At 39.4% G+C, this 72,089-nt stretch overlaps 3 protein-coding genes and 2 non-coding genes across 6 annotated transcripts; 2 read left to right on the forward strand and 3 right to left on the reverse strand.

Moving 5' to 3' along the window:
* The first annotated feature begins 1,559 nt into the window (after nucleotides 1–1,559).
* LOC131238023 (uncharacterized) lies at nucleotides 1,560–9,818 on the forward strand. The gene is made up of 10 exons (XM_058236151.1): nucleotides 1,560–1,770; nucleotides 3,733–3,820; nucleotides 6,109–6,173; nucleotides 6,875–7,067; nucleotides 7,140–7,205; nucleotides 7,290–7,361; nucleotides 8,026–8,097; nucleotides 8,197–8,300; nucleotides 8,568–8,748; nucleotides 9,774–9,818. The coding sequence occupies exons 2-10, from the start codon at nucleotides 3,797–3,799 to the stop codon at nucleotides 9,816–9,818; spliced, it is 822 nt and encodes a 273-aa protein (XP_058092134.1). The 5' UTR covers nucleotides 1,560–1,770; nucleotides 3,733–3,796.
* Nucleotides 9,819–17,543: 7,725 nt separating this feature from the next.
* On the forward strand, nucleotides 17,544–20,683 carry LOC131226004 (agamous-like MADS-box protein AGL104). Of its 2 annotated transcripts, XM_058221649.1 has the most exons (7): nucleotides 17,544–17,877; nucleotides 18,021–18,120; nucleotides 18,217–18,267; nucleotides 18,766–18,887; nucleotides 20,095–20,263; nucleotides 20,356–20,406; nucleotides 20,458–20,683. In XM_058221649.1, the coding sequence occupies exons 1-7, from the start codon at nucleotides 17,702–17,704 to the stop codon at nucleotides 20,503–20,505; spliced, it is 717 nt and encodes a 238-aa protein (XP_058077632.1). In that variant the 5' UTR covers nucleotides 17,544–17,701; the 3' UTR covers nucleotides 20,506–20,683. The 2 variants fall into 2 exon arrangements, with proteins under 2 accessions (XP_058077632.1, XP_058077624.1); XM_058221641.1 differs by having other exon boundaries at nucleotides 20,356–20,683.
* Nucleotides 20,684–23,868: 3,185 nt separating this feature from the next.
* LOC131238322 (small nucleolar RNA R71) lies at nucleotides 23,869–23,975 on the reverse strand. Its single transcript, XR_009167724.1, has one exon. It is a non-coding gene; the product is annotated as a small nucleolar RNA R71 (small nucleolar RNA).
* Nucleotides 23,976–37,624: 13,649 nt separating this feature from the next.
* LOC131238084 (small nucleolar RNA R71) lies at nucleotides 37,625–37,731 on the reverse strand. The gene has a single exon (XR_009167502.1). It is a non-coding gene; the product is annotated as a small nucleolar RNA R71 (small nucleolar RNA).
* Nucleotides 37,732–50,215: 12,484 nt separating this feature from the next.
* LOC131232722 (L-ascorbate oxidase-like) lies at nucleotides 50,216–57,222 on the reverse strand. Its single transcript, XM_058229166.1, has 5 exons — nucleotides 56,898–57,222; nucleotides 56,702–56,794; nucleotides 52,145–52,357; nucleotides 51,578–51,769; nucleotides 50,216–51,204 (listed from the first exon to the last, which is right to left on the reverse strand). The coding sequence occupies exons 1-5, from the start codon at nucleotides 57,171–57,173 to the stop codon at nucleotides 50,248–50,250; spliced, it is 1,731 nt and encodes a 576-aa protein (XP_058085149.1). The 5' UTR covers nucleotides 57,174–57,222; the 3' UTR covers nucleotides 50,216–50,247.
* Nucleotides 57,223–72,089: the final 14,867 nt, after the last annotated feature.

Raw genomic sequence — 72,089 nt, forward strand, 5'->3', positions numbered from 1 at the left:
TGCATGAAAAAACAACCATAGAAAATTATGATTTCCATGAAAAGAAACACTAATCAGATTCATCATCATTGTCATAGCCTTTTTAAGTCACTTGGGTCAGCCTTATTATTTTGCCAATCATCCTACTTAAGGCCCTATCATTGGTAAATGAACAATACTCGTTTCCCTTTTGTATTCATGTCCTTTGTTATTTTATTTATTTTATTTATTATTTTTTATTTTTAAATTTTTAATGTCTTGCCCTCTTTATTGTCCTTTCAATCATATCGAAAACTCCTATCTTTATCAGAGCTATCTCAAACCATCATTGTACATGACCTAACAACCAACATCCTGCTATAGCATATCCCTCACGTAGGTATATTAGTCTAAAAAGAGATTAAATGTTGCTCCTAAAGGAAACACACAAACAACACATCTAGATGCCTTATTGAGAATGATAAATGGCTTGTTTAAGTAGATTTGTTACAATACACCTTCTGTGCATGCGCATACAAGCATGTGGAGACACACACACGCGAGAGAGAGAGAGAGAGAGAGAGAGAGAGAGAGATTACTGGTGGGGCTGTACAATGAGCCGAGCCGAGAGATTACTCATGGGGCTATACATCGAGCCGAGCCGAGTCGAGTTGAGGTAGGCCAAGCTCGGCTCGACTCGTCAATGCTATACTCAAGTTTGAGCTCGAGCTCAACATTGAAGCTTGACTTGTTTACCAAAGTGGTCGAGTCGAGTCAAGCTTGATCATATGTCATGGATTGGGAGCAGGTTGCTCGGAGAAATAAGGAGAATGAGAGAAAGAGAGAGATAGAGAGCGGCAGTCGATCGGGCAGAGAGTCTCGGGCGATCGGGCTACCGTACTGGGTGCGGCCGTGCAAGCTGCGGCGTCTACTCATGCTCGATATGGTAAGGGAAGAAAGAAAGAGAGAATTGGTATGAGTAATGTCGAATAGGGTTTTTTTAGCAAAAATTAAAAACTTCTAAAATTTAACTTTTTTAAGTTTTTTAACTTTATATATATATATATATATATGTATATATATATATATATCTATATATATATATATATATATATATATATATATATATATATATTATATTATATTAAACTTTTAAATTTTTTTTAACTTAATATATATTATATATAAAAAATATAATATTAAAATATATTCTTTGAGTCGAGTTGAGTTGAAATGCACCACGGTTTAACTCGGCTCGAACTCAACTCAAGCTTTAGAAAACAAGCTTGACTCGCTCCGAGTTGGCCTTTCAAACCGAGTCAATTTGAGCTGACCCAAGCCAAGTCAAAAGCGAGCTTTTCCAGCTAGCTTGACTCGTAAACAGCCCTAATTACTGGGGGTATTTAAGGAATAATGAGAGAAACTATACACATCACCACTCGACATTAAATACCACTTACTCTCCTTCATATCCTCTTCCCCACTGTCCTCGCTCTCATGCACTCCTTATCTCTTCTTCTTGTCCTCATTCCCACCTGTTTTTAGCTCCTTATCTCTCCCTCTTGAAGCGGGCTTTGTTGGCACCTTTTTCTCTTTGCATTCTTCCTATATAAGGTTCGTGTATATGCTTGTTTCATCAATCTTAATTCCTCGTAATTTCGAAAGATTGGTATGACACGATCTCTAACTTGAATTTTCATTTAAAAAATTTACCTTCTGTCTTGTTGGGTTTCTTAAATTTCTGTTGTACTTACTCTTACAGTCTTTTTTTTTTTTTCGACTGTAGTGGAGAATTGTAGTGAGAACAAAGAGGTAAATAGCTCAAACCCAAAGCCTTGATTCTTCTTTTCTTTCTTTCCTTCTTTGTTTTTATTTTCACTAAGGATTTTTCGTGTTCTGGTTTTTGATTGATGAAATGGAAAAGCTGGCATAGAAGTTCATTAGATTGTTGCATGTTTTTGCATGCACGAACGAATGCATGCAGGTCTTTTTCAGGACCCTTTCCCTAGCAAGGACTGAAAGTGACATGACTGCTCACAACAAGTTCTCTCTCTCTCTCTCTCTCTCTCTCTCTCTCTCTCTCTACTGTTTCTATTCTATTTCTAGGCTAGACAATAATGTGGTTTTGCTACAAATTGCAAATAACTCTGACAACTCATCCATGATAAGGTGGTATAGACGTATGTTAATCTGGACGGTCCAAGGCATGGGCTCCTTTGTGGATGGAGCATATCACTAAAATGACATCTAACTATTTCAATTCAACCGTTTTAGTCTTATTTCTCAGTTTTGATTGAAACCAATTCAATGGTCATGATCATCCATCAAAACCATTTTATCTATTGATTATCTTCCAAGAAGAACTGCATTAATGGGATGATCCTAGCCATTGAATTGGTTTCCATCAAATTGCGAACTAAGACTAAAAATGATTGAAATGAAATATTTACTGTCATGCAATCAGCGTGAATCTCCCACAATGCGAGCCATCTTTGAAAAATAGTCCAGATTAGCATGCATGCATGGGAAGTGTACGGTGGAAGATTAGAAGATCACAGCCGTCCAATGCTTTGGCCTCTTCCCTCTTGAATTTGGACCATTTAGCTTCTATTTACAGGTTATGATTCTTCCATTAGGGTAATTTTTGGGAGTCCACTGTCTGACCCATCATATTGACGGTCGGGATCACCGAGCCACTATTTCCTGTTCTACCAGACCCAGGTCCTGTTTTGCGTGACAATATTGCCCTTGATTAAATTACAAAAATTGTAATTTCAGTTTTTTTTAATTAATTAATTTATTAATTTCCAGACTGCAGCCGTCGAATCCGGGTTTATGTTTCAATGATAGAAGCCGTTCATACGGTGGGCCTGACCGCGGACGGGGGATAAACCCAGAAAAAAAATAAAATAAAATAACCCTCTCAGTTTGGAATAGTTCGCCCCTTTGATCATTTAACTCATTTGATAGGATCTTGCAATCTTGAATATTACCAAAGGTTTCACTCATCAATTGTGAGGCCCATTATATAGATGGTTTGGATCATTGCAACGTGGCCTCAGATCCAACGGCTACAATCCCAATGTAAAAATAGCAATAGGTTGGGATCTCTTGTAGCAGGCCTCTTTAAAGCTTGCAGGTCACGATATGGCAATTGCATGCCACCTTCTTAAATTAGCAGAGAAAAAACAAGGACCGGAACGGAAACTCGTTGAGTCGACTCGTTTTCTAGAGAAACTTACGACTCGCTCAAGGCCAAGTAACAAATTTAAAACCAAATACAAGACGAGTTTACTCCGTATATCGTGATCCCAAACATGTATACAAGCCGGCTCCTGTACACGCTGCCCCACATGTGCCACGTGGCATCCATGCGCCAGATACAAGCCCAGGTGGGTCCTACTGTATTTGGCCTGATCCAAAAATCAGGACGGTCGATTCATCAGGTGGTCCGCAGAAAAAACTTAAAAGGCCGAGAAGAACTTTGGCAAAATTTTTGGTCCGTTGTTTAGTTTCTAACCATGTGGTCCACTTGATGAGTGGATCAACCTAATGAATGGTCCAGGGCATCTACACGCTGGTGCGGACCTTAGGTAGAGCTTTACACGTGTGCAAGCTGTTGGAGTTAAAGGAGAACACGTGCGTGTGAAATTGGTTAACCTTAATATATGATTGTGGGGCCCATTGTTCAGTAGGGTTGCTGGAGCCCATTTTCTTTTGATTTTGGTTTTATTATTATTTTTATGATTGCTTGATTATGTGGGGTCCATGCAGGGTGTTCGAATTTGGCCGTGACGAGGTCACATCCGTACCACGAGGCATAGCTCTGTCCAATACGATGACACGTGGCACTCAGCCGCAGGTCGAGCATAAACCCTTTTCCTTATGTGTGAGAAATATTTTCACACTCTGTGAGAGCATGATGATCCATACGCATGCATAGCCCCCCCCCTGTACATGTGGCATCATCTTTCCCTACTCAAAACCGTATAGATCTTTAGACCGCTGACTGTGGGGTATAACCCAGAAATCATAATCCTGGATGATTGGTGGGCATCTAATAGATGGTCAGAATTAAAACGGTCAACGGACTTGATTTATCTGAAAATGTTCGTTGATCAAACGCGGCCTTCCCCATCTACCGTGGTACCCCTATTTGATCGGTTTGGATTTAGTTACAGAGGCTTGCTGGAATACTGCGTTACCCCTATTTGATCAGGATTTTTAGCGGTTGGATCTAGGTCATCTAATGATTCAACCGTTTATAAGATGGACCGCAATTTGTATGGTGAAAATCATTAAAGAAAGATCTTAAATTGGATCATTTCAACCTTTTGGTAATTTGCTCTTTAGCTCTAAATATAGACGGCTAACTTCGTGTGATCAAAGATTGAAATATCCAATGTGAGAATTCTTTTGGAATCCTGGATCCTAGGTAGCCCGGTCGCATGAGAGAATAGCTTGATACTCTTGCAGGATGTGATGGTTGATTCGCAGGCAGTCAGATATTGCTTAGAAATTGCTTCGCCTACAGATTATTCAAAGATATCCTTCCAAATTAGGACATCAATTTACATGTACCATGGACTAAAGATCAATTATTTATTTTATAACTGAATGTTAGATTTCCGAGCATTTATTGGACAGTTAAAAATGAAAATGTCCAACAATCTTATTTCAGAAAACAAATGTCCCTAAATCAGAGGTTAGGATTGTTCAACCAATCTGATGTTTATACAGTAATTTAGAGATGGTGGGCTCCACAATTTAGTCAATTTGGTTTAAGATGTGCCACGTATACCATATCTAAGTGCCTGCGAATCAAGCCTCATACTCAGGGGGAGTATCAAATAAATCCGTATCACATAAGCAGTGTTCTGTAATTGAAAAGGTTCCACTTCCAACCTAGGCGTTGGATTTGACCCTTTGTCAATGACACAACCCGTTTATTTGATAGGGCTCTCCGTGGATGAGAGATTTCGAAAAGAACTTTCAGATTGAAAGTTTAAAACCGTTGATTATAGAAAGGTTATGTTGACAATTCATATTCAAAGCAAAAGGGTGAAATTAGACTAACTGAGAGCTTTAACTGTCTTTCCACCATACAAAGTAAGACCCTGTAATATAAATGGCTTGGATCATTAGAAGATGACCTAAGCCAAAATCTACGTCGGTGTGTATCCGAGTACAACCTCTTGCAGATGTACGATCGATGAATGCATGTGTATGTTCTCACACAGTCATGAAACGCCAGCGTACCCCAAATAATTCTTCTTCTAAGATATGCATGTTGTCAGCGCATTGAGCAGAGTACATTTTTCCTGTGTCGCGTCTCAGAATGACCACCATCTGTCGCCCCATAAGGGCCAGATTCTGAGATGCGATCCGAACCGTTCATGTTCTTGGTAGCACTATATTTGGACCACCTTAGAAACTTTACGCTGAACGGAAGGTACTCATCACCATATATTGAACTGCACATGAGGACATGTTTTCTTGCGAAATATGATAAGGTGGATTCTGATGGAGACGCCTTCCACCATCCACGTGGAAGGGTAAATAGTAGACCCGATCCATCCACTCAGTGGTCTCTGATTTACACGGATGACGGTTCAAAACCCACGTCAATAGGACAATAATCCTAGCCATCACCTCAGCTCACCTGTCTCTCCTGAATTGCAACTTCTAATTCTTTTGCCTTTAACTGTCCATTTGAAGGCCACTAGGCACTAATCTAATGTTTTATGAACACCTGTATTAGCGGACGTTTTAACCATGGTCCATTAATGGTAGGACCAACCAAGTGTACGGTCCGGATCAATACTAGAAGGGTGGATCGAGACGGCTCACGTGAATGAGCCCATGAACGTCCTGATGGGCCATTCATCAAAAATAAAACGTGGGGCCCATTGAATGTCGGCCTTAGTTGGCTTTACCAGACCACCCACGATTAATTATCATAAGTCCTCCAATCAGCGGCTAGGATAACCTACCATTGAATTCTCGGGATATATACACTCTGCTTTAAGGCTCACCAGATGAATGAGCGGTCTGGATCATGTTTATATTTCATAATATAAGTTTTTTTTTTTTTTTTTTTTTTTTTAATGTTTGTTTGTTTACTAATTTAAAATTTTGATCAATGGATAGACGGAGTTTAATCAAATTGCTGGGACACCAGTCATGCCTGGGGCCTTGGAAATCAACTCAGCAGGGTACATTGTCTGTTCTCTCATCATCATCATCATCACAACAAGAAGGTCTACTGACATGATAGACATCAGTAGGTTGTACTGTGAGCATCTCCTTCAAAATGAGATCGGTCCTTTCATCAGGTGGGGCACACTAATAAGAGAAAAGATAGTGGTTAGATAAATGGCCGATGTTCCATGCTCAACAATGAGTAGAACTGCCTAATTTTCCGTCTAGCACATGCTGATGGTGTGCCCTACAGATCAACGGTCCAGATCTTGCACAGATGTGAAACATTGACCCATATGCCGGTCCAGCGAGAGCGAGTACCCTTTGCAGTTTTCCACCACCATTGTTGATATTTAACATCGTCTAACATTAATATTTATCTGAGAGACTGTCTGGCCATAGTGCATGTGGAGAGAATCCGTCTGCACAAATCTCCCACCGTCCAATAATGGCAAGTGGGTGGGAATCTTAAGTGGGCCTTTGGAGATTATCATTTGGAAAAGCTTGCTGAAATTCTCTCTAATCATTTTTAACGGTGGGAGATAATGAACCGACAAACTCTCAGTGCGTACCCTGCGAAATGAAGTCATTTATATTATTTCATTGTTCACAACATTAGTAGAGGTTTGTGTGGCCTGATCATTTTTATACAGTGGCCCGTATGATGAGTAAAATGGAAAGCTTAGATCTCACACACGTGTGCTATTTTTTAAAGGGATTTTTCAAGCTTGTTCAGGGAGCTACCCAACAGAGGCAGGGTGGTACGTGTGCGCGAGGTCACAGAAAATACACCGGCCAGCCATGACCCTCGCAATGCCGATCTCTCAAACATGGTGCCTTGGCATCAGATGGGCATCTCATCCGAGCATCAATCTCTCCCAATCCCACCCCCTCACCCTATAATCCAGGTTACATGTTATATCTATGATCACAGAATAGCTTGTGGGGCCCATTACTTGATCTTGATTATATGATTGCAGGGAATGATGGGCCATCACATATCAGCATTGCCGCCACAGTGGCAGATCCAGGCCAATAACTCAGCTGTACACTAATTAACTTCTTTGATCCCACCTGAATCCCTTCTTGCTTGTGTGGTCCAGTTATCGATCTAATGGTTGTGATCGTAGGGAGTGGATGGCCAGGATACACAGGGGGATATCACAGTCAACTGCTCAAGTGCACCAACTATTCCACTCCCGGTGTTAATCCTTCATTAAGACCCTTATTTCAAACTTTCTACTTCCCATCAAACAATTGCTTCATGTTGGGATTTGCGTTCCGCAATAACGTAGATATAGATCTAGGATAACAATCCAAGAGCGCCAAGCAATCATAAGAGAACGCAAAGATTTAACGTGAAAAATCCTTGTGGGAAGAAACTATGAAACAAAGTAGCAGAAATTAACTATGAAAATAGAAATTACAAAGAGAGGATATACCCCGATTCGAACAACCTCGAATCTCACACTTGCTACACGCTTTGATAACTCTAGAACCCTTTTAGAAACCCTTTAAATACATTTAGAAAACCTTAGTGTTCTTAAGGATGGCCGTAGGACTCTTATTTATAGATGGGGAAACCCCACTTACGCACCTGCTTCAAATTTATGCAGTATGCATACAAATTACATACCGTTTATGTAACCCTTCGACTCGTCAAGCCTGACCCTCGATTGGTCGAACGTCCTGAAAATTTCAAATACATCATTATTAGACTTCGAGTCGGGCTATCTTCGACCAGTCGAAGGACCCCTTCGACTAATCGAGCCAGTCCCTCGACTGGTCGAGCAACACCAAGATTTAAGACATCCTTTAACAACACTTCATGAGACCTAATCTGAAATCCTGATCGAACGGTGATAGGGAATGGCGGGCTACGATGTGTGGTCGATGTTGCCAGCCCACCTGAAGGATCTCTCCCTCAGTTGCACTATGGTAGAACTTCCATGGACCTTTATTAAAAAATAGAAATGTAATTAAGCATAATAACTATTATCGAAGATTTTACTTTAATGAAAATATCAATTCATGCAGAAACCTACAAACCGTCAAAACACTGACGAAATGAACTGGCAGCCAGATGATCCATCTGATCACGGCCACTCGTTCGCCGGACCCGCTTTACTGAACATCGTAAGGTATGTTTTTTTTTTTTATAGTAGAACTGTAATTCTGATTAGTTTCTCTTAATCCTAACATGATTATCATTTTTGTTGGGTTCCAATACATGGTGTTTAATTCTAATTAATTTGAAATACATAACGTTGGATCTTGATCCCAAAGTGCGGCCCGCAGCTAATAGACATTGTGGCCCATCAAGGCAGTCGATCTTGACCGTTCCTGCATGCTGCACTTAATAAGAGACTTAATTATTATTTACGGTAGCTTTCATGGTTCATTTCTAGGGCTCCATCATCAATTTACGATCCAATCTATCAAGGGACAACCCTATGTGCAGACCCACATCTGAAGGCATACACGGGCAGCGCGTTCTACAGTTATGGAACAAACGGACCGTATCCGTATCAGTCGTCCACATCATACGGACATCTGGGAAACCTAATCTCACCTGATTATGTTTTCAAGGTTTAAATCCTACTGAGAAGACACCTTTTATACATATTTATAATTTCATATTACAGCACTAACTGTAATTATCATGGCAGCAAGCATCGGATGACCCATCGACCCCACGGTTCGAGAACGAGACTGTGACACGTGGGCGCCCTGACTACTAGAGCAACATGGCAAGGACGTGGCAGATGGTCTGGACTCCTTCACGCAAGTTTATGAGTAAGGGTATATATGGAATAATCCACGTAGGGTGTGTGTGCTAGAATGCGCCCTGGAGGTGGTGCAACCCCGTAGGGACAGTGGTGGTTTGTGTGGACAGGTCTGTGAGTTTTTTTTTATTTACTGGCTTCATGCGAAGTTAAGAATCAAACATATATTTAGGTTGATGACTTTACATATTCGACTATCGAGTCGTACGAGTCGACTCGGACTAGGGTGAGTCCCACCTTGACTCAGGACTGAACGAGTCGGTCCAAGTAGCAGGAACCTTCAATCTCATGCGTGTGGCCGATATCGTTTACAACATGGAAATGATATGGTGTATGTACATGGATATAGCTGATTACATGGTCATCGTTCGATGATTGTGTGGTGATGAGGTGTGAGGTCCCACGTGCTTGAGGTACGTACCTTCTTGGTTGGGCCCAATCGTGATGGGTCATGCCCCTAAAATTATATCCATTGGGCAATCTTAGCCTTTCAAAATTTGGCCTGCAAACAGAAGGTCGAGATGAGAAAGTTGGTGGTTAGGATTTTCTTATCTGAGAGATCTTTGAGGCATGGTCCATTCACTACAGGTTGCTATTTAAGTCATGCAATTTTAAGGGATTTTGCTGTTACGTGGTTGTTTGCTTTGGGCTGGTTTGTGGATGGTTGCCTTTTTTTTTATGAGGATATTTACTGGGCCCGCTGTCTGTTTTGTATGTATGATTGTTCCAGGAGTTTCAGAGGCCCTGTTCAGGGTGGTTGTCTGGCTTCAGGTTGCATTTCAGAGTGTTCTTGGTTTTCTCTCTGTGGTCTGTTTTGTTGGGTAACAGGTGTTCCTGGCTGATCATCTCCATCCATTGCTTCTAAAGGGGTAACTTCATCAAGGTTTGCTAAAGCTTAAGTGGGTGAGCAGAGCTACCGCAGATCCTCCATCATCGCCCCAAGCTTCAGTTTTGCTGGTCAGCTTCTTCATCATACACAGGTCCGCTGTTCCATTTGTTCCAGGTTTGGTGCTTTTACAAGTCCATTGATATTGATATGTGCTCAATGAGTGGCTTTTAAAATTTTTTTTTTTTACACACGCACACACCCCTACACACTCACGTGGCGCCTCTCTGGAGTTTTGTGTACAGTTTTTTCGAGTTTTTTAAATATAAATTAGCAAAGTTTTAGATGATGATCTCACATTTCTTAATAAAAAAGTTACTTCATTAATTTTTTTTTATTTAAAAATAAAAATAAAATAGAGCACATGTGGAGACCTCAAGATGGCTAGGTGCACACATAACATTTATGACACGTCCATTAAACAGATACGACACACATGTAATATGTTTGAAGATTGATGATAGCATATTTGGATTGCTTTATTGACAATCTCACTTATAACATATGTGATACATGTATACCGAACATTATATTCTTTTATACAATAAGATTAGGAATGCGTTTTTCTCATCTTTATTTTATTTTCTTTTATTTGAAGGCGTGTTATATGAAAAACCATGGAGAAGCTGTCTATACAAATGTCTTTTGCGGGCACATCTTTAATTGCATTCAAACTGCCCCTAAATCACTAGTAGAAGGATAAACCCCTACTTGTTTTAATGTGGATGGTAGGGTGGGAATCCCCATGCACAAGTCCCAACCTATGTGGGCCCCACAATTTTGTGCATGTACGTGACATCCATTCCATATATCAGGTTTTTTCTATAATGTAAGGTCTTGTAGAAAAATATCTGCTCAATCTAGATATCAGGTGGGCCACACCATAGTGAACAATAGTAATGGGACACCAACCGTAGGTTTGTATGCAGGCCTACAGGCATGTGTCTATTTCATCTAACCCATTCATTTATGCTAATAATCTGGATGAAGAGATTTCACGAAAATCAGATTGATCCAAAACTCAAGTGGGCACAACACAAACTTAGAGGTTTTAGTAGTAACTTACATAATTCTCGTATTGTGGCCACTGGAATTTTTGATCAATCTTAGTTTTGGGATGTACGATGAAGGTGAGGGGCTGCATCTGATGGATGGAGTAGATTCCAAACAAATAACATGATGGGCTCGACAAAGCTCGAGTATTGTATCCTACTTTGTAAACGTTTTATAGAGCATTTGAGTTGTAAGGGATGCGGGTAAAATCTCCACCCTTTATTCTTCTCTATTTACCATAAAGAAAAAACTGCCCTTCCTTTTTTATTGGTAAGCAAGTAGAATCCAAACCGTATGCTATTTTTTTTTTAACCTTCTTCATCGAGGTCGGTGGCGTTATGAACATGTTGGATGGAAAATAAACGTTATGGTGGGGCCTACGAATGTTTTAACGGTGAGAATCATTGTCCCTACTGCTATCTGTGGTGTGGTCCACTTGAGTTTTGGTTATACTTCATTTTTTGGGACCATGTGCTAAAATGTTCTCTTCCATCATGTGCTAAAATGTTCTCTTCAAATGGATGAACCGGCGTGGATATAACAAATACATCATTGTGGGGCCATGTAACTTTGATCTCCTTTGAACCGTTGGTACAACCTGGATCTCGAGGAGCGTCAGCGCTCGTCTTCGCATGACACGTACCCACACGCCAGGTCGGTAGTGTGTGGCACACCAACCAATCCGCTTCCCGGGGGGTTGAAACTTTAATCATGACCGTCCAATTGCACGGCCATAAATGCAGGGCCCATGGTTCGAGGACCACTTAGACTTTTTCCTTACGAATCTAGACGGTTGGCAGTTAGTTATTTTGAGAGATGCTCCGGTTCTTTCAATGTAGAGCTCTTAGTTACATTCGGAAACTTAAACGGTCCAATCCATTGATCCAGATTGTTCACTCTGTCTCGCACGCATTTTATCGACTACCATGCATGTAAAACAAATATTAACCATTTGATCAATAAACTTCAATATGGACGGTCAAGATTGTTTATACGAAATAGGTCCAGTCAACAATTCGAAACATCCATTTGTCAGGGCCAATCATTCCAAAGAATAACTTCCGTTAGGCAATCATAGCCATCCCATCCTTGGCTTACAAACGGGAAGGCTATAAAAAATAAGTCCATGCTAAGATCAGTGTTATTTTCTCATGGTGGCTCATGAAATATGTTATGGACTTAAACACGGTGGTAATTCACATGAATCGATTGGACCGTCCAAGTGAACCACGCCACTATTTTCCATCAACATTTGAAGTACATAAGCTTTTGATAAGTCCATCCGTGCATGCCACACATATGCCAGCATGCCATGGTAAGCACGAGATCCAATCCATGCATCCATCAGAACGGGACCACTACTTTGATGCACTATCCAAAGAATTAGGTTGATCCACTGTTCAGGTGGGTCACAGTTTGTGAAACAAATGTATGTCTCAGGAAAAATTGGCTGAAGTTTTCTAACCAACTCACCTATTTCCAATATTTGAACCCAAATGCTGATTGGACCAGATTTTATTTTTGGACAACATGTACAGGTTCATCACATATTTATATGTTCCTCCATCAATCTATCAATCTTTAAGCACTAAACAAATGTGGCACATCCGTCAATGTCAAAAGTGTTAACTAGGTATATGCACATGTTGCACTCATTAAAATTTAATTTCTCCCCATGTGACAGAATATATTCTACTTGATATTACGAAGATTTGACAAACAAGAAATGAAACAACTAGTTAATAATAGCATGTCCACCACTAGCTAACCTAACTGCATGCATTGCATGCCCTAGATTACTAATTAGGACACAACTTTAACCAAATCCAAATAGGCCCTTGTAGTGGATTGAGGGAACCATGTAAAAATGTAAGTCAAATCCCATGTAAAAGCAAATGTAGATTTTTATCATGTTATTAGACAAAATTGGTGCCATTAGGAGTCATTTACAACACGGCAATTATGAGTCAGCCTTTTTTGTGAAATGCGTCAATCCGTTATTGTGTATAATTATGGACCAATGCATGCTAGTTTCCTAAAAATTCGCATGCGAATCTTGAAGAAAAGAGAAATTTGATTTCATTACGTGGGCACGTAGACAAAGTTGATATTAGGATTCTACAATTAATGAAAATCGGGAAGTTATGAGCAATCTTAATTGGGAAGTTATGAGCAATCCCTTTTTATGAAACGACAAAGAATTTTGTGATCCAACTTCATGGAAAAATGTTACTTTTAACTAAATTTAACAAATTGCACGTGAATTTTGGAGAAAAGAGAAATTTGATTTCATTATGTTGGTGGATAGGCAAAAGTTAATATTAGGATTCCATTATTTGGAAAATGACAATCTGGGGTTATGAGCAATCCTTTTTTCTTTTTTTTTTTTTTTTTGTGAAACGACAAAGAATTTTGTGACCCAACTCCTGGGAAGAATGTTACTTCTAACTAAATTTAACAAATTGCATGCGAATTATGGAGAAAAGAGAAATTTGATGTCATTATGTCAGTGGGTAGGCAAAAGTTAATACTAGGATTCCTTGATCTGGAAAACTACAATCGGATAGCTATGAGCAATCCCTTTTTGTGAAACGACAAGGAATTTTGCAACCTAACTTACGGGAAGAATGTTACTTCTAACTTGCATGCGATTTCTGGAGAAAAGAGAAATTTGATTTCATTATGTCGGTGGGTAGGCAAAAGTTATTATTAGGATTCCATAATCAGGAAAACGACACTCGGGGAGTTATGAGCAATCCCTTTATGTGAAACGACAAGGAATTTTGTGACCCAACTTATGGGAAGAATGTTACTTCTAACTAAATTTAACAAATTGCATGCGAATCCTCGAGAAAAGAGAAATTTGACTTCATCATGTCGGCGGGTAAAGAAAAGTTAATATTAGGATTCCACAATTCGGAAAATGACAATCGGGAAGTAATGAGTAATCCCTTTTTAGGAAGAATGTTACTTCTAACTAAATTTAACAAACTGCATTTGAATCCTAGAAATTAAAAAGAGAAATTTGAATTAATTATTTTTAGTATTCGACATTCGGAATTTTGTGAAATGACAAGGAATTTTGCATCCAAAGGAAAAAATGTTACTTCCAACAAAATTTAACAAATTGCATCCGAATCTTGGAGAAAAGAGAAATTTGAATTTATTAAGTCAGTAGGTACACAAAGTTAATATTAGGATTCTACAAGTCAGAAAACGACAATCGGGGAGTTATGAGCAATCCCTTTTGAGTGAAATGACAAGAAAATTTGCAACCCAACTTCACATAAAAATGTTTCTTCTAACGAAATTTAACTTGAAGGTCAAATGAAGCTCACCCGAATGTCATTTTGAGAATGGAAGAGAAAATGTTGAATGTCTTTCCATCAATTGGGTGGAAATGTAAATAAATGGGATTAAACAGGCAATAGTCGTCAATTTTTTACCAAGCAATTGTGAGAATTTATGCTTTATATGATTGGAAAAATAGATCTTATAAACCTGGCAATGATGATGATAGAACTCAAAAGCAATGAGATTTTTATGGAAAACAACTAAACATAAGTTCATAGTGCATGCTCCAAAGTATTCTCTGTTTACAAATGAATTCAACTTGCACTAGAGAACTACAAATCATAGATGTAAGTGTAGATAAATGGGTAGCAATGGTTGAACTCCAGTGAAAATTGGGGCCCATAAATTAATAGGAAGCTTAATATTTCATCGTGTTTAATAGAAGGTATGGAATTGTTATCTTCTTTGCCATTCGCAATGTGTAATATCATAAGAATCGGAAATGTGGAACCTAGTAGAGCTTTTTATGCATTTGAATATAAAAGAAAAACATTCAACTTAAATATCTAATTATCTGGATGATACTTCCAACATCCTAATAACGTTATCAGCATTTTGCCGGCTACAGAGTGGAAACTTGAAAGAATCATGGTTATATTTCCATAAGTGGTTGTTTTCTATGTATGCCATTAATAGTTTCATTGAAAGATTACTTTCTCAAGTATGACTCAATTCCTTAAAGCCTTATCTGGTAGACGCTTTAAAAAAAAAAAAAAAAAAAAAAAAAAAGGAGAGAAATTTTTTGTAGAAAGCAAAATTTAAAAACTTAGCTCTGAAAATCTAATTTTTAATGCAAATGTTGTTTGGATGGCCCTCCCTCATAATGTCAGTGTTTCATGGAGTAGACATGATGACCATCAAAGTTGGATACTACTTCTTAGATGATCCAAATCAATGATTGAATTCTATTATAATCAATATGGATCATTTATATTTCTAGGAATTGATCGCATGGTTAACTACATTCATCAATTCAAAGTAGACTTTTGAAAGGGATTGGCAAACAAAAGTAAGGCTCATATGATGGATGGTTCAGGTCACCAATCAGACCTCTATTCTTATCAATATGGATAATCTTTATTTTTTTTTCTAGCCATTGATCGAAAGATTAGGACCATGCGATCAAAGAGACTATCAAAATAAATCATTAATGAAAGGTGGGCCCCAAATGATGGGCAACCCTGATTGTTAACGGAATGTCTCTAGTTTAATAACCACGGCTAGTCCACTTTCATAGGCATGGTTGTACCATCAAATCAAAATGATTTTTGGAGGGATTGGTAATCCAAGGCAACATGATCCATGATTCAAATAATTAATAATTAATTTCTCTACTCTAATCAATACAAGCCATCTATCATGTGAAGCTCACCTTTAACGTAGACCTTTCATTTTGTAGGGTCCACCTTCAATGTTGACTGTCCATCATGCGGACCAACATGGGGAATCTCTGATGTGGGCCATCCATTCTGCAAGGCCCACCTTTAAGTTGTAAAAAAAAAAAAATAAAAAAATAAAAAAACCCAATCAGTATTGAAAGTGCCGATCAAAGATGGCCCATTCAAATAGTTTATTCGTGAAAGAGCAGAACATTCCTGGGATGGCCATTTTTAGGGTTCAACACATGCATGGAAGTTACAGCTTGTAGGCTTTTTTTAAAAAAAAAAAAAAAAAAAAAAAAACCTTCGAACGTTTCTTTAATGAAATCTCTTTTACCACCAACCAACACCCTCTTTCCGCTAAACTCCAAAACCTCTAAATTACCCTTATATGTACCCCCAGTTTAAAAGCCCCCAGTAACCTAATCCCTGAAACAACTACTGCAAAACACCCAAATATCGAAAGCCAACAAAATCACGAGGGAGTTTTGCCAAGTAGCCAACATAGGACACCACCAACCTAACTAAAGGATCAACATCTAAATCCACCCCCACCCCTTTTTCTCTCTATAAATACCCACCCTTTCTTCATTTCATTCAAGCATCCTCACCAACCATCTCCTCTCCTTCTTCTGTTTTAGTTTCTCTTCTCTCTTTTTAGGAAATCATGGGTCGTGTTAAGTTCGTCATTAGGAGGATTGAAGACAATGGGGATCGTAGCGCCACCTTTTCTAGGCGCCGCGATGGAATAATCAAGAAAGCCTTTGAGCTTGCCGTTCTCTGCGATAATGATATCGCTATGATAATGTTCGGCCCTAATGGGAGGCTCATATGCTTCCCATGCAGCCAAAGGTGCCAAAGGGAAAATTAAAGAAAAATCATTTTTTTTTTTACTTTTCTTTTTGGGGTCTTGAATTCTCTTAGAAATTTCATATATTTTTTCGTTTTTAATAGGTTGGAAGATTTTCTCATACGTTATGCTAGCCTTCCTGATTACTGCAGAACAGGGTTTGTCATGATCCCTATTTGGATTTCTATTTTTTTCTTTTAAAATTTATTTTTTACTAATAAGTTAGTTTTTTTTTTTTTTGCTAGAGCACGCACTACTTCTGCCCCTAATGAGGAGGTAATTGGCTTAGCGAAACTTGTTTTTCTTCTCTTCTTATAGTGTTTTTCACATGCATTCTCATGCATCCAATGCATGCATGTATGCATGCTGCAGGAAGTACTGAATCGCCTTAGGGAGATCCAACGTAATAGAGAAATAGCTGCTCGACTAACTAGGTCTCTCTCTGTCTTTCTCTCTGTTCTGTACACGTGGAATGGAGATGGTGGATGGATTGGGACCGTCCACCTTGTGGGCTCCGTCTTGGATGGTCTACCCATTCAGAAACCACACTGATGGGACAATCCTACCCATCCTTTGTCTTACCTTTCTTCAATGGAATACAAGCTTTAGATGTTTTTGGCAGTTTACTTTTCATTTGAAGGCATCCAATCCGTTGCATGGACTCCAAAGGTTCTTTCTTAACAATGGTCTGACGAGGGTGGGACCCACTAGGTGTATGGTCCTGATTCATTGTATGCCCTGCCAGGTGGTGGGTGGAAGGGGGTTCTTATAAGTTTGGGTATTATTTTCTAATAAATATGGTTCTGTTTTGCATGTTTAACGGTGGAATTGTGACTTCAGGATTGAGGTAAAATAGTGATGTTTGTTCAAGGGATTTTATTTATTATGTTTGTTATTACTGTCATCATCATCATTGTTGAGGCTGGATCCTTTGTTTTCCTACAAGACAAAAAATCAGTTAGATCCAAAACTCAGGTGGGCTACACCGTGTAAAATTCATGCGGTGTGGCCCACCTGACGTTTGAACGACCTGAATTTTGTACTGCCCATTCATCCTGGCGTGTAGCATCTTTTTAATGGTTTGGCTGGCATATAAAACACATGTGGGCCCCACACAAAATCCAGAAGGTTTTTAATGGTTGGCTTCTCCATCCCATCTGTTCCCTGTGGTGAGGCCCACCTGATTTTTGGATCGGGCTGATTTTGGGCGCCTCGGAGAACGTAGGGGCCTTACATGATGAACGGCTTCGATGTCATGCAATCATCCCGGTGGACCGTGACTTATTGTTTAATATTTTTATTAAGATTTATTTGTGTTTTGGAAATTGGATTGCTACCGTTTATTAAGGAGCTTCAAAGGGAAGTGAGCCGACTCTCCCATCAGCTAGAGGTTGTTGAAGCCAGACTGAGGTCTGAAAATTCTCTCTCTCTCTCTCTCTCTCTCATCCACACCGCGAAAGAGAATATACACCAACGTTCAGTGTAAGCGCAATCCAGCCGATAGCTTAATGGTGATTTTTTTTTGTTTTGGCCATTGGTTGGGGACTTGGTAGGAATTATGAGCCCGATCCGGACACTATCACGTCCATCAAGCAAGCTGAATGGTGCGAGAGGTTCCTAACGGCCGCACTGAACCGTATCAATGAAATTAAGGTAGATCGCAACCGTTGGATCTTACACGTCCATGTATCTTTCACTGCAGAGTATCCAGCTGAGCATAATTCCTGTCTTGCTTTCCTCTACTTGCAGGAAGAGCTCTTACGCAACCATGTTTTCTCTCAGGGTCAGGGATTCGGTCAGGTAAAATATGGGTCTCACTGCATGTGGTGGGTCCTACCTAATGGACGGATTTGATCATGCATAAGGGCACAGCACTGGCACGTGTCGATGTGTCGGATTATAAACATACTCGCGCAAGTAGCTTTTGCAATCCTTTTCTGGCCTTCGCTTCTATAGTCATCCATCTTTTGGTCCATGGATGGAATGGTTAGGATCGTTCGATCCAAGTGATTCTTTATAACTATAAGCAATCCATTATTGGTCTCACCAAATGGATAGTTCAGATCATTGATTGGACACTTTTTTCCCCTAAACAATCTTGACCATCCATTTTACAAGCTTTTGATCAGATGGTTAGAATAATCTGATTTCAATTCTGTTTTGCGTGGTGGCCACTGAATCGTGAGCTGGAATTAATGGACAGTCCAGATCGATTCATTGGACCATCCATGCTTCTCTATCCAACTATAAGCACTGGATCATCTCTTCTCAAGATAATTAACTTCAATATAAAACCAGACAAGCTTGGATGGTGAGGATGAAACATTCCCATTCAAAGTAGATGACGTGGCACTCCTTCCAGAAATCCCCCTCCATCCCATCAACATTTCCATGGAATACAACGCTTTGTTTCGCTCAAGGTATATCTGTAGCTGTAACTGCTATAAATACTATTTTTGGTAAACCAGAAACATCAACTCGGGATCGGTCGATTCAAACGTTTTGACTCGAAATTTTGACTCACTGAGTTGGCCGAATTTTTAAATTCTAGAAATATTTGGGTCCATCTTTTGATCTATGATCACCAGCATGTGTCGCCTTATGGGACCCACCTGAAGAGATGGTCAGGATGATCAGAACCGTCAATTCTCTGGATGCTCTTTGGATTGGCTTATGATCAGTTCTGAATGGACATTCATTAATAGACTAGAACCACTGAAAATATTCTTTTTATGGTCCACACACGGTTGTAAACATCGATCGTAACCATCATCCGATCAGCATGAGTTTCTTATTGTGGTCTATCTATGTTTCCATCCAGAATATGGACGGTTCTAAAGTCCGATCCTTGGACCTTCACAGCGTAAGGGATCAAATAGGGAAACATAAGCTGCTGATTTGGAATCGCGACATATGTACAGTTGCAATTTACAATCTAATGGATGGGGCAGACTTGGGAATAATAATACTTGTGGAATTACAAATTTACGCTCGAGGTGGCAATGGGTTGGGTTCGGGTTAGTCCGGACCTGACCCATTTATTAAATGGGGCAAAAACTCAAGCCTAGACCCGACCTGAGGCCCATTTCCCTTTGGCCAGACTTAATCCAATTATAAGTAATATAGCCCAAGCCAAATCCATCCTGAGCCATTTAATTGCAATAAGGTTGGGCTCCACTGACCCAACTCGACCCATCACGACACAACTCAGGTTTTAGTCTTTTAGAGAGAAATATGGGGCTAAAGGTATGACCAGCCCGGCCCGTTTAGTTGATACATACACATACATATATAAAAACATAAATCATGTACATGTACTTCTGCGTTATTTTGTCTTAAGTTGTTGGTTTAGTCCATAGCTTAAGTGGTAGACTGAGTGAAGATACCCTCGTTTCGACACTGAGGTCTTAGTATCGATTCCCTGGTAGGGGTGGCTAACAGTGGGGTGTGTACTAACAAGCTAACCCAAAAAAAAAAGTTGGTTTGGTCTGGTTGGGTCATCTGGTTCGACCCACTGATAACCTATCTGGGTCTGACCTGACCCATTGCCATCTCTAATTAACCAAGTATTCCTTTATTATATAGTATAGATTATCATTAATTAATATTTTGGTGGTTCTTTTTTAGTGATGTTGTGATAGATAAGACTATCGATGAAGGAAACATCGTGGGGCCCCAGGCACCAGTGTGCCAAGTCAACCGCCAAGTGGATTTAGACTGGCCACCCTGGCTTCAGGATTACACATCAAGTGAGCTTCTGGCAATGTTCACTACTCCAACACTCCCTGAAATGGAGGTATGAATCCTGCTTACATTATTTGTAACTCAATTCAATACCATCTGTTTGTGGAGCTTAAAAATATTCCAATTCAATTATCATGTTAACAGGCTGTGAAGAGGGAAGGTGTGGTGGCAGGGATGCCATCCCAGGAAGAGGAGGTTGTGATGAGGGAAGGCGTGGTGGCAGGGATGCCATCCCAGGTAGAGGAGGCTGGGCCAGGCGCTGACGATGACGATGACGTTGGAGGTTCTGCATAGGAGAGGCTCATGGAACTATCTGATCATGCTAGTGGATATGTCTAGTTAAGTTGTCTTTGTCGACGGTTTCTACATATATAAAATAAAATGAGTGGAAGGTGGGTCGTAGGTGCTGGATAGGAGAGCCTTTTGGAACTATGTAATCAATCTAGTATAAGTTTGATTGTTAGATGTGTCAACTTAATCGTCTGTGTCTGTGTCATCGTTATCTACATAAATAAATAAAATGTGTGCTTTTCTTTATTTATTTTTCTTTCTTTCTTTTTAGTTAGTGGTATGGCTATCAATGGGCTGGGCTGGGGCCCGCCAAAATCAAAATTTTGAATAGGCCAGGCCTTAAATGGTTCAAAATCTGGGCTGAGGCCAACCTTGGGCTGGCCCGTTGACAGCCCTGGTTGGTTGGTGGCTTGGTATGAATAAACTCTTCTAATATAAAAAAGAGTTTTGTGTGTTCTTGATGAACACCATATTGATGTACGTCTCTTAAGGGAGGGTTGGGATTGTAAGTTACTTATGGGTAAACTACCTATGCCGCCACAAGTAACTCATTAACTAAAAAGTAGAAAAGCACTATTGATTTCACTATTGATTTCCAACATTACAGAGAGGTATTTATCTCTCAAATCCGTTTGGTCCCCCTCACATCCGCCATCCATTATGTGGGGCTAACCTTTGATGCGGACCGTTCATTGTGTGTGCTCTGCCTTTGATGTGAGTTGTCCATCATGTAGGGCTCACCCTAGATGTGGGCCATGCATCATTAGGGGCCAACTTTTGATGCACACTGTCCATTATGTTGGGCTTGCCTTTGATGTTGGTCATCCATCATGTGGGGCCCACCATCAATGTTAAAGCCCATTATGTGGGGCCCACCTTCAATATTCAACGGCCATAATGTGGAGCCTACCTTTAATGTGGACTTGTCTGGTGTTGAGACTCAAATATTGCATAATTTTTCCATTTATATTTTGATTTTATGAACATAAATCATCTTAATATTCTATTTTACTCATGTATGTGTTGCAAAGTGAATTTAAGAGCTTAGATTGAAAAAGGGTGCTAAAAAGTAAGAATTTGATGCTCGAAAATCACCAAGGCAAGGGATGGATCTTAGGAGATCAAGATTGAAGAATTCACATGCCAAAGATCTAAGAAAACCGAGTGAGGAATGAAGAGAATCGAATATTTGAAGTGAAGAATCCTAAAATCGTCCTGAAAAAGTATATTATGAAGCTGTGAAGTTCATTTTAGAAAACTGCGCAGCAGGAAGTCTGTTTTAAACAAACTATGCAGCGAGAAATCTATTTTGAAAAAATACGTATATTTGAGGCGTTTTCTAGGGTTTTCAACTTTGTACGAAAATTGGAGTTCCCTACTTATAAATAGGGCCTCTTAGGGCATTCTTAAACATCATTAGAAGCATTCAAGAGCAAAATTTAGAATTTTTAAAGAGTTTTTAGTTTTATTAAAGTTTTATAAGTTGTTTCTTTCCTTTTAGATCTTTTCTATTTGCATTTTTTTTCTTCTTTCTTTCTTGTTGCTTTTTATTTCTGCAATTTAATTATGTTTTTCTAAGTTTCCTCTAGCCCAAGGTAGAAGGGAAGCACATGGGTTTATTATTTCTTTAAGATTATGATGATTGATTGTTTAAATAATAAGAAGAATGGTATATGCATGTTATCTATTATTTAGGTTTTGTTTTTTATCCTCTTGTGAGATCCATATGTTTCCATCATATGAGATCCACATTGATGGATAGGCTTACCCTAGATTAATCAGATTTCCTAGATAGGAGATGTTCTCAACCTGTTATATTTCTTTGATATTCATTATCCTATAGATATTGAATACTTAAAATCACTGGCGCTTGAGAATATATGTCAATGGTGCAGATCCATTATTTTCTAATCTTTTATATCATTTATTAAATATTTAAACTGTTTTATTTTTCGATTAGGCTGACCATAGTGCTCAGATCCTAGTTGTGTTATCCAAGTCATCATGATTTTGGAACATTAACCTATGTGTGGAACTTTGAAGCTTGGGTGTTATTTTATTCAGTTGAATTACATCCATTCAAAAATTCCAAAATCAAATCATTTTTTTAGTTTTTATTACTTAGTTTGTTTTGCATTTGATTTTTTTTCCTTCTCGCAATTCATCTCCCTGTGGGATCGACCCTGTATTCACAGGATATTACTTATGAACCTCTGCACTTGGAGGCAAGCAATCAAGTTTTTGGCGCCGTTGCCGGGGAGAGACTGGGATAGATCAGATCCGTGCAAGATAACTAAGGTAAGTTTTCTTCTACACCCCCAACCTTTTTGTAGATTTTCTAAACCCTCCGATTTTCTCGTAGATTTTTTAAAAATTATTTTTCTTTCTTCTTTTCTTTTTCTTTGAAAATAAATTCAGTTGGGTCTTTCAAGCACTAACTATGACATAAGGTTGCCCTACTTGGGATTTTATCACCCAAGTGTTATGGTTGTCCTATAGTTTTTTGTTTGATCACAAAGATCATCCACCTGAATCTATTTTTCAGATTAGCATAGTTTAATTTCTGCATTAGTTTTATTTTTATTTATTTATTTATTATTATTATTTTTAATTTTTTTGTGGATGAACCCTCATGGTTGGCCCCGCCACCGGTTGTTGATTTATTTTGCTTTGTGGATTGAACCCTCATGGTTGGCCCGGCCAAGGTTGTTGATTTAAGTTTTTTTTTTATTTTAAGTATCATACTTGTTATTTGAATTAGTGGTATTTGTTGTGTGGTGTAGATGGTTTATGTCCCGTTGGAGTAGGGATTAAAACAATCGACTCTCCTCTGAAGGAGGACTAGTTCCAGGCCTTGATTATTCACTTAGAAGAGGCACTCAACATCACTTGAATTCCATGGCAGACCCAATTGATAATCCAAATCCAAATCTGTCAGATCCAACTATAAATCAAAATAATCCTCCTCTTGAGGATGAAAATGAAGTTCATATGAATGTGTTAAACCAACCACGGACTTTACGTGAACATTTACACCCTGAGAGATCAACTTTACCATCTTGCATAGTGTTCCCTGCTCACACAGGGAACATTGATTTTAAACCAGGTGTGATTCAATTAATTCCTAAATTTCATGGCTTAGATTCTAAAAGCCCCTACTTGCACCTCAAGGACTTTGAGGAAGTAATTGCAACGTTATAAGTAAACAATGGCAATAGGGATGTACTTAAGCTTAGGTTATTCTCATTTTCTCTAAAGGATCGGGCCAAAGCATGTCTCAACTCTCTACGACCTAATACCATCACTTTATGGCATGCCTTAAGTAGAGAGTTTTTGAAAAAGTTCTTTCCCGAGCACAAAACAAATGCACTAAAACAAGAAATCATATCATTCTCCCAAAAGGGGAATGAATTATTTTTTCAAGCTTAGGAGCGCTTCAAAGACATTCTAATTACTTGTCCACATCATGGTTATGAACCATGACACGTGATTGATGCTTTCCGAAAGGGTCTCACCATGGATACCCGTCAATTCATAGAGATGATATGTGGTGGAACCTTTCTTGACAAAGATCATAATGAGGCTTAAGATTTTCTAGATATGTTAGCAGAGAATACGCAGACATGGGATATCTCTACTAAATCAGACCAAACTAGACCCATTCCTAGAGAGAAAGCGAGAATGTATGTCCTAAGAAAGGAAGACGACCTTAATGCAAAATTCGCTGCATTGGCCAGAAAGGTCAAAGCCTTGGAAATTAGGAAGGTTGATATGGTTAAAGCAAACACTTCCTTAGGTAATTTTTGTACCATTTATGGTAGTACAGACCATGACACAAAGGATTGTCCAATAATCTCAGTTGTACAAAATATCATGCATGAGTATGATCAAGCAAATACTATAAATAATTACCAAAGGTCAGTTATGCAACCAATGGGAAACACGTATCATCCAAATTGGTGTAACCATCCTAATCTTAGTTGGAGGAATGAACCACAAATTAATGTGCCCAATGCACCTCAAATGCCTCCACAAAATAACTTCTTTGGGACACCTAACAATGCACCATATGTGCCCCCACTAAAGCGATTATCTATGGAGGATGCATCTATGGAGGATGCATTGACCACATTCATAAACTCTCAAGCTCAAATGAATCAGTCTCTAATCCAATCAAATCAGGAATTAAAGACAACTATGGCTAAGATTGAGACTCAACTAAATGCTAGGGAAAAAGGCACCCTTCCTTCTCAACCTGTGCCAAACCCTAGAAACACACATTTCATTGGAGACTCAAATCCAAGCGAGCTACATCACGAACAAGCTAAGGCCATCATTCATTACCTTGAGAAGTGAAAAAGAGGTCGATAACAAGATTATGCAATTGGTAGAAATACTAGAGGATTAGCTACCATCTCAAGAGAATGATGAACCGACTATGGTTCAAGAGCTGTAAAAACAAAAGGATAAAGTGACTAAGTCACATGAACCTCCAGTTCCGTTCCCATCTAGACTTCGGAACCCGCCTATCCCCATAAAAAATCAAGAGGCGTTGGATGTGCTTCAAAAGGTTACTGTCAATATTCCTCTGCTTAAGGCCATTAGACAAATTCCATTATAAGCTAAATATCTCAACGACTTGTGCATCGTAAAGAGAAAATTAAATGTGCACAAAAAAGCCTTCCTTATTGAGAAAGCGAGCGCTATCATTCAACAAAGGACCGTACCTAAATATAAAGACCCAGAAAGTTTCATTATTCCTTGTATTATTGAAAATTTCTAAATTGAGCATACTTTGCTAGATTTGGGTGTAAGTGTCAACTTAGTACCTTATTCGGTTTACTAACAAATAGGGTTAGGCAGGCTTAAACCAACCACGACTACACTCCAACTCGCTGACCATTCTATTAAGGTACCAAGGAAAATTTTAGAAGACGTGCTAGTCTAAGTGGAGAAATTCTACTTCCCGATGGATTTTATTGTACTAGATATTGAACCATGTGTAAATGTTAGTGCTCAAGTTCCTATCATTTTATGCCGCCTATTCCTAGCAACTTCAAATACAATCATAAATTACATGAATAGAATGATGAACTTGTCTTTTGGTAAATGACTCTAGAGCTAAATATTTTTAATCTATGTAAGTAGCCCATTGACAATAATGAGATCCATGAGCTAAATTTCATGGACCGCTTCATAGAAGAAGAGGAATTGGAACCTAATCTGACTAAGAAATTAATTCAAGTCTTTAGGGATTTAAAAATTTCTGATTTAGAAAAAGTGCTTGCTGAAATTTGTGATGATAATGAGAGTACTATCACCTAGTACATTGGTATGTACCAATGGAGACTGCGTACTCAAATCCTATTTATCGAGGACTTGCGACCTCTGTCATCACCAACCAATGTTCCAAAGCTTGATTTAAAACCACTACCAAATGAGCTTAAGTATGTATACTTAGGTGAAAATGAAACTTACCCTGTGGTGATCTCTTCATTTTTAAATAAGGATCAAGAGATTAAATTGTTGAATGCTCTAAGGGACCACAAAAGAGCATTGGGCTGGACCATTTTTGACATTAAGGGTATAAGCCCTTCCATATACACCCATCGGATCTACCTCGATGAGGACCCCAAACCAATTAGATAACCTCAAAAGCGCCTCAATCTAAATATGATGGAAGTTGTAAAAAATGAGGTGATCAAATTATTCAATGTAGGAATTATCTACCCAATATCCAATAGTGTTTGGGTGAGTCCAACTCAAGTAGTCTCAAAGAAATCCGAAATAACTATTGTGCAGAATTTTAATAATGAACTCATACCAACACATGTTACCACTAGTTGGCGTGTTTGCATTGACTATAGAAAATTGAACCAGGTCACAAAGAATGACCATTTTCCTCTACTATTCATTGATCAAGTTTTAGAGAGGGTAGCAGGTCACTCCTTCTATAGTTTTCTTAATGGATATTCTGCATATAACCAAATAAAGATAACCCTAGAAGACCAAGAGAAAACCACGTTCACTTATCCATTTGGCACGTTTACTTTCAAACGGATGCCATTTGGATTGTGTAACGCCCCAGCAACTTTCCAACGGTGTATGTTAAGTATTTTTTCAAATATGGTTGGAAAGTTTCTTGAGGTTTTCATGGACGACTTCTCTGTATTTGGGAGTAGTTTTGAGGAATGCCTCAACAATTTATCTCTTGTCTTGTCTAGGTGTGAAGAGAAACACCTTATCTTAAATTGGGAGAAATGTCATTTCATGGTTCAAAAGGGAATTGTTTTGGGCCATGTTATCTCCAAAAATGGAATCGAGGTAGATCGCTCAAAACTCGACATTATAGCTAATCTACCTATCCCCCAAACTGTTAGAGATATTAGATCACTTATAGGGCATGCTGGTTTTTATAGAAGATTCATCAAGGACTTTAGTGCCATTACTAGACCCTTGACTAATCTTCTTCAAAAGGATGTTCCATTTAAGTGGACAGATGAGTGTGCAAGTGCCTTTAATAAAATTAAATCATCCCTTACCACTGCACCTATCATGCGTCCACCAGATTAGACACTTCCTTTTGAACTAATGTGTGATGCAAGTGATTATGTCATAGGGGTTATTTTGGGCCAAAGGAAAGATAAACGGCCCTACGTTATTCACTATGCAAGTAAAACTCTAAACTCGGCCCAAGTGAACTACTCAATAACTAAAAAAGAGTTACTTGCAGTAGTTTTTGTTTTAGATAAATTTAGTCCTACTTGCTGGGATCCAAAGTGGTCATTTTCACGGACCACTCGGCTTTGAAATATTTGTTATCTAAGAAGGATGCAAAGCCGAGACTTTTGAGATGGATCCTCCTACTCCAAGAATTTGACTTAGAGATAAAAGATAAGAAAGGAGTAGAAAACGTAGTGGCCGATCACCTTTCTAGATTGGTGTTAGATGATTCCACTGAGGAGATGCATATCTAGGATACTTTCCCTGATGAACAATTATTTGCGATCTCCAAATTGCCTTGGTATGCGGATATAGTGAACTATCTTGTAACGGAAAAAATGCCATATCATTGGAAGTCACAAGATAGGAAGCGTTTTGAAACCGAGGTTAGGAACTTCTTCTGGGATGACCCGTATTTATATAAATATGGGACTGATCAAATTTTTAGACGTTGTGTCCAAAAGGATGAAGTTCAGAGTGTTATTTCTTTTTGCCACATGGAAGCATGTGGTGGCCATTTTTCTGCTAAGAAAACCACTGCAAAAATCCTACAGTGTGGTTTTTACTGGCCCACCATGTTTAAAGACACCCATGCTTTCTGTGTTGCTTGTGATAGATGTCAAAGGTTGGGAAGAGTGTCCCGGCGCAACATGATGCCTTTATCCCCAATTTTACCATTGGAGATTTTTGATTGTTGGGGTATTGATTTTATGGGCCCATTTCCATCTTCTTTTGGATTTCTTTATATATTGGTTGGTGTGGACTATGTTTCAAAGTGGATTGAGGCAGTTCCAAGTAGGACCAATGACAACAAAGTAGTCATACGATTCCTCAAGGAAAATATTTTTGCTAGATTTGGAATTTCAAAGGCCATCATTAGTGATGGCGGGTCTCACTTTTGCAATAGAATATTTTAGGCTTTAATGAAGAAATATGAAATCAAGCATAAAGTGAGCACCCCATACCACCCACAAATGAGTGAGCAAGCTGAGATTTCTAATTGGGAAATCAAACGCATTTTAGAGAAAACTATAAGGCCAGATAGGAAGGATTGGTCCCTTAGACTATCCGATGCTTTATGGGCTTATAGGACTTCTTATAAGACCCCGATTGGAATGTCCTCATACAGATTGGTGTATGAAAAGGCTTGCCACTTATCTGTGGAATTGGAACATAAAGCCTATTGGGCAATAAAGAAATTAAACTTTGATATGAACTAAGTAAGTGGATAAAGGAAATTAGAGTTGAATGAATTAGAGGAGCCGTGAAGAGACTCATATGAAAATTCTAAAATCTACAAAGAAAGGACCAAAGCTTTTCATGACAAAAACATCATGAGGAAGAATTTTGAACCTCAGCAAAATGTCCTATTGTACAATTCCCGTCTCCAGTTCTTTCCGGAAAAATTAAGATCAAGATGGATAGGCCCCTTCATTGTGAAGAATGTTTATACTCATGGGGCTATTAAAATTGAGAATCTACGTAATGGCAATGTGTACAAGGTTAATGGTCAGAGATTGAAGCCTTATGTGGAAAACTTTTGTTTGGGAGAGGAGTCCATCCCTCTTCATGAGCTAGAATATTCAGAATGATGCTCCTGGTCTGATGGAACATTTGTATATGATTTATATCATATTCAATTTTTTTAGTGTCACATAGCAGGTGAGTTTTCATGGTAGGTACTATCCACCCTTTCTTTTATTTTTATTGTTCTCTGCATTACATTATCATTACATTGGGGACAATGTAGATTTTAAGTTGGGGGTGTGGATAGTTATCCATGTGAAAGTTTTTTTTTGGGTTTCAATTTATTTTATTATTATTTTTATTATTTTTAGGTTTCAGTTAGGTAAGTTTATTTTTTTTTGAAGTTTATGGAAAAAAAATTCAACATTTTCAAAATAATATTTTTATATACAAGAATGTAAATATGATATTATGCGAATTCCAAAGGCAAAGTTAATATTTATAGTCAGAATTCTGACAACTGAAAATTGTAAACTTGAGTTCAATTATCTAATCACTAGTTTAAAGTGAGTTGTAATTTGATGTACTAAATTCACAATACACCCTAGCTAACTAAGTGAGGAATATGATATGTGAACTAGAATAACAAATTTTGATTCAAACAAGGTTGAATGAACTAGTACCATTGATATATGCTTAAAAGAGAGAATATTGAAGAAAAAAATGATGGAAAAAGAAAATTTTATTATAGAGCATGGATGCAATGACCATAACAATCATGTCAGTAATCCGGAGTAAGGATACCTAAGTATCCATTACTGTTACCATTACAAGTACGATACCTTAGGTTATGAAGCAAACCCAGTGGGAATCTTCATCTAAGGGTGGTCTATAATAATGAGGATATAATGATAAAAGAAGAAATGATATGAAGAAAATGAGATAACTAGAGATTTCATATTCTTGGGATGATTGAAAAGAGTTAGGATAGGGAATATGCATATTTCTCAAAGTTAGACTAGTGTCACGGAGCACCTAAGTATATTGGATCATAACTATTCTAAATTTTGATTAGGTTTCTGAACTCAAGGATGTAATGGATTAGGAAATTGAGATTCTAGCTAACTTGGACTTAGGGTAAGTATTGTTTGTTTTGGAATTCATATGATGAATAAAGGCATAATTGTATAAATTTCGAGTGTTGAAATATTTTTCATGTTTTCAATGTTTGTGGGTAACATTTGAAACCCTCTATTAAGGGTCAAATATTGCATATCGGACCCAATTATTGCCTGGATTTATAAGCATGATACCGTTCAATGACCCGATTTAATGTGTTTTTATTGCGGATGTAATCGGGAGCATGGTGAAAAATAGCACTAAAAGCATGGATTTGACACTCAAGTCACCGGAGCAAGGGACACACTCCGAGAACCAAGATCGAAGAATTTACATGCCAGGATCCGAGGAAATTAAGCCATTCACGTTAAAGAAGCCCGAAATTGGTGAAGAATGCAAGATCACATAGCTTCGCCATCCGATTGGCTCAAAACTTCATACATGGCCCGAGGGCCATAAATTAACCGTACATATCAAATTTCAGCCCTCGGATCACTATGGAAGTACCCTAACTACAGATCAGCCCATAAACCGTTGATTCTGGGCCCACCTGATATCTGGAACTGTCTCAACTTTGGTCTCGATGGTTTAAATAAGATGAGAAAATGAATGGATGGATCAGATTTTTGAAACACATCACAGTGGGGCCGTATGTGAGGTGTGTACATTGCATGTGTACATGTACGCGAGCTGCACCGGACCAGCGCCCGCCCATGCCAGCGGCAACCTTCACAGAAACGGCAGCAGCCGTTGTCGCGCTGCGTAACGGATGGACGGCGTCCATTTTGTGGACGCTAGTGGGCCCCACAGAGTAACTTTTCGGATGATCCAAGCCGTCCATCGTGTAGAGGGCCTCGAATACTATAAAACCTTGCTGAAATTTTACACCTATGCGTGCACATGTGCACGATACAGAGGCTACAAACAGGCGGTCCTGCGACGTTCAAAACGATTTTTGGCGTGATTTCTTCTCTGGGCCGCGTCAATGGACGTTCAAAACCATCCATTCTTGATTGAAATTTCATCTTGAATCCAATGGACTGTGTGGATTTCTCCGAAAATACCTCTGTGGGGCCCACCGATCATTACAGCGAAGAGGTGCGAAAGCTTTCGCACATCCGCAAAAATCCAGATTTCCAGGCAGTTGTGGCCACCATCTTTTATCATATGGTAAATCTGAACCGTCCATCATGTAGAACACTCAAAAACGTCCTAAGGGACGGTGTTTCTTTGAAAATTGAGCGAGGAAAGTGGTAAGTTTTGAGACACTGAAACTTGGCTGCGAAAAGTTGCACTCTGTTTCCTGCTGCGACTCTACCACCGACTCCAGTCTTCCAGCAGCTATAAAAGGAGGTTGTAAACATGAGAGAAGGGGAGGAGATGATCTAGGGCAGCCGTGGAGGCACCTTGCGAGCTTGGACGTGGGAAGAAAGAGAGAGAGAGAGGGTGGACGGCCATCAGCGTGGAGTTTTCCTTATCCTTTTTCTCTTTAATTTCTTTCCTTCTTTTGATGTTTTAAGAGACTTTAGTTAATCAGGCTTATGGTTGGCTAAGCCTCTTAGCTAGGGCTAAGAGGTGAAGCTTGTAACGTGATTAGGATGGTTGCTTTGCTTTAATTCATGTTTTATGGATTCTCTTAGATTTTAGTTTGATTATGAAGGTATGCTTTTAGTTTTTAATGGTTTGTTGTGACTTAAATTACAACGGATCTGTGATAGCTTTAAGTATTTCTTCCTCTTTTTGATGTTTATGACGTCAGGAAGCCCTGTTGTTGCATATCAGACCCAGTTGTTGCATAGATTTACACGCATGATACCGCTTAATGGCCTGATTAATCGTGTTTGTAATGCAGAGTGTATGTACGAGCCTGGACCGAAAAGGGTACAAAAAGCATGGATTTAATGGTCTGAAAGCACCAGAGCATGGGACGGACCCTAGGAGACCAAGATCGACAGATTTGCACGTCAGGGATCCAAGAAAATTGAGAAATTGAAGCTTAAGTGGCCCAAAAGACGACCAAAATGCAAGATTACAGGGTTCTCGCCATCCGATCAGCTCAAAACTTTATACATGGCCTGAGGGTCATAAATTAACCGTACACGTAAATTTTCATCCATTGTATCGCTGTGAAAGGGGCCCAACGGACAGATCAGCCCACAATTTACTGATCTGGGACCCACCTGATCTCTGGATACTCCTCATCTTCGGTCTCAACGCCTTAAATCATGAGAAGAACAAGATGGATGGTGTGGATTTCTCATAATCATCATACAGTGTACATAGTACACTTTTTGCACTAAGACTGCATGGCAACACGTCTTCTTCTCCAACTCAAACACGGACAGCGTACTCACGCCGTCCGCCGGTTCCATGCAGTGGGGCCCAGTTTGCATCCAAATCATAAATCTGGACCGTCCATTGAATCCAGAGGGAGGGCGTGACCCTCATCTAGGTGAAATTTTTGGGAAAAGTAACGTGGATCGGATTTTAACAGTCTAAAAGCAGGACGGACGGTAGGGAGAAAAATCTATGGACCGCACCAACGGACGGTAAAAACCATACCTTCCTGACCGAAATTTCGAGGGGAATCTGGTGGATGGAGTGGATTTCCCAAAAGTTATCTTGAGTGGGCCCCACCAGTACATCAGCGTAAGCCGATTTACGCAGGCCCTGTTGTGCGCGCGACCAAAGTTCCGGGCCGTTTTTGCAACCGTGGCGAAGATCGGTCTGACCATATGAACGACTCGAATCACTCCTGTGGTGTGGCCGATCAGAGATATGAAGACTGAACGAAGCAGATCGTCCGTTCATATCATTACACGACGTCAGAACAGGGACGTGCGTTCCTGGCTGCGTAAACTGATTCACGCAAGGAGCTATGCACATCTACAGCAGGACTCTCTCTACGCCTCCAAGTCCTGATAAAAGGGGAAAAGAAAGGGAGCTTGGGGATCGGAAGAGGCTGGAAAAGCTTTGGAGCTCTCGGTTTTGGGAGCTGGAGGATCTCGGTTTGGAACTTCAAGGTGGAACGTAAGAGAGAGAGAAAGATAGTAGTTTTTTTTTTTCTTTTTCTTTTTGTTTTGTTTTTGGTTTAAGAGATCCATCCCATTCATGTTGGGCTGAACCTCTTAGCTAGGGCTAAGAGGTGAAGCCTGTAGCGAGATGGGAGATCTTACTTTGTGCCTTTAATTTAAAAATTCATAAACTGAATTTGATTTAGTTGATTATTAAAGGAATATTTTTCATAGTCTTTAATGGTCTGTTGTGACTGAAATTACAATGGGTTTACAATGGCTTTGAGTATTTCTTTCCCCTTTTTATGTTTATGAAGTCAGGAAGCCCTGTTGTTCATCATTGTCCCATGGGCATGGTAGGATGACAGTACCCTTCCTAATCCTCATATATTATTGGTTGGTTGGTAATTAGTTTAATTCAGTTGTTTACTTTGTCTCCTGGGCATGGTTTGGTGATGAAATCCATTGTAATTCATATACCTTTCACCTCTTGAAAACTATATCAAAGGAAGTCTAGTTAATTTTCATGATTTCTGAAGTAGGCATAAGATCTCCCTGATCTCTGCAAGTGGATCCTCTGAATCCCTAGTTTTCTTCCCCTGAATTGTTTAAAGTTTTAGATAATTATTCCACAATTATTCCTTAAATTCTATTTGATTTAGATTGCATCTTAGGCTAGTTCTATTTCTACATAGTTTCAGTCCCTGTGGATTCGACCTCGGTCTTACCGAGTTTATTACTACATCACAACCCTATACTTGGGGAGTGAACAAGTTTTTAGCGCCGTTGCCGGGGACTGACGGTTACGATTCTTTGAAATTAATTAGTTTTAGAATTAGTTTGGGATTAAGATTTTACTAACTTTAGTTGTAGATTTTTAGAACTAACTTGTTTTCTTGTTTTGTAGGATCCTGACATAAACTTCTAAATTAGTAATCCTTTTCTAATTCCTCTACTTTTTCTATTTTTAGAATTAGGGTTTGAATTTTAGAAATTTTCTAATTCTAGTATTTTCCTATTCTTATTTTATTTTATTTATTTATTTATTTATTTTGAATAGTTTATTTTTAGAAACTTTCTTCTTTTGTTTTTAGAAACTTGGTTAGTTATTTCCTTTTTTTTTAGAGTTCCTTTCCAATTTTAGAAACTAACTCATCTTTCCTTTTTAGAAACTAACTTTCTATTTTTATTAACTTTCTAATTCTAACTCTTTTAGAATCTAACTTTGTTTCCTAATTTATTTTTAGAAATTTCCTACTTGTAGACTTTTTTGTTTTAAAACTAACATTACTTTAGAATTTTTAAATTTAGAAACTAATTTCTGTTGTTTTCTTTTGCAGGATCTTAATATAAGAATCTCTAGTCTGGTAACATCTTTCTAACTTCTCCTCTTACTTTATGTATTGCTGTAGGATTTTTCTTTCTTCTAGGATTAGACCAGAGTTAGGGTTCTACCATGGAAGCGTGGGTACATGCATATGCCGAGATGGATAAGAGATATTGGGGAATGCCTGAGGATTGTGGAATTCAACGTATACCTCAAGATTTTTTTCCATCGAGAACAGACATTGAGAACCGACTAGAACGTTATGTTCCATCGGTTAATAGGGCCGTATACGATCGTAATTATGGAAATGAGGATTATTATCAACCATCATATCCTCCCATGTATGATCAGTACGACTATTACCAGGGAAAACATCAAAATTTGGGAGATGAACCAACTATATGTTATAATGATTATCCTCTTGGATACCCTACCATTGATATCCAACTAGAAACAATCCAAGAGGATTCAGCTCAGCGTAGCCTGGCCTATCTCATGGAAATGAGAAAATCGTTGGAAGCGCTTAATTCACGCCTTGATAAGATAGAGGAGGCTCGGTTATCTCAGCCACAATTCATTCCAGAAATACAATGCGAGAAAAGTGATCCCAACTTGCTTTTGAAGAACTCTGAAATTACAAATGAGGAGTTGGATTCCATTAATGAGCATACGGTTCAATTTCCCGATGAGTTGATCTCGATGACTGTTCAAAGGAATGGTCAAGATACGTGGGTATCTTTCAAATACAGTGATGATGACACACTTTTCTCACATGACATACAGGATCTCAATGATGAGGTAGAGGTTAGTTTTTTCAAACCTCAACCGAACTTAGGTGTAGAATGTTAGGAGAGCAACCCCATCCCAAGTGTGTACTGCACGGAATTAGATGATGATGCGTATTGGGATGATGATCATGAATGTACAGCCCAGAATCCCCTAGAATCAATCTCAAGTTTAGTCCAGGTCAATGATCAAGACATACACGAAGTGGTCGGTCATAATGAGCCACTCCCCTCACCTAACATGTCTGATTTTAAGGTGGAGGATGAGCCCCTTACAATCGACCCTTTTAACTCTTGTGAAACATATTGGTGATCCAAACCGTCCAGATGATGCCCAAGCCAGGATTGACCCTAGCCATGGAGAAATTTTCACTCCAAGGACGATTACGGTCATGCAATCACATTCCAAACGCAAGTCGGTTTGCGTTTCTGCGAACGCGGTTTGAGTAGCTGGCTGCGTAAACTTTTCGGATTCCAGCCACGAATGGGACTCTCTTCATACCTCGAAGATAAAGAGAGAATACGGAGGAGGGCCGGGGAACTCGTTTTTGGTTTTTAAGAAGGCATTCAAGGAGGGAGCATTCAAGGAGAAGGCGAAACAGAGAAGACAGGGAGGAGGTTTGTGGCTGGAACGTGAAGCTGGTTTTTCTCTTTCCTTCTTGTTATTTTCTTTCCCTTGTTATTTTTTATTTTATTGTTTTATTCAGCCCATTCATGTGTGGCTAAACCTCTTAGCTAGGGCTAAGAGGTGAAGCCTGTAGCGAGATGGGAGAGTCTATTCTATGCATTTAATTTAAATTTCTGAACTTAATTTGATTTTTAAGTTGATTATTAAAGGAATATTTTCTCAGTCTTTAATGGTCTGTTGTGACTGAAATTACAATGGGTTTGCAATGGCTTTGAATATTTCTTTTTCTCTTTTAATGTTTATGACGTCAGGAGGCCCTATTGTTCACCATCGTCTCCTGGGCATGGTTGGGTGATAGAATCCATTCCTAACTTTCATGCACTGTTGATTGGTTGGTAATTAGTTTACTCCTGTTGTTTGCTTTGTCGCCTGGGCATGGTTAGATGATGGAATCCATTCTAATTCATATACCTTTCATCTCTTGAAAACCAGATCAAGTAAGTTCAACTTAATTCCATAATCCTTGATGCAAGCATAAGATCTCCCTGATCTCTACAAGTGGATCCTCTGAATCCCTAGTTTCCCTTCCTTGAATTGTTTAAAGTTTTAGATAATTATTCCACAATTATTCTGAAATTCTATTTGATTTAGATTGCATCTTAGGCTAGTTCTATTTCTATCTAGTTTCAGGAAACGTACAAGTTTCAGTCCCTGTGGATTCGACCTCGGTCTTACCGAGTTTATTACTACATCACAACCCTATACTTGGGGAGTGAACAAGTTTTTGGCGCCGTTGCCGGGGACTGACGGTTGCGATTTTCTGAAATTAATTAGGTTTAGAATTAATTTAAGATTAGAATTTGACTAACTTTAGTTGTAGACTTTTATTTGATTTCTAGAACTAACTTGTTTTCCTGTTTTATAGGATCCTGACATAAGTTCTAAATTGGTAATTCCTTCCTAATCTCTCTACTTTTTCTACTTTTTAGAATTAGGGTTTAATTTGTGAAAATTTTTAATTCTAGTATTTTTCTATTTTTAGGAAGTAGTTTATTTTTAGAAACTTTCCTCTTCTGCTACTTTCTAATTTTAACTCTCTTAGAATCTAATTTGTTTCCTAATTTATTTTTAGAATTTTTGTTTAGAAACTAACCTTCCTATTTTGTAGGCCTTTAAAATAGAAATTTCTAATTCGGTAAGCTCCTTCTCTACTTCCTATTTTTCAGTTCTCTTTTAGTAATTTACTTTCTAGTTTAGGACTTTCCTAATTTATTTTAGAAGTTTCCACTTTCTTTTAGAAATCAGTTTACTGCTACCTTTCTTTTAAAGGATTGTTCCTCTCCTTTTTAGAATCTAACTTATTTTGTTTTATTTTGCAGGTCCTTAACTTAGGGGCTTCAATTTGGTAATTTCTTTCCAACTCTCCCTCTCTTTCTTTTTAGATTTTCTTTTCCTTTCTTAGGATTAGGCTTTGAATTTGATTGAGGGCTGCGAGTGTTTCATGCCCAAGTGGGCCCGTGACAACACTCGACGTCTCTTGACTGAAGGAGGATTGGTTGAGGGGTTGACTATCCATCGCAGGACTAGACACCGCTCGAAATCCCCTGAGTTAACTGAAGTTATGGCTGAAGACCAACCTCCTCTACTTCCACCTAGGGTGGAGGATACCCAAGATGAAAATGAGGTGCAACAGGCACCCCCGCCTCGTACTTTACGAGATTATCTACAACCGGCGGGAGTGAGTATGCCCTCATGCATGATTTTTCCTGAAAACACAGGACAAATGGACATCAAGCCAGGAGTTATCCAACTCCTTCCCAAATTCCATGGACTTGAATCAGAAAGTCCATATTTACATTTGAAAGAGTTCGATGAGATTATAGCTACATTATGTTTTCCTAATGTATCTGAGGATACAATTAGGCTGAAACTCTTTCCTTTTTCCTTAAAAGAGAAAGCTAAGACGTGGTTACATTCACTGCGTCCTAGATCCATTGGCACATGGAACGACATGCAGAGGGAATTCATAAAAAAATTCTTCTCACATCATAAAACGATTACCCTCAGAAAAGCAATCATGAACTTTGCCCAAAAGGAAGATGAAACATTCTTCCAATGTTGGGAAAGGTTCAAAGATTTGGTCAGTTCATGCCCACAACACGGATTTGAAACGTGGCGCATTACAAATTTTTTCTACGATGGACTGACATCTTCCATGCGCCAAATGGTCGAGACAATGTGTAATGGAGAGTTCATTAATAAAGATGTCGACGAGGTATGGGACTACCTCGACAGTCTGGCTGAAAAAACACAATCTTGGGACTATTACCCAAAATCAAACACCACGTCTAGGCCGACTCAATTAAAGGAGAAAGGTGGATTATATCTCTTGAAAGAAGAGGATGATCTCAAGTGTAAAGTGACTACGCTCATAAGGAAAGTTGAGGCCATGGAAGGAAAGAAGGATAAGGTTAATGAAATTGTTTACGGCATCTGTGATTGCAACATCATACAACTGAAAATTGTCCTACAATACCCGCCTTTCGAGGAGTGTTGAATGAACAAACCAATGCCGTAAACAACTATCAAAGACCTTTTACTGGACCTAACTCCAATACATACAATCCTGGCTAGAAAAATCATCCAAACTTTAGTTGGAGGAATGGACAAACGACGACTCCTCCAGGTTTCTTCAATCAAAATCCAAATCAAGTGAAACCTCAAGAGGAACCGGTTCAAAATCCCATACAAGAGCTGGCTCAGGCAATACGGGGAATTACAGATTTTATGCAAAAGATAGATTCTCGTATGACGGTTATAGAAAATGGGATGCTTCCTGTACAACCTCTCCCCAATCCTAAACCGCAGTACGAGATTAATGATCCCAGCTCTTCAAATCAGATGGGGCATACTAAATCCATCACCACTCTTAGGAGTGGGAAGATCATTGATAAAACTCTTCTGATTAGGCCCGAAAAGCCTCAAGAACCAGAAGAGGACAACAATGATGGATCCAGTGATGCCCCACAAATATTAGAACCGAAACTTCTAGAGAAGCCGGTTGACCATTCCCAACGGTTGGTTTCACCAAAACCTCTCTCTAACTCTCGGATATTCTAGAGGTGTTGAAACAAGTGAAAGTCAACATTTCTCTACTTGATGTCGTGAAACGATTCCTTCATATGCCAAATTTCTAAAGACTTATGCACGACCAAAAGACGGCAAAGTATTCAAAAGAAGATCTTCTTAACCAAGAAAGTGAGTGCCATCTTAAAGCAAGACGTGCCACAGAAATTCAAAGATCCTAGTAGCCCAACCATATCATGTGTAATTGGGGACCATTGAATTGATCATGCACTTCTTGACTTGGGAGCGAGCATCAATCTGATTCCCTACTCGGTATACAAACAGTTAGGTTTGGGTGAATTAAAACCCACCCTAACCATACTACAACTTGCTGATCGCTATATTCATGTACCAAGAGGGATAATTGAGGATGTGTTGGTCCAAGTGATAGATTTTACTACCCTATAGATTTTATCATCCTGGACACCGAACCTATCAATAACATGAGCACTCAGATTTTCGTCATTCTTAGTCGCCCATTCCTTGCCACTTCAAACGTAATTATCAACTGTAGGAATGGTGTCATGATTATGTCTTTTGAGAATATGACATTGGAGTCAAACATCTTTTTCAATAACAGAAGAAACTTAGAGGATGATGACGAGTTCCATGGCATTAACATAATTGACTCTTTAGTGGAAGATACGACACCTCTGATCTTATCCTCTGACCATCTAGAGATGTACCTGGTCCACTCCCATGATTTTGATGATGACATGATTAGGGAGACGTGTGCCTTGCTTGATACTGCACCGGTACTTGAAGTTAACCGGTGGAGGCCATAATTTGAAGAATTACCACAAACCGATGTAGTGCCTCTACCGTCTAACCTCAAGCCACCAAAGCTTGACCTAAAACCTTTGCCCTCTGATTTGAAATACTCATATTTAGGTCAAGATGAGACATACCCGGTGGTGATCTCTGCCCATCTGAAAAAAGAACAGGAGAGTATACTCATATCTACTCTCATTGTGCATAGGGGAGCCCTTGGATGGAGGATAGCGGACCTCAAGGGAATCGACCCCTCGATTTGTACTCACCGCATATATCTTGAGGATAATGTAAAAACCGCTCGGCAACCACAACGCAGACTAAATCCAAACATGAAGAAAGTGGTTAAGGCCGAGGTTCTTAAACTATTAGACGTGGGTATCATATACCCTATATCTGATAGTCAATGGGTGAGTCCAACTCAAGTGGTCCCTAAGAAGTCCTAATCACCATCGTAGCCAATGCCAATAATGAACTCGTGCCAACTAGAGTCACTACCGGTTGGAGAATGTACATTGACTACATGAAGTGAATACCCTCACGAGGAAAGACCACTTTCCTTTACCATTCATTGATCGGATCTTGGAAAGGTTAGCGGTCATTCCTAATACTATTTCCGACGGGTATTCGCGCTACAACCAGATAGAGATAGCCCCGAAGACCAGAAAAGATTACATTTACATGTCCCTATGGCACCTTTGCACTACCGAAGGATGCCATTCGACTATGTAATGCCCCCGCCACCTTTCGATGTATGCTTAGTATCTTTTCTCGATATGGTGGGGCAATATCTAGAGGTCTTCATGGACGATTTCTCAGTTTTTGGTCTCTTTCAGCAAATGCTTGGAAAGTCTTAAATGTGTGTTGAAAAGATGTGAAGAAAAGAACTTGGTACTTAATTGGGAGAAGTGTCATTTCATGGTTCAGAAGGGAATTGTCCTTGGGCATATCATCTCGTCCAAGGGAATCGAGGTAGATAAGGCAAAAATCGATCTTATCTCTAACCTACCTCCACCCAAGAACATCAGAGACCTGCGATCCTTCTTAGGACACGCAAGATTTTACAGGTGATTCATAAAGGACTTTAGTCTCATCTCTCGTCCTTTATGTACTCTTCTTCAAAAGGATGCTCCGTACAAGTGGACTGAGCAATGCCAGGAAGCTTTCACCAAGCTTAAGGGCACGTTAACCACTGCACCTATCATGCAGCCACCCGACTGGAGACTTCCTTTTGAGCTTATGTGCGACGCTTCTGATTATGCTCTTGGGGCAGTCCTAGGCCAGAGAAAAGATAAGAGGCCCTACGTCATTCATTACGCAAGTAGAACTTTAAATTCTGCCCAGGTGAACTACTCGACTACGGAAAAGGAACTCTTAGCTGTAGTGTTCGCCTTGGACAAATTTAGGTCCTACTTGCTCGGATCCAAGATCATTATCTACACGATCATGCGGCACTCAAGTATCTTCTTTCTAATAATGAATTCTAAGCCCCATTTGATACGATGGATCCTTCTACTCCAGAATTTGATTTGGAAATTAAAGATAAAAAGGGAGTAGAAAACGTAGTGGCCGATCACCTTTCTCGCCTTAATACCTCCGATTCCCTTGAGGCGACCCATATCAATGATATGTTCCCCGATGAACAACTATTTAGAGTCTCCCATTCACCTTGGTTCGCTGATATTGCTAATTATCTTGCTACAGGTGTCATACCGACACATTGTTCGCAAGATAAGAAGAAATTCTTCACCGAGGTGCGCAACTTTTCCTGGATGATCCTTATTTATTTAAATATTACCTGCACCAAATCCTAAGGAGATGTGTACCGGACGATGAGCATCAGAGCGCTCCTTTTGTCATTCTCAAGCTGTGGTGGTCACTTTTCTCGCTAAAAAGACCACGGCCAAGATTCTCCAGTGTGCTTTTATCGGCCCACTATGTTTAGGGATACTCATGAGTTTTGCAAAGCTTGTGAGCGTTGTCAAAAATTGGGGACATTGTCCCGTCAAAATATGATGCCTTTGAATCCCATCCTTATCATTGAAGCATTTGATTGTTGGGGCATCGATTTCATGGGACCATTCCCCCAATCGCGTTTGGAAATCTATATATTTTGCTCGCCGTGGATTATGTCACTAAATGGGTCGAAGCGATTCCGTGTCGAACTAATGACCATCGCACGGTCATTAAATTCCTAAAAGAAAACATCCTTTCTCGATTCTGAACGCCTCGAGCCATCATTAGTGATGGGGGCTCACACTTTTGTAATAAACCATTCGAGAGCTTAATGAAGAAATACGGTATCTCTCATAAGGTGAGCACCCCATACCACCCACAGACAAGCGGGCAAGTTAAGATTTCTAATAGAAAAATTAAACACATTTTGGAGAAAACGGTTAACCCCGATCGTAAGGATTGGTCAATCCGATTGACCGATGCCTTATGGGCATACCGTATTGCCTTTAAAACCCCTATTGGAAATGTCTCCCTTTAGACTTATCTATGGGAAAGCTTGTCACTTGCCTCGTGGAGCTGGAACATAAAGCGATCTGGGCGATCAAAAATCTTAATTTCAATCTGACAACGCTGCTCGCTACGCAAACTTCAATTGAATGAACTGAGGAAATCCTAATGATGCGTACGATAATTCAAGAATTTACAAGGACAAGATGAAAGCATTTCATGACCAACACATTTTGCGAAAATCATTCACGCCTGGTCAGAAGGTCCTTTTGTACAATTCTCGATTACATCTCTTTCCGGGTAAGCTCCGATCTCGTTGGACCAGCCCTTACATTGTTGTTATTGTTTTTCCTCATGGGGCCGTTGAGATAAGAGATCCCGACAATGGCAAGGAGTTTAAAGTCAATGGACATCGATTGAAACCATTTGTCGAGAAATTTGATTCAGAGGACATGTCGCTGATACGTGATTTACCGCCTACCAGGATTGATCTCCTAGTCCGATGAAGGTATAGGTGGGTTTATCGCTTTCATAGGACTAGGGTAGTTGTTTTATTTGTCTGGTCAAGACGGTAAACTTAGCGCTCCTGGGAGGCAACCCAGCTCTTCACTTCTTTTCATTCTTATCATTAGTTATTTGAATGTTTGTGGGTAACATTACTGCAAACCCTCACGAGACTACAACTCATCCACTAGGGAAAACCTAGGGGTTTAAAGGCTTGTTGCATATGCTAAATGCAATCGAGAGCACCTGCGAAAGTGGTATAGGTAGGGTTTTATTTTTGTTATTTTTGTGTTGCTTTCTCTCTCGTGCTGACCGACGCCCATGCTGCGATCTCTTGGAAAGTGTCTCTCGATTCATCAGCCAGGTACTATCTTCCCATCACTTCATATTCACTTTTGTTGTCCTAAGTGCATTGCACACTCATATCTTTTACATTGAGGACAACGTAGATTTTTGGTTGGGGGTGGGAGATTAGGTTTCCTAATCAGTGTTTTCGTAGTCTTGAGCGAAAATTGTGAAAATTTTAAATTTTTCTGGACTTTTTCTGACATTTTGTTGAATTCGAAGTGATTTTGACAACCATCTTGGATTTAACATTACAAGATAAGTGAAGTTGGTAATTTATGACTCTTAGATTCAGTTATCTATTATATTAGATTTCACAGTTAAGTTTGAAGTGTTAATCTATAATTAGAAGTTTTAAACATGATTGAGTTATGATTTCACATGTCACATCTCGCTTTCACATTAAGATTTCAGTTTGATATTAAAGGGTTAACTTGGTAATCACTAAGCATGTAAGGAACTAGCTTGGAAAATTTGCCCGTCATGATCAATTGAAAAATTGAAAAAAAAAAAAAAAAGAGATACCTTTGGAAAAGGTTAGGCGAATAATCTTCACCATAGGTTTGCTCCCTATAGGTGCGGATTCGATTCTCCTCTCCCTCGATGAAAAAAAAAATCAAAAGTGGGAAGAATAAAAAAGAAGAATTGTAAGGCAAATTCTGGTTTAGGTTTTGAGTGTCCTAAATACTGTTTTGATTATCAATGTTATCATAGAAAGTATCTATTGGATTTCTTAATGATGATAAGCCGAGATTTCATTATACACTCATGGTACTCATTGTTTAGAATTGTTCTAATTAATGCATAAATACTTTAAAATTGATTATGAAATTTATTGCACACTTGATTCAAGGAGGAAGTAATATCCAACATTCATGCATCTTAGAATTTTCGAATCTAGATTGTTTTTTTTTAAAAAAAAAAATGCTTGAGTTCATAAAGATTGTCCTGTAATTCTCAACTTATTTTTTCACATACTTTGCTCGGGACTAGCAAAATGCTGGTTGGGGGTTGTGTTGAGGGTCAAATATTGCATATCAGACCTAGTTGTTACCTAGATTTACGAACATGATAATGTTTAAAGCCCCAATTTAATAGTGTTTGTGTTTCAAGGTAGATTTATAAACGTGGAAAGAAAAGGGTAAATAAAGCAAGGATTTAACAGTCTCAAGTCACCAAGGCAAGCAATGACCCTAGGAGACCAAGATCGACAGATTTGAATGCCCGAGATCCAAGAAAATCGAGAAATTGAAGCTCAAGTGGCCTGAAAAGTGTCCAGAATGCAAGATCATAGGGTTCCCACCATCTGATCAGTTTGAAACTTCATTCATGGCCCGAGGACTATAAATGAACCGTACACGTAAAATTTCATCCATTGAATTGCTGTGGAAGTGGCCCAACGAACGTTTCAGCCCACAATTTACTGATCTGGGGCCCACCTGATCTCTGGATACGCCTCATCTTCGGTCTCGACGCCTTAAATCATGTGAAGAACCAGATGGACGGAGGAGATTTTGTACATACACCATGATGGACCCCATGTGCATTGCATGTGTACAGTCTGCAAGTGCACCAGCCGTGCACCCGTGCACTCAAAGTCGGTCACCAGGCGCTGACCGACAAAATTCAAAATTTCCAAAAATGCAACAGCGTTAACGCTGTTCGTCCGTCGATTCCTCTCAGTGGGGTCCACTCCTCTTCCAAAGCATCAATCGGGACCGTCCATTGTGTGCATAGGTGGGGTATTTACCTCATCAAGGCGGCCTTTTGAGACCATGTAAAATGTTGCAGAATCCTAACCGTTAAAGGCATGATGAACGGCGGAGTAGAAGGTATTGTGGGCCACTTAGAATTTGGTCCAAAAATAGTGATTCCCACCTGGTTTTTCGAGTAGAACGCAGTGGATGGTGTGGATTTCTCAAAACAAAAGCGATGTGGGCCCCACCATCAGTACAGCGTAAGTACATTACGCACCCTGTTTTCGCGTCCGGGAAATCCGAAACTTCCGGCCGATTGTGGGCCACTGCCTGTGATCGGATTGGTGATCCAAACCGTCCAGATGATGCCCAAGCCAGGATTGACCCTAGCCATGGAGAAATTTTTACTCCAAGGACGATTACGGTCGTGCAATCACATTCCAAACGCAAGTCGGTTTGCGTTTCTACGAACGCGGTTTGAGTAGCTGGCTGCGTAAACTTTTCGGATTCCAGCCACGAATGGGACTCTCTTCATACCTCGAAGATAAAGAGAGAATACGGAGGAGGGCCGGGGAACTCGTTTTTGGTTTTTAAGAAGGCATTCAAGGAGGGAGCATTCAAGGAGAAGGCGAAACAGAGAAGACAGGGAGGAGGTTTGTGGCTGGAACGTGAAGCTGGTTTTTCTCTTTCCTTCTTGTTATTTTCTTTCCCTTGTTATTTTTTATTTTATTGTTTTATTCAGCCCATTCATGTGTGGCTAAACCTCTTAGCTAGGGCTAAGAGGTGAAGCCTGTAGCGAGATGGGAGAGTCTATTCTATGCATTTAATTATTTAATTGTGAATTAAACTTGATTTTGGTTTAATTATTAAAGGAATATTTTCTCTGTCTTTTATGGTCTGTTGTGACCGAAATTACAATGGGTTTGCAATGACTTTGAATATTTCTTTTTCTCTTTAATGTTTATGACGTCCGGGAGGCCCCGTTGTTCACCATCGCCTCCTGGGCATGGTCGGATGATAATACCCTTCCTAACCTTCATGCATCGTTGATTGGTTGGTAATTAGTTTAATCTCGTTGTTTGCTTTGTCACCTGGGCATGGTTAGATGATGGAATCCATTCTAGTTCATATACCTTTCATCTCTTAAAACCGATCAAGTAAGTTCAACTTAATTCCATAATCCTTTGATGCAAGCATAAGATCTCCCTAATCTCTACAAGTGGATCCTCCGAATCCCTAGTTTCCCTTCCTTGAATTGTTTAAAGTTTTAGATAATTATTCCACAATTATTCTGAAATTCTATTTGATTTAGATTGCATCTTAGGTTAGTTCTATTTCTATTTAGTTTCAGGAAACAGGTTTCAGTCCCTGTGGATTTGACCTTGGTCTTATCGAGTTTATTAATACATCAAAACCATATACTTGGGGAGTGAACATTGGTAATTAGTTTAATTCTGTTGTTTACTTGTCTCCTGGGCATGGCTTGGTGATGGAATCCATTCTAATTCATATACCTTCCATCTCTTGAAAACCAGATCAAAGTAAGTTCAGTTTAATTTCCATGATTCTTGATGCAGGCATAAGATCTCTCTGATCTCTACAAGTGGATCCTCTGAATCCCTAGTTTCTTATTTCTTATTCTCTTTAGTTTTACATTAATATTTCGTCATTACTCCTCAAATTATAATCAATTTAAATTCCGTTATAGTCTAGTTCTAATTCTTCCTAGTTTCAGACAACGTATAGGTATCAGTCCCTTGGGATTCGGCCTCGGGCTCACCGTGTTTATTAATATTTGTGGGTAACATTTCTGTAAACCCTCACGAGACTATAACTCGTCCACTAGGGAAAACCTAGGGGTTTAAAGGCTTGTTGCATATGCTAAATGTAATCGAGATTACCTGTGAAAGTGGTGTAGTTAGAATTTTTTTCATTTTAATTTTATTTTTAAAATTAATTTTTATTTTTATTTTTATTTTTCTTCGCTTATTTTGCTCGGGACTAGCAAAATGCTGGTTGGGGGTGTGTTGAGACTCAAATATTGCATAATTTTCCCCATTTATATCTTGGTTTTTTGAATATAAATCATCTTAATATTTTATTTTACTCATGTATGTGTTGCAAGGTGAATTTAAGAGCTTAGATTGAAAAAGGATGCTAAAAAGTAAAAATTTAATGCTCAAAAATCACCAAAGCAAGGGATGGATCTTAGGAGATCAAGATTGAAGAATTCACATGCCAAAGATCCAAGAAAACCAAGTGAGGAATGAAGAGAATCGAAGATTTGAAGTGAAGAATCCTGAAATCGTCCTGAAAAAGTATATTATGAAGCTGTGAAGTTTATTTTAGAAAACTACGTAGCAGGAAGTTTGTTTTAAACGAACTATGCAGCGAGAAGTCTATTTTGAAAAAATACGTATATTTGAGATGTTTTCTAGGGTTTTCAACTTTGTACGAAAATTGGAGTTCCCTACTTATAAATAGGGCCTCCTAGAGCATTCTTAAACATCATTAGAAGTATTCAAGAGCAAAATTTAGAATTTTTAAAGAGTTTTTAGTTTTATTAAAGCTTTATAAGTTGTTTCTTTCCTTTTAGATCTTTTCTATTTGCATTTTTTTTCTTCTTTCTTTCTTGTTGCTTTTTATTTCTACAATTTAATTATGTTTTTCTAAGTTCCCTTTAGCCCAAGCTAGAAGGGAAGCACATGGGTTTATTATTTCTTTAAGATTATGATGATTGATTGTTTAAATGATGACAAGAATGGTATATGCATATTATCTATTATTTAGGTTTTGTTTTTTATCCTTTTGTAAGATCCATATATTTCCATCATATGAGATCCACATTGATGGATAGGCTTACCCTAGATTAATCGATTTCCTAGATAGGAGATGTTCTCAACTGTTATATTTCTTTGATATTCATTATCCTATAGATATTGAATACTTAAAATCACCGGCGTTTGAGAATATATGTCAATAGTGCAAATCCATTATTTTCTAATATTTTATATCATTTATTAAAATATTTAAAGTGTTTTATTTTCCGATTAGGCTGACCATAGTGTTCGGATCCTAGTTGTGTTATCCAAGTCATCATGATTTTGGAACATTAACCTATGTGTGGAACTTTGAAGCTTGGGTGTTATTTTATTCATTGAATTACATCTATTCAAAAATCCCAAAACCAAATCATCACTTTAGTTTTTATTACTTAGTTTGTTTTACATTTGATTTTTTCCTTCTCGCAGTTCATCTCCTGTGGGATCGACCTGTATTCACAGGAAACTCTTAAAAACATAAAGGAAGGAAGAGAGAAAACCAAAGAGAAAGAATAACAAAAGATAAAGAATGAAGAAGCTAGCCATTTTTTTCTCTCCTTTGCTTCCACGCTCCATAGGTAGCCCACGACACCCCACAATGTCTGGAAAAACCGAACGTGGGTATGGTGCAAAATTTCCTATGCTGAGATGCTCAGTGGGCCCTACGGTGATGTTTTCTGTGAAATCCACCCCGTTCATTAGATTCCTGACGAAATTTCATTAGAAAAGGAGTGGTTTGGTCGAGTTTTGGTGCGGTCCACTGTATCAAATCAACTTGCTATTCATCGTTTGTTTTTTGACGATCCACGTGTGTATGTATGCATGAGGCAAAAAAGAAAGCATAAATGGGGTCATGCCCTCCTCTGGGGCATATGGACGGTTCAAATTGTGCAACGAGGCTGTGATGGAGGCCCACTACGGACCTCAGTGACGGACAGCGTTGGACGCTGTTTGCTTTTCGCGGAAGAAGTCGGGCCAGCCCGGCTTTGATTGGGCTGATCGTCTGGTGCACAACCAGTTAATGCGTACTATGTACACGTGTGTGTACATGTGGGGTCCATTGTGATGTATATACAAAATCTTTTCCGTCCATCTAATTTTTTCATCTCATTTAAGGGGTTGAGACTAAAATTGAAGCATATCCAGATATCAGGTGGGCCCCAGATTAGTATTTTAGGGGATAATTTGTCCGTTGGGCCACTTTCACAAAGATCTAATGGCTGAAATTTGATGTGTACGGTTAATTTATGGTCTTCAGGCCAGATATAAAGTTTCAATCCGAACGGATGATGGAAACCCTTTGATCTTGCATTCTGGATGATTTTTAGGCATATTTAACGTGAATGACTTGATTTTCTTGTATCTTTGGAACGTAAATTCTTCAATATCGGTCCGCTGGGATCCATCCCTTGGTGATTTTAGAGCGTTAAATCCATGCTTTTAGTACCATTTTTTAGTTCAGACTCCTAATTTCACATTGCAACATAAACACCATTAAAATAGGCCGTTAAACAGTATCATGTTCATAAATTTAGGTAATAATTGGAGTCTAATATGTAATATTTGACCCTCAATAGTGGACTAGCCATCCATCGTGTGTGCCCCACCTTTGAAGTGCATCATCCATCGTACGTGCTCATTTTGGATGTGGGGCCTACCTTTGCAGGGCCATCCACGGTTCCCCATTTCTTCATCATGTTCTGCTTTTTTTTTTTTTTTTTTTTTGAGGTGCGTTTTCTGTTTCAAATTGCATAGATTTATTTTGATTAAGGTTTACGATATGAGTTTTAACTCTTATTTTGTGGTGACTGGCTAAAGGATGTAACTTGGGAAGGGGTTTGCTTGTTCGAATATTTCACCTGCAATACCTTTTTTTAAGGAAATATAAGCAGCTGACCATGTGAGTGATCGAGTTGCCCGAGTTTTTGACCTTCAGGCTCCTCAGGAGTCAAGTCACCGGGTTTAGAACTGTGTAAAGTCTATGATAAGTGCCGTTGTAGTGTGGACCCGGGCTGGCTGAGGCCTGATCCAAGCCCAGTTGGCAACGAAAAGCCTAGACCCGAGCCTGGCCCAGACCCAGGGTGGGCCGAAATAGATAGGCCTTACCCTAGATTGAGAAGATACTGCTCGGGTCCAAGCTTGAACCTGGCTTTTGACTCGATGTACCCACCGGGTCTGTACTGTAGCCCGAAAACCAACCTAGTGAATGGAATGTGTTTCTCACAAACAACTATATGAACGTCCAACTGGTTGGCCTGTGGGGCCCACCATCGTGTATGTATGACATCTCAAATTAGATATATCATGAAAATGCCTCTGAAAAAATCCTACAGGACCTCATGCCGACCCAATAAGAAAGGCTTGCATTTTAGGCCCAGGCCCGTACCTTGGATTTCCTACAGTCCAGCCTGGCCCATTCAGAGTCCCCACCCTCCCTCACTCTGGTCCAGTTCTCCGGTAGGCCACCTCTGTATCAAAAGAATGGACGGTTCATGTCAACTTGGCAATGGTCCACTGCCAAATTATGTGTTGGCCACTTGATTATTGGACGGGCTTTATTTCTGTACAGCAGCATCCTCACAGTGGGGGGGTCCAGTTACGCTCTGATGGAAGTTTGCAAAAACAAATAAAAGGCCAGAAAAAAGCATTGTTTTAACCATCCGATATTTTTGTACGTTATGGTCCACCTCAGGGATGATGAAAGGCCACATTTTCAGTCCAGAAAATCTAAACGGTGTGGCTACCTGATGGAAAGCTCTGATCTTGCACATGCGTCTGGGCTTAGCAAATTATCATATAATCCATTCAATTTCGTGTAATTTAAGAGGGCATCGCGTCTAGTGTCTTACCTGTTATGGCCCAAGAAAAAAAAAATCTAGAGAAAAATACAAAGAATGTGAGCCACCTAACCTCTGATGCTACACACACAAAATCATCATTACTCTTATCAAAGTCTAAGGCCCTTTCAACCCTTTCGTTTCACCACAGCCCATGATAGATGAAGGCAGCTTCCCAACCTTCTCCACTCCTTCTTCAAACACCACACCCATACCCAAGTAGTAATGTGCCTCTATATGGCAATGGAAGGCCCACACACCTGGGTTATCTGCTCGAAACCTCAGCGCGGTCCACCCGTATGGATGGACCGGCACCGTGTTCTTCATTATCGGGTCCACCAAGTTGTACTTCTTCGGGTCATTTACCGGATCAAACACTCCAACCCCATAGCCCAGCACCCAGAAGTCATGCCCATGGAGGTGCCACGGATGCGTCTCACTGTTTTTCGGGTTCATCGTGTTTGCATTCTGTAGGATAATGTCCACCGTCGAATTGAACTTTAACCGATATATTGAGTTGGTAGAACTGGCATTGGTATTGTTCGGCTTGCTGTATATGTCGTAATTCGCATAGTCGTAGGTTTCTGGGGGTGGGGTTTGATCGAAAACATGGGTTAAGTTCTCCTTAAGCGCGATTAGATATGGTGTGTGAGGAAGGCTGAATGATACATTGTTAACCGACCAGCGAGTGTAGCCGTTGATTGTATTTTGTGTATTGAGGAGTATGATTACCCTATCAGAGGTGAGGGGAGGTTGGTGGATGTAGCCCTTGTGGGACTTGATTTTGCGACTTTGTGCCAGCCGGATATCAGCATCATTCCAATGTGGTCCGGTTGTTGGGGGTGTGGGAGGTGTATTTCTTGGATGGTTTGGATAGTAGTTGAAGATTGCCAGGCCGGTTGGAGTCTTGGGTTCCCGGCTGACCACATTGGTGGTGGCCCAGTAGTTCCTTGAAGGGTCCTGATCGGCTTTCACCAAGACGGAGTATGTCTCGCCTGAGTAGATATGTAGATCTTTGATGATGAAGGGCTCAACGTAGTGACCGTCGGCTTCCACTACAGTCATGTTATGTCCCTGATAGAAATGATTAACAAAATTAAATTACTAAGTATTCCTTAATATAGATGACATCTTTTAAAATTTTAATAAGGTGGATGAGTATACACCATTATTCAATGTATGTTTGATCATACACCACTGATAACAATCCAACTATATTAGGAAGGACTTTATTTCTTATGTGTATTTTAGGAAAATACTTCATTCCTTTATATTTTTTCTTCTTTTGTTAGATTATGTATTTTTTGTAAGCAATTCTTTAATAATTTTTTTCAATTTTATAGGACTATATACATCATAAAATGGTGTATAGCTCTACTTGTGATATTTCAAAATGCTCTTATGACTAAAAAATTGAATGGTTTGATTCAAAGGCCATAGAAATTACCTCAATTTCAAAATTAAGAGCCGACAAAGAAGTCAGACTAGCGATCCGCAGGCGGTATGTCTTCCCAGGCACCACTGTTAACACGTAATGGCCACACTCTGGATCGGATGCGTTGCAGATCTCAGAAATGTTGGAGCTGGAAGGAGTGACTAGGGAGCAATTGAATCTTCCCTTTCCTTGTATCAGAAGAGACTACAAAACAATGAAATGAGAAATCCTTACATTAAAGAGTGCAGAAATTTTATTTGTCTGAAGAGGATTGATCATTTGGATAGTTCATACACCAAAACCCACTGTATAATCCATCTCATTGTGCACATCCACATCACTTCTTGGATGGGCCAACACCCAAATATCACATATCAGTCCAACAGTCACCGCCGTTCAGTCTGCAGGCTTTGTGTTGACCATCACTTATAACTTCTGCCGACGGTCCAAAACTAAGCTATTGATCATGTGGTTAGAAACATTCGACTGGTGGGATATTTTCTACTATGACCCATCGAGCATCGATCTGGTTGTAATGCAGAGATTTGGTGAAACTAAAATGGTTCATTGGAGAAGTACCTGAGGCTCATTCACCCATTTAAAGGGTATGGATGATAGGCCGGTTGCTTGCTCGTAGGTGCTCTGGTGCCACCAGTCAGTAAGGATGATGCTTCGATCATAATCGTACGTGAAAGGTTCGGTCTTCCCATCAGGGACGGATACTCGAATCGAGCCGTAGAGCCCGGCTTCTCTTTGCATTCCATAGTGTGCATGGTAAAGGTAAGTTCCTGGCTGCAATATTTTTAAAGGAGTAAAGGTGATTTACAGATCTTACTTATCCTCAATTACAGAGATAACAAGCTGTACGTATGATAGCCATGGAATAGTTGTATGCAATCGAGACCCTTCAAATCACTGACTATATTCTGGATGGAGCAGAACCAAAGTAAGTTGGACTTGTTCCCTTGGAATTTGGACCAGTGACTGTTTCTCTTTTAACCGTTCATTTTGATAGCCATCAATTGGAAGGCTGTTGTGGCTTGATCAGTGTGATTTTCAAGACACTCTTCAATCACAATGTGCCCCACATTTTGGATGGTCGGGATGGCCGTGAATGGTTGTTATATGTGAGCAAGATGACCCAGCACCATTTTTAAATGGGGGTGAACATCTCTTTGGGAATTTAAACACTGGTCTAGCTATTTAAACGTTGGTGTTAAAAGAGTGAAACTGAGGTAGTAGAGTAACGTAGTCAGAAAATTGGGAACTAATCTTGCAGCTCTGGACAATCAAGATTGGACGGTGATAAGGGGTGGGCTCCACGCTTTCTTTCCTCTGCCCTTTTCTACTTTTTCTGATCAAAAGTAGAAACGTGGGCCCCACGTGGGTTTGTCCATTGGAAAAGGAAACGGTAAATAAATACTCACATCAAGAGAGATAGGCCCAGCCCAGTGTTGGATCGGGCTCGGGCTTATCTATTCCGCATGCGGACCAAGCTTGGCTTTGGCATGGAGATTTTTCTCGTCGTAAATCTCACCTTTTACCGATAGGCTTTTCTGAATCACCCAAACTTTACTTTCTCTAACTAAATCACTGTTGTACTGATTGACTGAGTGTAGACGAAAATACCTTACTTTCAAGGTGGCACCGTGGATAACCATGATATCTGCCGCCGTGTAACTCTGTCTTGTCCCCCGTGGATAACCATGACATCCATGGTACCACTGTGGGACTCTGTCTTGTCCATGGTAGCACTGTGGATATCCCATTGGCATCGTAAGATTCTTTTAAACAAATTAGATAAACTATCACGATGGCACCATGATATCCACGGTTCCACTGTGGGACTCTTCATCTAGATCTTTTTGACCTTATGAACAGATTGGATGGAAAATAAGCATTATGGTGGGACCTACAAATGTTTTAACAAAGTAAATATTATCCCCACTGCTATTTCTAGTGTGATCCGTTTAAGCTTTGGATACGATTCATTTTATTTTTATTTTTTACTCATGCTCTAAAATGATCTCTAAAAATGGATGAATGGTGTAGATATATTAAATACATAATTTTGAAGCCCATTTAACTATGATCTCCTTTGAACCATTTGTATAACTCAAAAAATTGACTGAGTACTTCATGAAATTGACCGACCTTCACATGAAATCGACCGAGCCTCACATGCTCACTACTCTCTTATCGTATTGAGTAAATTGAGTTGGGCCCACCTTGAATGTAAGTGGTCTATCTACGTTGTCCATCCGTTTTTCCATCTGATTCAAGGGGTTTAGCCCAAAGTCGAAGCATATCCAAAGATCAAGTGGATCGTACCATACGAAACAGTGGGGATAATGATTTTCGCCATTGAAACCTTGCTATGCCCCAAGTGATGTTTATTTGTCATCTAGCTTGTTCATAGGATTATGTAGACATGGATGAACGGAAAACACAAATACAAGCTTGATCCAAAACTTCTATGGCCATAAGAAATTTATTCAGCTTAGGTAATTTATTCAAATATATTTGTAGTGTGTGCTTTATTCGATAGAGGCACCATTTTCGTAATTTATTGACAACAAAACGAAGAAAAAGAAGTAATGATTTGTTGGAAGGGTATTCTTATATGAAGATGAGTGAAGATTCTAGAAAATGGGTTTTAGGTAGAGGGGTATTGCTATATGGAAAGGAGAGAAGAATCTAAAAAATGGGTTTTTGCAGAAGAGGAGAGGGGAGAAGATTACAGAAAATGGGTTTGTATTGCAGGGGTATTTTCATCTCGAAAAATGCGGTGGTTTAGTCTTGGAGAGTAAAGTTTGGGGGCATTTAGAAAAGCCAGTGGATGAAATGTGAGATTTATAATGGGAAAAATCTCCTTTGGCATGTATAGAGCTGGGCATTGAGTCAAGTTGAACTGAGTTAGGGTTGACGTAACTCGATCCAGTTTTGAAATAGGCCTAACTCGAACTCGATCGGCCCGACTCAGTACTGAGTCCAACATGCTAGACTTGATCCGAGTCCTACTTGGTCAAAAGTACCAAGTTGGATCAAGTTGGCACCGAGTCGGATCGAGAGATGAGGGAGGGAGGGAGGAGGGTGGTGGTGATGTTGGGTGGCTATCGGGCTTGGAAGAGTATGATGACAGAGGGACAGAGAGAGTTTGGGATCGGGTCGAGGTTGAGTGCGGTGGGTAGAGTTAGTTGAGTCAGGTTGCAGATCAAGTCGAGTTTGACCGGATCGGATTTTGGGTTGAGTCGGGTTGAGTTACCAGATAACTTGGACTCGACTCAGTTTGAGTTCGGATCGAGCAAAGCCTACTCGAATCGGACCAACTCGCTCATTTGCTTTGGATCAAATCAGGTCTAAACGAGTCTGACGAGTCAAGCCATCCTGTGCCCAACCCTAAGCATGCATGCCTCTATCCTTTTGGAGTGGGCTCGGGCTGATTCGTTTGTACAGGAGGAAAAGGGAACGTATTGGGTGAGACCCCATACTCACCCGGGACAGTGCCGCCCTTACCGTGGGCCCCAACTTGATGCATTTATTATGTATCCACACCGTCCATCCACTTTTCCATATCATTTTAAGTGGTTATTGTAAAAAAGGATGAATCAGATCCGCTTTTCCACCCGTAAAAACTTGCAGTTTTCTTCCGTCCCCAGAGTAAACAAAAAAAAAAAAAACCGGATATTTTAACTTGATTGAATTTCCTTAGGCATCACCGCGAGGTATGTGTTAGATCCACACCGTCCATCCATTTTCTAGGTCAATTTAGGGCATGTATGATCCCTAAACCGAGTCAGATCCAAATCTCAAGTGGACCAGATGACAAAAAGCAGTGGGAGTTGAACAACTTTCGTTGAAACCTTCCAAAGGCCCCCCCCTAAACTGATATGGAAAAACGGTTGGACGGCGTGGATCTAAGTCCACGGAAGATCCACACGTCAAAAACTTCTCTGGATGTGTTGTGCTGTCGCAAATGGAAACGGGTACAAATCATTCTTCGTGCACGTGTTGTCCACTTGATTAACGGATGGAATCAGGAATATTCATTTAGAAAATGGGGATATAATCAATTTTGAGTTGGAAGTGGTTGGACCAGGTTAAGCACTTAGTCAATCGTTTTTTTAGACTGAGCTCGGGCTTGATTTTTCTGTTCCTATTTTCAAGTTATTTTCTTTCCTTACCCTTCTACGTGCTTTCGCTGGCAAGAAAGAGAAATTATCACATGCAGTCCTTCCCACCAACACCTCGCACGTGTAGAATATCCCATCTGGGGGATCAAAAGGTGGGCCACACCATGATGATCGGCCGTACAAACTATACACCCTTATTCAGTATATAGTCAATCTTCATCCACAAAACCCGGATGGATATCCCTGTACATGATAGTATACACCGTTTCCATGTCCCTTTGAGATATGGTGGATGATTGACTATTTGACGCAGGGAAAGACGTGAGGTAGAGCACTGTGGATAATTGGACTCATCACAGAGACTTCTCGGATCCACGAAGAAAAGAATAAGAAAATAGAAAACAAATTCTATAAAATTCGAAATTGATTGATGATTGAAATAAATGAGTTCATGACCCTTTAAATAGGGCTACTAAGCAATGGAAGAAATTTCAAAATCAAACTACAACTAAAACTCCTAGAATTTACAACTTAGTTACAGTCAGTTATTATTTATAGACGGTCGTGATGTCTACAGTAAGTTATTGTTTATAGATGGTTGGTCGGGACGCCTACTTTTGCTTCACAGTTATCCTAATTATTCTAAGCACTTTTCATGTTGTGCATAACTTCGAAAGCCCCACGGATGAAGAGTTATAATCAAACTAAAACTTAATATTTATAGTAAAAATAGAAATAAAACAGGGAAGTGACTGTCGATCTGATGGCAATCATATATTTTATGTCCGTTTTAAGTTCTGACGGTCCGGATCATCTCTGCCACTGATCAGACCATTTCTGGTCCATCTTGGCCATGAAATTATCCGCCTCTACATCACTATTACTGAATGACCTGCACCATTTGATCAGATAACCTAGTGGCCCCAAGAGATTTGATTCTTTTTGATATGATGCAACCAGAAAGCAGAAGTAAATGCAATTGAATTTGGTTATTGAAACTTACCCTATCAACTATAAACTTGTACACGAACGTGTCCCCGGGTGTGATTGGGCACTGCGACACACCTTCGGTCCCATCACTCCATGGCGTTTCGATCTGTGCAAATAACCGATATTCTTTTAAATCACAAAAAACATCATGATCTTGAACAATTTCGATATCGGGATGACCGATACTACACATGGATCGATAATGTTACCTGTCGAATCCCATGCCAATGGATGGCGACATTCTCCGTCAGCAAGCTGTTTTTAAGCTCGACGATGATGGTGTCATTTTGTTGGGCTAAGATAGTAGGCCCAGGAGTCTTGCCATTGATGGCAATGACCAGCTTCCTATAGCAATCAGGAGCTTTAAATTGGTACTTGACCTCCCATTTGTAGCGGAGTATTTTAGCATTAACCGTCGGGGTCATTAGAGAGAAGAAGAAACCCAAGAGAAGGAATGTGAAGAACTTGAAAAGAGAACTGGCCATTTTTCCAAATAATAAAAAATCCAAAGACTGGCTTTCAGAAAATGGGTCACCAAATGCTAGAAAGAAGGTTGCATCCCAAGAAGAGATAAATGGCTGTAATGAATAGAATCCATATATATAACGGTTGGAGTTGTATAACGTCGGTAAAAGGAAAAATACAAGGTAGCTTCATTTCAATAGAGTCAAATACTGAAAATTCAAATACTGAAAATAGAAGGAATGTGAAGAACTTGGAAAGAGAAGTACCGCTCATTTTTCCAAATAATCCAAAACCAAAGAAGGTTTTTGTAGAAAATGTGACTTGGATTGACTAATCGACGCTATGGTACTATTCTGTGGAACCACCATGATGTATGTTCTTTAATTCATGCGGTTTCAGTTCATTTTAGAGCATTAGTTCAAAAATGAGCCAGATTCAAATCTCATATGTACCACACCATAGAAAACAGTGGTGATTGAATGGCCACTATTAAAAACTTATTGGGGCCTCAAAAGTTTTGGATGTAGCTGACATTTGTGTTTTCCCTTCATCTGGTCTGTGTGACCTAATCAACAGGTTGAATGGCAAATAAATATTACATTGGGCCGTAAGAAGTTTTGAACGGTGGGCGTTCAGTCAATACTGTTTTATCGTGGTGGGGGTGCACTTGAGATTTGAATATATCTCATTTGGAAAAATAGATCAATGGCATGCTAAGTCACCCGGTAAGGGCCCATTTGGCCAGTTAGATTGGAAGGGATTGGATGGTATTGGAAGGGATTGGAAGTTAAATCTTGGGATTGGCCGGGCGTGCCAAACAGAGTCGGTGATCTGATCCCAATCCCATGGATCTTAAGACAATCCACTGACAACACCATCATTACCTTCAAATCCCATCCAATCCACCCTAATCCGTTCAAATTTACCTGGGACGTGTTTGGTTCGATGGATTGGAAGGGATGGTAAGGTTTAATCCTGGGATTGGCCGGGCGTGCCAAACAGACTGGATATGGCAATCCAGGGATAGAGCAATCCCATGGATCTCAAGACAATCCACTGACAACACCATCATTACCTAGAAATCCATGCCATCCACCGTAGTACCATTCAATCCCTTCCAATCCACCCGGTCAAACGGGCCCTAAAAGGAAAATACAAGGCAGCTTCATTTCAACATAGTCATAATGCGAGGATGTGGATTTCCTGGAAGGTCCTAGAGGAGGTGCGAAAGTTTGGGAAGTTAAGAGGGTCTACCGATGATGTACCTTCCAGGGGAGGTGCGAAAGTTTGGGAAGTTAAAGAGGGTCTACCGATGATGTTTGTGAGAGATCCAACCCTATCATGCCCGTTTTGTGAACTTTAAGATTTGCAATTAAAAATGAGGTGGATCCAAAACTGATCAAGTGGGCTACACGAGAGAAAAAATTGAGAAAGAAGTGAATACGGCTAAACCTTCTTAAGTCCATCTTGATGGTTATATTCCATCCAAACCATTTATAAGGTCATTCCCATGCGGTGAAATGAAAACATAAATACTTAGCTTGATACAAAACATTTGTGGCTATAAAAAATGTTTCAACGGTGATTGTTCAATCTCCATTATTTCCTCTCATGTGACTCACCGGAGTTTTAGATCCGCCTCATTTTTTATAGCATGCCTATAATCATCTCTCAAAATAGATGGACAAGGTGAATTTCTCACAAATATCAAGGTGAGCCCTAGCCAGCTTGTGCAAGAACTTTCCAAGAAAGCCTTTAGCAGGAAAATCCGCTTCCATTCCAGATCAGCAAGACTTGGCTGCAGCTTATTTTACGATAGCTTAGCTTAGGATGTGGATGAGACTCAGCCCATAGGGCCCACCTCGGTATATTTATTGTATATACACACCACCCATCTATTTTTTTTTTTCCAGCTTATTTTAGGATATATAGCTTATTTTAACATACGGTCGAAAAGTGAAGTAGATACAAATTTGAGGTGAACAGCAGGCACAAGAAAAAGCGATCATTAAACACCCACCATAAAAAAAGAAAAATATCTTGCTTTTAAAGTCACATAGACATGGATGAAAAGTAAAAAAACAAATATCAGCTTGATCGAAAACTTTTGTTCCCCGCAGAAGCTTTTCAATGTTCAATAACTCCTATGTCCTGTTGTGCAATACACCTGAAATTTGTATCTGATTTAATTTTAAAACCATTGCTAGAAAAACAGATGAACGGTATAGATATACAATGAATACATTGATATCAGTCTCTCAGCTAGTCACCACATCACTGTTCGCCGCCGCCAAGTTGTGATAAGTCCAAACCAAGGAAGTTTTGTACATCCTCGGTCAATGGAAGAACGGTCTACGAAGGCGGCATGGATGACACGTATGCCTACTACGGTGGAGCTCGGTAGAACCGAAGTATGCTACATTCATCTCTTAATAGTACACGTGGTGTGGTGATTTGTCATTGTACACGGTCCATATGTTTTACAATGCTGTGGATGGAAAATCATTAAACTAAATATGTGTTTAATGATCCTGAATATCTGATCAGTGGCCTCTAAATCAACGGTTGAATATGGTTGACGTTTACGTGAAATTAAGAAAAGGTGATGGATAGGACTATATAATAGTTATGATTTTCTACATATAGACCATCAATGATAGATCTCTGTATATGGATGGTCTAGATCTTCACATCTCTCAGCCATATCTCTCAGCCATTTGCACTGTGGTTAACATAGCTCTATCATATTCCGGTTTTACCGGCACTACCGTATCATGTCTGGCTGCATCTGCCCATGTGAGAAACATACCATTTTAGACCCCACCTTTTATCCAGCGTTTTTAATAAAGAATCCAAAATTAACCTTTCCAACTTAGACCTTGCACGTATGCATAGAGCATTTGAGGACGAAAATACCCCGGCTTTTCAAAGTGGTTTTTTGTTTCAATGGGCCTATAGCTACGGATATAACCGTAGACATAGGTAGCATAAGTAGGGGAGTTTTCATCCTCAAGTGCTCTGTCCGTACATACAAGGTCTAAGTTGAGAAGGTAAATTTTGGATCCTTCATAAAAGACGCTGGATAAAAGGTGGAGTCTACAGTGGTAATTTTCTCCGGAAAGTAGGGACCGCGTTATGTGCAGAAAACGGATTGGCTACTAACCCTGCCTCTAGCCAATGGCTAGTGGTAGGTGCTCTGTGGGCCCCACCATGAGTATATGTTTCATCCATTCCATCCACCCAGTCTTACATATCATTTTATGGCATGATCCCAAAAATTAGGTTGATCGGACCGCACAGTGCTGATTGAATTCCCACCATCAAAAACTTCTTGGGCCACAAAAGTTTTGGATAAAGATGATATATATATATATATATATATATATATATATATATATATATATATATATATATATATATATATATATATATTCCCTTCATCCAAGCCTTTGTGACCGAATCAACAGGTTAGATGTCAAACAAAAATTACAGTGAGCCCTATGAGGTTTTTAATGGTGGACATTCAATCAATACTGTTTTCCCTTGGTGTGGTCCAACTGAGATTTAGATATACCTCATTTTTGTGTTCTAAGCCTTAAAATTATCTTTAAAAATGGATGGACAGTGTTGATAAAACACATACATCATGGCAGGGTCCACATAGCACCGACCACTAGCCACTGGCTAACAGCAGCGTCACTAGCCAAACCGCGTCCGTTATGCGCAGCCTGGGCTTCACCCAAGACGGTGCGGCCCTTGCCGTGGAGCCCACCTTGATGTATATATTCTATGTCCAAGCAGTCCATCCAATTTTCCATATCATTTTAGGGCAGTGGTGATTGATCTTTAATGGGCCGCATAAGTTTTGGATGAAATTGATATTTGTTTTTCCGTTCATGCTTACGTGACTTTATCAGCTGGTTGGATGGAAAATAAACATCACGAAAGCATTAAGGTGAACCTTGGAAGTTTTAAATGGTAGGGCGTTTTATCACCATTTCTTCATATAGTATGTGGATGACCTCATATTTGAATCACTTTTTGGCTTCTATGACACCTTACTCAAGGCCGGCAAATTGATGGGGCATAACTCGACCTAATCAACTCAATCTAGTGAGCTCAGTTCAAACCCAACTAATCCAACCCCAAATACTAGACCAAAATTGGACCCAACTTTAGTCTAAAACCAAGCTAAAGATGGTCCCAAGCCTAGGCCCATTATACTTTAGGACCATTGCAAAGCAAACCTAGAGGGACCAAATCGCCCACAAACTGCCACATGAACCTACCTACGAAAGTAGAAGGGATTTTATGTAGTGTGCTGTACACCATGTGGCAACTCTCCTGCTTTGGAAGGAGATGGACAAGTGGGTTTTTTTTTTTTGGAAGAGGGGCAACCGTGCGGGCAGCATAAAAGACTCTGTTGTGCACCCCCTTTGCCCAAATTACCCATCTTACTACCCAATTCAACCGTCGAGGTTGTACCATATGGCGATTTTAAATTCTAACAATGTAATCCATTTTCAACCTTAGAGTTCTCAGCAATCACAAAAAAAAAAAAAAAAAAAAAAAAAAAACAAAACTACTCCAGAGGCTCTAAATAGCTCCTTCCCTTCTCATTTCAATCCATCTAAGAAGATCCTCCCTTATCCCTTAAGCCCTTATGTAACGGCCCAATTTTTAGAACCCCAATATACAACTCGTTTCTTGAAAACCTGGGTGTTAATGATCGAATAAGTGGCATTCAAGTAGAATTAAAGTGCAATAGTAAAATTAAGTGTAGAATAAGCCACAAACCATATAATAATATCCTGGTCCACTCAGCTGGGAACCTAAATACAAAACCTTAAGTTCAAATGTAAATAAACAACTAAACATTTACATCTACTGATTTAATCCGAAGTACTTCGCCACTTCCTGATGCGGCTCCTCCTCGTACAACTCCTCATCCGCTCCAGCTGCGACAGTCCCGAGATCCGTGCCATAGTCACTCTTACCTGCACCTGCATCCTCTGTACGGTTGAACATTGGATGAATGAGTGACCAACTTAGTGTGAATTCCCTTCAAGATTACATATTGCCGCTTCAGACAAGTATAGTATGAAAGCAACAAGGCAAACACACAAAACAAAATGTAGTCTTATTATATACGTAGATGCGTGAATGCATTATCAACCTGGGGATGCTCATCCAGTCGGTAGTTGGGCTCGTCACCCATGCAAAAAGGCTAGTCATCAGCATAGCACATTAAGTGCGTACATCATGTACCACATAATGACCAAACCATTGTATACCACTGAGAAAGAAGCTGGTGGCAAAGAATGGATGTCCGAGGATCATGGCGAATTTTTAGTCATAAGGTGATTACTAAATACCCTACGGAAGGAGTTACATCTATAGCGACATAATATATTCCACACGCGGTGCACCGTCAATGGCAACATCTGTGATGTGATGGTAGCTGCGAAAACATCGTTTCGAAAGTGATGGTGGACAAGTTGCAGCTACCTACGACAAAACATCCTTCCCCTTACTCAATTGGCTTGATTAAAAGGGTGAACGAGACCAATGTAATTGAAAGATGTACTGTTTCATTTTTAATTGGGTAAAACTTATAAGGATTAGATACTTTGTGACGTGTTCGATATGAAAGCATGTCATATATTACTCGGTCGACCATGGCAGTCAAATCATGATGCGACCCACCAAGGACGAGATAATATTTACGTCTTCGTTAAGGACGGTTAAAAGATAGTCTCTACCCCTATGACACCAGAGAAACACCTCTAAGCTTCTAAAGTGGATGAGAGCTCCCTTTTGACCATTCGAGGTTTCGTGGAGGAATCCAAGAAAACCGGCGAGGTGTACACCGTAGTGGTAAAGGGCGGGGAATCGAAGCCCTTAGACATTCCTCCAAGTTTAAGGACATTCTTGAATGAATTTAAAGAAGTCTGGCCAGAAGATTTACCCGATGGATTGCTCCCCATGAAGACATCCAACATCACATATGCCTTGTCCCTAGAGCTAGCTTGCCCAACTGCCCTTACTATCGATGAGTTCGAAAGAATGTCAAATCTTACAAGCACTAGTAAATAACTGATCTATACTATTCAAGTCAAGGAGAGCGTAAATACATGTATTATTTCAGCTCAATGGCCTAATGCAAAGTATAAGGAAGATGTTGATAAATAGTGGCGCAAAAAATTATTTAAGTACCATAAGCAAAGTCCATTGACTAATTTGAGGATGAGGTTTTTTCCAAGTGGAGGTGTCTGATGTAGGACGTGGCACAATACATTCCTAGCATGGTTGGACTAAAAGTTGGTGGACCGTAAATTGATTATAACTTTTGATCCGAGTATTGTTACGGGGCGCACCTGACCGAGTATCATGAATCGAAACAGGATAAGAACTTGAGGATGAGTTCTTTTGAAGTGGAGGGGACTAATGTAGAGTGGGTCACAGTCACTTTCATGTCCAAGGTGTAACAGAGAAGGCCCGATAGGAGGCAGAAGTCATCAAGACCGTTTGAACCTTAAAACATGCATATCTCGCAAACCGAAATGAGTTACTTGACATACTAGGACAAGCTACTTTAGCACACTAACCCGGCTGTGATGGGTTGCCCACGCTGAATTTGTGAGATTCCATCAAATCGACAGTTGAATTCCATGTTTATTTCCGTTTTTAATATTTTTAGTAAGTTTTGGTTTGATTGTAACTCTTCATTCGTTGGGCTTTAGAAGTTGTGTCCAACATGAAAAGTATTTAGAAAAATTAGAAGAATAACATGGTTAAGCTACATAAGACACTTACTATAAATAGTAAATTTACTATTTATAGTAAGTTCTGAATTTTAGGGAGTTTTAGTTGTAGCTTAATTTTGAAACTTTTTCCAAGGCTTGGTATCCTTATTTAAAGGGATTCTAGACTCGTTTATTTCATCAATCAATCAATTTATGAATTTTCATGAATATCATTTCGAAGTTTCTATGAGGAGTTTAGAGAAGCTTTGTGGATTTGAAGTAGTTATCCTTGAGGAAGATGGTGATCGACCTCATCATGTTCATCCTTGCGCAATTGATCATTTGGATAGTTTATACACCAAAACCAAGTGTATTAACCATCTCATTCTACACATCCATGTCATTGCTTGGATGGGACAACACCCAAATATCACATATCAGTCAAATGATCACCACCGTTCAGTTTGTAGGCTTTGTGTTGATCATGACTTATAACTTTTGTCGACGGTTCAAAACTAAGCCATTGATCATGTAGTTACGAACATTCAATTGGTGGGATTTTTCCTACTATGGCCCATAGAGCATGGATCTGGTTGTAATGTAGAGATTTGGTGAAACTAAAATGATTCATTGGAGAATTACCTTAGGCTCATTCACCCATTGAAAGGGTATGGATGATAGGCCGGTCACTTGCTCGTAGATGCTTTTGTGCCACCCACTACACTAAAATCCCTATTCAAGAACAATTTTCAACTGTTGCTAAATAGGGCATCACAAAAAATTAGGGTTAGTTGAAAGCCGTCACAAATTTTCAATTTTGGAATGGATTTCAACCACTTGTAACAGAAGGAATTGGAAAAAAAATTAGGGACGGTTAAAGACCGTCAAAAATTTTCAATTTTGTCACATTTGAAAATCTTCTCCATTTTTTGGAACATTATTTTTTCTTATTTAGGAACAGTTTTGAACCCTTCCTCATTTAGGAAGGGCTGGTAAAAGTCATGCAACTACTGGTAAAAGCTAGTAATTTTTTTTTCTCTATTGGAACTTGTATTATTATTTTTAAATATTTGAAACCCAAATAATTTTTCAGTACAATTAAAAATTAATATTAAAAAAATATTATATGACTTTACAATAAAAGATATATAATATTTATAACAATAAGTTGAATACTATTCTAATACATCAAAAAATTCCTCCATGTGGTCCACTCCTAGCTTGGCCGATACAGCTAAGTATTTCCAGCCTCTTTGTCCATGCATCATTTCAACCAAGCAACGTTACCCATCTGCATCAATCACTGCTAAAGTCTCCATCTGCAAGTTTAAGAGAAGAAACATGTGAAGAAGTCAAATAGAAGAGATAACCAGAAATTTGTAGAAAATAGGAAAATAATAAGAGCAATTGACTATTTCATACCTGATTAAAAGATGAAAAGAGGGATGATAGATGATGAACTGATTCACAAATAAAACACCTAGTACACATGATCTGATTCACAAATAAAGCACGAAAACATTATCTGATTATCCAATTCCGATTGTTGCACAGAGTATTTTTACACTTAGCTTCTAATTTTACAAATTTCACAAAGTCAGATTTCCATTCAAGTAATTCACAGCATCATTGGATTTAATAAAACTAGAGCAATTGTAAACTTTCCCATTAACAATTTAATAACTACCAAAGATCTTTTCAAGAAATTGCAAACCATGTCGGGAAAGAAAATAGAAAAGTATATAATCTTACTATCAACCATGACCATCAAACTAACGAAATGTATGATATCGTAGTCTTTCTGTGAGAAGTAGCAAAAGCATCATGAATCCTTAGACCCACTACAACAGTAAAAATTATAGAGCACCTAAACAATAAACTAACCTATGCTAAGAAGCAATCAGAGAAGTTGCTGTTTAGCTGCCAAAAGCAATCAGTTATGGCACACGAAAACTAACTGGCATGAACCTTACCAATGACCTGTATAGAAAAATAAACACGCAACTAGAAGGCTCTATTGGGTTACAGACAGAGAATCAACCATGAAGATTCCAACGGTGCTAATAATGGATTTTCTGTCAATAATTTCAAAGATAGAAGCAGCTGATACCTTAGCTTAGGTGACATTTGGAGCCAGAGCACTGGTCTGCAAAACTCCAATTGCTGCCATTGTCAATGCAAGGAAAGCTTGCAATTGAAGACCCCACCACACAATCCTACTAAACCCCATCTGGATCTTTTATCGGACTCCGAGTGAGAACCTGATAAACAAAATGAGAATATTTATCTACAATTTTGACATGAAACCTGAAAGGTTTTGCTGCATTTTCTAGTCTCAGGTTTTGATCATCAAAATCTATAGAAAGAAAAAGAAAATGGAATTCCATAAAATGGTGGACAAGTACCTTTCTCCACAATGTTTCCTTGATGAACCACTGCTATCATATCGGCATTCCTCACCATGCTCAAACGATGGGCAATGACCACAGTCATCCTGTTCGGCATGATCCTCACTAGTGCTTCTTGAACAATGTGCTCAGACTAGACATCTAATGCACTCGTCGCTTCATCGAGAAGCAAGATCTTAGGGTTCTTTAAAATCGCCCTGGCAATCGCAATCCTCTGTTTCTGCCCACCAGACAGTTGAGTTCCATGCTCACCAACCATTGTGTCCAGCCCCCGTAGAATACAACTCTAATTAGCTAGGGAAGATGATAACAACCTGTATAGAAAAGAAAAATGTAAATTATGTTACATGTGGCATCTTATTTATGAACTTCGTAGCATTAGCAAGCTCAATTGCTGTCTTGATTTCTTCAAGTGTTGCATCAGCCTTTCCATACATTATATTCTCCTTTATGGTTGTCGTGAATAAAGCAGTTTCTTTTTTAACAAGCCTGATTTTCTCCTTGATCCATCCAAGCTGCAGTGTCTTTAAGTTGATGCCATCTAGGAGCACTTCCCTTGCTTGAGGATCATAGAATCTATCCACCAGACTGATCATGGTTGATTTTCCACTTCCGCTCTCTCCAACTAGAGCTGTAGTTGTGCCGCTCTGAACATGCAGTGAGAACCCAGAAAATACCTGAACATCAGGCCTTGCAGGGTAGCTAAAGTAAACATCCCTTAATTCGATATTGCCTTTGATATCTTCCAATATAATCAAGCTTGTATCTTTGGTGTCGATCTCTGGTTTTCGCTTGATTGTCTCGAACATCTTGTATGCTGCAGCTCTCCCTGCTGCAAATGCATTCACGGATGGTGATGCCTGACCTAGTGACCTGGTTCAATACACCTAGTGACCTGGTTCAATACACGAGAGAGAGAAGAAGCCATCCTTTCATAAAGGCTACCAAAAATCCACGAAAGAAAGTTGAAACATGCTATATGAACTTCCCCACCTGAGAAGAATGCCAATCATGAAATAGATGAAGCAGCCTGCAAGGTATTATTGACTTCAATAATCATAGAAACTTCTAACATGAGCTTCTCAACCTTGGGTTGAAGCCAAATTCCATGTTTCACTTAGGAAAAAAGAAGAAGCTATCTACAGGTATTATTGTCTTCAATAACAGCAAAAAATTTCTTATAAGACATTTGTAATACACCTAATCAAAGGCCCTCTTGAGTGGTTCCTTGCCATTACAGGTATGGAACTAATTTTGTTAGAGGTTCTTGGGTCCTCTCATTACCTTTTTCTTAAATCTGTAGTGAAATAATAACTAAGGCCTTCCTCAGATGCAATATTGAATCTTGAATTGCAATAACTAGTTCTAAATGACCAAAGCGTAAGATGGTATCCGTAATAAGTAGTCCTCTAGTTGAAGTTGCTTTCGATTTGCGTTCAATTTGAAAATAATGTAATTGCAGTTTTGAACTAAGTCCTTCAATATGGAAACTAATGTAATTGCAATTCACTTCGATAGTGCGACCAAACACAGGTTAAAGGTATTGCTCTTTCATCATATATCCTGTTTGATCCTTCACCTATTTGTTAATAACAATGCAATTTGGCAGGGCAAGGAACCAAAAGGCCAAGATGTTGGGAATTGATAACAATGCTAGAACAAGCATAAATGGAAGAACAAGCATAAATGCTGGGGCAATACTTGGTGGCGCCCATCTAATGGATGGCTCAGATTTTCCAAACAGATCTGTACTGTACATGTGAGTATGTTTATCAATTCTGAGCTACACACACTTGTAGGATTAACAAACCTGTGTGTCTGCCTGCATAGCTGTTTGGGCATGCAGTTTGGTTGTGTGAATGTAACACACAGACCTAATCATTGGGTTGTGAGCATACTACTGACCAAATCATCGGGCTAGGGCAATACTTGGTGGCACCCATCTAATGAGAAGCTAGGAAAAAATAAAGAGTGAAAAAAAGAAAAAAGAAAAAACCAACATCAGATTTTTGAAGTTTCTGTTAATACAACGATTAGATCAATATGACCTGAAACTCAGCGACATAGCATAAGTATTCAACATGGTCTTCAAATAGTTCACTTCTAAACTAGATCTATAAACTAGAATGACAGGGAGGTATTTTAGATTACCTAGGAAGATGGTCGACTTGTGAAAGCTTCAAGAAGCAACAAAATTCCTTAATGGAAGACAAATATGAGTTTCTTGGAATGCCAAGCATCTTCCCTTGCCTGTGGCTGTAATCCGTTAAAACCCACATTTTTGAAATGTGACTCAATCATCTATTGTTTCTACTGACCTTGCAGAAAGAAGTCTTTTCCGAAATAACTGATCTCCCCCTCAAGAAAATGGGCGTCCACCAACAACACTGAGCTTTAACGTGGGAAAATCCAAATGACAATAACCAACATGCTGTTCACCAACAGTGATCATCAAGGAAGAAATTTTTTGCAATTAAGATGGGAGTTGATCAGCCATGTTTCACACAAATTATACCATCTAAGTCGTAAATTACGAGCATGATAAAGATCAAAATTAAAACTTAAAACCTCATCACTAAGATGTTGCTTTGTTGAAGGCCAACACAGGAAATTTCTAAATACTTCATTTTTTTCTTTTTTCCTTTTTCTTTTCCTTTTTTCGCAAATCTAAAAGAATGGCATTTGAAGCATCCACACTCTTATGGTACACGTATGTGGAAAGCTATGAAAACAGTGCCATTTTCCCAGATTTTCAGAGCAGAATTCAAAATCTCAAAATATATACTCACAAAAGAACCATGCTCTTTTTTCTTTTTTACTTCCTAAACCACCCTTCATCCAAGTGCAGCCTAGATAATTAAATCTAACCTTCATCAACTAGCTGTCCAGCAAACAATTTACGGTGAAGGGTGAAGGTACTGTTTTGAGGATGTTGATGTTCCTCATATGTATTTATAGGTTGTGTATAGGTACTGTTTTGAGGATGTTGATGTTCCTCATATGTGTGTATAGGTTGTGTATAGGTACTGTTTTGAGGATGTTGATATTCCTCATATGTGTGTATAGGTTGTGTATAGGTACTGTTTTGAGGATGTTGATGTTCCTCATATGTGTGTATAGGTACTGTTTTGGGCCTAGTACTGCAAATTGCATAGGGCTAGCCAAAGATTTGAGTTTGTCGGAAGCTTGGTGTAAAATTTCAAAAAAACATAAAAATCAAGCATTGGCTATGGATGGAACCTACCTAGTGGAACTATGGCTAGAGCCAACGCATTGCTTTCCTTGAGTCTAGCCGTATCAGGATTTATTTCATTCAGACCCAGCAAAAGAAGTGTGGGATATTTCTAAGAAACTACAGCTCAACTATGATAGATAATTAAGGTCACCTGTAAGAACTTGTTGTTTGAAGTCTTCAGTCCGCTGCTCGACCGGTCGAGTGGACCGCTTGACCAATCGAGGGTCCACTCGACCGGTCGAGGCTTGCTCGACTCAAAGTCCAGTGAGCTTCGTTTTTTTAGTGTCCGTGATGTTCGACCAGTGGAGGGTCAGGCTCGACCGGCCAGTCGAGGTTACGCAGATCCTACGCGGACTGCATAAATTTGAGGCAGTTTCTGGACTTTTTCGGACTAGGTGCGTAAGTGGAGTTTCCTAAACTATAAATAGGGGTCGCTAGGGCTATTCTAAGATATTCTAAAACTTTCTAAATTTTTTTCAAGGGTTCCTAAAAGGGTTTTAGGGTTATCAAAGGGTGTAGGAAGGGTGAGATTCGATGTTGTTCGAATCGGGTAAGTTCTCTCTCTTATAATTTCTATTTCATAGTGGATTTCTGTCGCTTTGTGCCGTGGTTTTTCCCCGCAAGGGTTTTCCACATTAAATCTTTGTGTTCTCTTGTGATTACTTGACGTTATTGGATTGCTATCCTAGATCTAGATCTGTGTGATTCCGCAACACAAATCCTCAATAACTGATATCAGAGCAATCGTTGGGGCACAGATCTGAATCTGCAGGATTAGTAATAATGGAAAATGACAAGTTTGATATTGAGAAGTACTCAGGTAAAAATTAATTTGAGTTATGGAAGATTAAGATGATTAGCATGTTAACCAAGTAAGGTGTGATTAAGGCTCTCAAGGAGCGAAAATCTACCATGAAAGATGATGAATGGGAAAACCTTGATAGTAATGCTTTAGTCTCTATCCGTTTATGTCTCACGGATGAGGTTCTCTATAATGTTTTGAGGGAGAAAACTGCTGCTAGTTTGTGGCGAAGTTAGAGAACATCTATGCAAAGAAGTCCTCTGAAAATCGCCTACACTTGAAGCTACAGTGTTATACCTTCAAGATGACAAATGGTGGAGATCTAGAAGCCCATAAGCAACTTTAATAAATTAATGTACAAATTGCTGGATATGGAGGAAGTAGTCAAAGATGAGGAACATGTATGTATATTGTCGAATTCTCTTCCTATATCATATGAGTCTTTCAGGGACACGATGTGCACCGCAAATAAAACCTTAAGTGTTGACACAATTCTCTCAGCCCTTCAAGGGAAGGCTATGAGAAAGCTAAACGGCGACATGGGGGCATCTTTCGATGTACTGATTAGGAGGGGTAGAGATTCTGAGCGAGGTACAGAATCTTCAAGACCTATATCCAAATCAAAGGGCAAGGGCAAAGGAAAAGGAAAATTAAAGTGTTGTAATTGTGAGTTGTCTGGACACATGAAGAAGGATTATAGAAATCTTAAAACGAAGAAAGAAAATTTAGCAACTTCTTCTAAGGAGGCCAATGTGGTCACATCTGATAAAGAAACAAATGGTGGTGATGGTCTGTCTGTTTCCATGATTGGTCACTTACACGACAATCATAAAGACGAGTGGATACTTGACACAAGAGCATCTTATCACATGACTTCTCATCGGAGTTGGTTTACCAGTTACAAAGAATGTGATGGTGGACATGTTTTTATGGGCAATGACAATGCCTGTAATGTTGTGGCTATTGGTACGGTGAGCATCAAGATGTTTGATGGGATGGAGCATACCTTGACTGATGTCAGGCATGTTCCTGATATAAAGAAAAGTCTGATTTCTCTCAGTGCACTCGAGACTATAGGTTGCAAGTTCACCAGTATTGATGGTGTTATTAAAGTTTCAAAAGGGGCACTTGTGGTTATTAGATCGCAGAGGCACGGAAACCTTTACAAGTTGATTGGGAGCACTTCAGCAGGTAGAGTGACAGTAGCTATTGTAGACTCCACGTCTCTACGTATGTGGCTTTGTAACGCTCCAAATTTCAAGGGTCGAGCAAAAGTCAACTCCTGAGATCCAACGCATTACTCATGCAACTTAGATAATAATGTTTAAATTTTGTCCATATTAGTGCATTGAATATGAGTGGGAATATACTAAATCAGCATATCATACTACAAAGATAATTAAATTAAGCAAGCGGAAGACTGAGATAGGTATTTAAAGTATATATGTGATTCACAACCTCCAGAGTATGAGTGTGTTACCGGGCTGAATATATACATGTTTTTGTTCCAAAATATACAAAATGTCAAAATGTGAATGTCTGACTAATTCATATAATCCCTGTAATCCTGTCGATTAGTACATGGTCTACATAGACCCGCCTGATATCTGTACATAGGAGAACTCCTCCTCGTCATAGAAGTCTAGCTCCGCCTCGTAAGCTGTATCATCATCTGCAGCTAAAACAGAGTCTGATTAGTATTTTAAAACACCGTCCCAAAGTGGGAGTGAGTGATCAACTCAGTG

Source organism: Magnolia sinica, chromosome 2 (assembly GCF_029962835.1).
Source record: "Magnolia sinica isolate HGM2019 chromosome 2, MsV1, whole genome shotgun sequence".
Taxonomy (NCBI): domain Eukaryota; kingdom Viridiplantae; phylum Streptophyta; class Magnoliopsida; order Magnoliales; family Magnoliaceae; genus Magnolia; species Magnolia sinica.

Coding starts and splice junctions, on each gene's coding strand:
- LOC131238023 (XM_058236151.1), top strand. CDS start 3,797: ATGACACGTGGCACTCAGCCGCAG. Junction 3,821..6,108: donor CACGTGGCACTCAGCCGCAG/GTCGAGCATAAA, acceptor ATCAATGGATAG/ACGGAGTTTAATCAAATTGC. Junction 8,098..8,196: donor TCTCCCTCAGTTGCACTATG/GTAGAACTTCCA, acceptor CAATTCATGCAG/AAACCTACAAACCGTCAAAA.
- LOC131226004 (XM_058221641.1), top strand. CDS start 17,702: ATGATGAACGGCTTCGATGTCATGCAATCATCCCGGTGGACCGTGACT. Junction 18,121..18,216: donor ACCGTATCAATGAAATTAAG/GTAGATCGCAAC, acceptor CTCTACTTGCAG/GAAGAGCTCTTACGCAACCA. Junction 20,264..20,355: donor CAACACTCCCTGAAATGGAG/GTATGAATCCTG, acceptor TCATGTTAACAG/GCTGTGAAGAGGGAAGGTGT.
- LOC131232722 (XM_058229166.1), bottom strand. CDS start 57,173: ATGGCCAGTTCTCTTTTCAAGTTCTTCACATTCCTTCTCTTGGGTTTC. Junction 52,358..56,701: donor ACAAGTTTATAGTTGATAGG/GTAAGTTTCAAT, acceptor AAAATATTGCAG/CCAGGAACTTACCTTTACCA. Junction 51,205..51,577: donor CTCTTAATTTTGAAATTGAG/GTAATTTCTATG, acceptor CATTTCTATCAG/GGACATAACATGACTGTAGT.